At 34.8% G+C, this 60,948-nt stretch overlaps 9 protein-coding genes and 1 long non-coding RNA gene across 11 annotated transcripts; 3 read left to right on the top strand and 7 right to left on the bottom strand.

Moving 5' to 3' along the window:
- Nucleotides 1-5,541: 5,541 nt before the first annotated feature.
- On the bottom strand, nt 5,542-10,038 carry LOC140816521 (phosphatidylinositol 4-phosphate 5-kinase 1-like). The gene is made up of 8 exons (XM_073175852.1): nt 8,470-10,038; nt 8,197-8,361; nt 7,820-7,985; nt 7,572-7,682; nt 7,289-7,482; nt 7,071-7,201; nt 6,881-6,974; nt 5,542-6,371 (listed from the first exon to the last, which is right to left on the bottom strand). The coding sequence occupies exons 1-8, from the start codon at nt 9,726-9,728 to the stop codon at nt 6,062-6,064; spliced, it is 2,430 nt and encodes an 809-aa protein (XP_073031953.1). The 5' UTR covers nt 9,729-10,038; the 3' UTR covers nt 5,542-6,061.
- A 2,992-nt stretch (nt 10,039-13,030) lies between these two features.
- On the bottom strand, nt 13,031-14,695 carry LOC140816846 (ubiquitin-related modifier 1 homolog 1-like). Its single transcript, XM_073176328.1, has 3 exons — nt 14,029-14,695; nt 13,839-13,924; nt 13,031-13,343 (listed from the first exon to the last, which is right to left on the bottom strand). Exons 1-3 carry the CDS (start codon nt 14,119-14,121, stop codon nt 13,223-13,225), a joined length of 300 nt encoding a protein of 99 aa, XP_073032429.1. The 5' UTR covers nt 14,122-14,695; the 3' UTR covers nt 13,031-13,222.
- Nucleotides 14,696-15,063: 368 nt separating this feature from the next.
- Nucleotides 15,064-21,122, top strand: LOC140817115 (synaptonemal complex protein ZEP1-like). 2 transcript variants are annotated; one of them, XM_073176717.1, is made up of 15 exons: nt 15,064-15,159; nt 15,281-15,562; nt 15,640-15,689; nt 16,165-16,372; nt 16,451-16,576; nt 16,728-16,826; nt 17,653-18,329; nt 18,422-18,670; nt 18,751-18,879; nt 18,971-19,039; nt 19,115-19,225; nt 19,829-19,936; nt 20,016-20,126; nt 20,197-20,962; nt 21,040-21,122. In XM_073176717.1, exons 2-14 carry the CDS (start codon nt 15,409-15,411, stop codon nt 20,215-20,217), a joined length of 2,112 nt encoding a protein of 703 aa, XP_073032818.1. In that variant the 5' UTR covers nt 15,064-15,159; nt 15,281-15,408; the 3' UTR covers nt 20,218-20,962; nt 21,040-21,122. The 2 variants fall into 2 exon arrangements, with proteins under 2 accessions (XP_073032818.1, XP_073032820.1); XM_073176719.1 differs by lacking the exon at nt 21,040-21,122 and having other exon boundaries at nt 20,197-20,283; nt 20,897-20,964.
- Nucleotides 21,123-22,471: 1,349 nt separating this feature from the next.
- LOC140817117 (uncharacterized) lies at nt 22,472-24,575 on the bottom strand. Its single transcript, XR_012114717.1, has 4 exons — nt 24,444-24,575; nt 24,289-24,368; nt 24,073-24,167; nt 22,472-22,910 (listed from the first exon to the last, which is right to left on the bottom strand). It is a non-coding gene; the product is annotated as an uncharacterized lncRNA (long non-coding RNA).
- A 1,215-nt stretch (nt 24,576-25,790) lies between these two features.
- Nucleotides 25,791-26,735, bottom strand: LOC140816464 (cold shock domain-containing protein 3-like). The gene has a single exon (XM_073175752.1). The coding sequence runs from the start codon at nt 26,471-26,473 to the stop codon at nt 25,949-25,951; it is 525 nt and encodes a 174-aa protein (XP_073031853.1). The 5' UTR covers nt 26,474-26,735; the 3' UTR covers nt 25,791-25,948.
- Nucleotides 26,736-29,044: 2,309 nt separating this feature from the next.
- On the bottom strand, nt 29,045-30,585 carry LOC140816618 (uncharacterized). Its single transcript, XM_073175997.1, has 5 exons — nt 30,295-30,585; nt 30,056-30,130; nt 29,841-29,923; nt 29,518-29,717; nt 29,045-29,268 (listed from the first exon to the last, which is right to left on the bottom strand). Exons 1-5 carry the CDS (start codon nt 30,471-30,473, stop codon nt 29,176-29,178), a joined length of 630 nt encoding a protein of 209 aa, XP_073032098.1. The 5' UTR covers nt 30,474-30,585; the 3' UTR covers nt 29,045-29,175.
- A 1,234-nt stretch (nt 30,586-31,819) lies between these two features.
- LOC140817475 (alanine--tRNA ligase-like) lies at nt 31,820-41,551 on the bottom strand. The gene is made up of 23 exons (XM_073177182.1): nt 41,337-41,551; nt 40,988-41,226; nt 40,740-40,880; nt 40,174-40,320; nt 39,916-40,068; nt 39,358-39,487; nt 38,824-38,920; nt 37,559-37,679; nt 36,952-37,011; nt 36,221-36,271; nt 36,050-36,145; nt 35,747-35,848; nt 35,054-35,176; nt 34,531-34,674; nt 34,371-34,442; nt 34,198-34,273; nt 33,987-34,129; nt 33,771-33,879; nt 33,506-33,693; nt 33,242-33,331; nt 32,453-32,635; nt 32,174-32,353; nt 31,820-32,088 (listed from the first exon to the last, which is right to left on the bottom strand). Exons 1-23 carry the CDS (start codon nt 41,482-41,484, stop codon nt 32,017-32,019), a joined length of 2,865 nt encoding a protein of 954 aa, XP_073033283.1. The 5' UTR covers nt 41,485-41,551; the 3' UTR covers nt 31,820-32,016.
- A 2,460-nt stretch (nt 41,552-44,011) lies between these two features.
- LOC140817265 (peamaclein-like) lies at nt 44,012-44,284 on the top strand. The gene has a single exon (XM_073176904.1). The coding sequence runs from the start codon at nt 44,012-44,014 to the stop codon at nt 44,282-44,284; it is 273 nt and encodes a 90-aa protein (XP_073033005.1).
- Nucleotides 44,285-47,294: 3,010 nt separating this feature from the next.
- LOC140817264 (uncharacterized) lies at nt 47,295-48,524 on the bottom strand. The gene has a single exon (XM_073176903.1). It carries the CDS (start codon nt 48,522-48,524, stop codon nt 47,295-47,297), a length of 1,230 nt encoding a protein of 409 aa, XP_073033004.1.
- A 7,272-nt stretch (nt 48,525-55,796) lies between these two features.
- Nucleotides 55,797-60,799, top strand: LOC140815906 (DIS3-like exonuclease 2; the record flags this gene model as incomplete). Its single annotated transcript, XM_073174933.1, is given in 10 exon segments — nt 55,797-55,977; nt 56,349-56,701; nt 56,790-56,843; nt 56,945-57,013; nt 57,138-57,320; nt 57,322-57,813; nt 57,815-58,547; nt 58,550-59,355; nt 59,795-59,866; nt 59,962-60,799. Coding segments are annotated over 10 exon segments (3,333 nt in total), but the record flags the coding sequence as incomplete, so codon positions are not given.
- Between the last annotated feature and the right edge of the window lie 149 nt (nt 60,800-60,948).

The following is a 60,948-nucleotide window of genomic DNA, read 5'->3' as shown; positions in this document are numbered from 1 at the left end:
GGTCGAATCAAGGTGCAGGAGAAAGAAAAATGGCGCAGCCTGAAAAGAAACCGACCTTTAATATTTATATATACTAATTAATACTCTCACACTTGCATTGTTTGTACAATATATATATTTTTAAACCCTAAAACAATTCAAAATTACAAAATTAATATTAAAAAAAAAAACCCACTCCGACCAAATATATGGTCCGTAATATAGATAGGTAAAACTATAGAATTTTTGTTAATAGTAAAAATTTTATTTATATAGTTCGATAAATAAAAGTATTTGAGTTCTACTACTACTATAACTATGTTAGATTCTATATTATTTAAGGTAAAAATTTATGTGAGACGATCTAACAGATTGTATTTTGTGAGACGGATCTTTTATTTGGGTTATCAATGAAAAAATATTATTTTTATGCTAAGGATATTATTTTTTACTGTAAATATCGGTAGGATTGACCCATCTCACAGATAAAGCTTCGTGAGACCGTCTCAAAAAAAACCTACTTTTTTTTAATAGATATTTTTTCTCGAAAACATAGCATTATATATTATGTTGTAATGCTTATTATTATTCACACATGATCTTGAATGATTTTAACACACACAATAAAAACTTCAAAAAGTAACATAAACAAATATTTTTCATGTCACATATTAATCACATAAAATATAATCATCATGTGTCGAGCGTTATTTCAAATTTCGAATTTGATTAAATATATTATCGTATAAATATTAACAAAAAAAAATATGCATATATTGTGGAAGAATGGATGATATATGTTATTAAAAAGAATAATATAGTAAATATATATTCGGTGAAAGAGACAAGGCACAGTATTGGAGTAAAACGGATGTTGTACAATTAGGAAGATCGGTTTAGGTAGTATCTAATTATAGCACTTCATTAAATGCAACCAGACAATACAAGAAATCTTGGCGGCGGATAACCAGCCTTTTCGGAAACGCCCACACAACATATATAAATTCATATACAAACAAGCTTCTCATGAAAAACCATCGCCATTTTTAAAAAAATAAGAGGATTTTTTAAGGTTAATTTCACGAAAATGCAAATTAACCGACGTTCTCAACTTTCACTCTAAGGTTAATCAGTTTCCCGTAGCTTTTTTTATAATACATATGTGTATGTGTGTGTGTGTGTGTGTGAATTTATGATAACAAAAAGTTACTGCATGCATTCCCTGCAGGTTTTTGACTGTTTCCTATTTCAGTTTAAGCATTTGGAAGTTGAATAAAGGCGATGAGTGCAGTTTGATGATATATACGCATCCTCTCGTACTTCATTCGGAACTGTAAATGCCTTTTTCTCCCTTTTCTTGTATAATTTTCGAAGTGCCCATTTAAGGTTATTTGACCGAAATTTAAAGAAAATTTGGTGTTTGAATTGCATAGAGACAGGACTTTAGAGGATATATGCAATGCATTGTTAAGGCAATAAAGAGCCTGTCCTATCACTACACATACTTCGGACTCTCTTGTCTTGATTATAGACATTCGGAATGAGAGAGACGAGTTTTAAGATGTGGTAAAAACAGATAGCTAGCTGGTTACTTCAATGTCTTTGATGCAGTTGTATGTATATATTGGTCAAGTATGTTTTTTCGATCGAATAAGTCGCTGTGCATTGGACAACGTGAGAAATAAAATATAATTCATGCTAATTATATCATTCGAATAAATATTTGGTCTGTGTTCTGGATTTGAGTTTAAACAAATCTAGCCAGGTGAAAATAATTTTTGAAAACCATGATCATTTATTTTAACTCAAAAAAATATTTGTTGAGATCATGATTTTTTAACGGACGATAATCATTCCGAATTTTTCTATATTTTGATTTTTTTTACTTATTGTTTGAATTGAAAAAATATCGGATTGTATTATATATATATATCCGTCAAGTTTAATTAACCTCTTCCCCGTCTCTAGAAATCCCTTCTGAACATCCTAAGATGATCAGTTTCATTGCTATTGAGAACATACTTAATTGGATCGAGTCTCGTTACAGAAATCTATTAAGTGAAAACTTTCAAATTATGAGAAACTCTGGAATTAATAAAAATGAGTAATTTTCATCAGTCAAACCATGTTTTCTCAAAACAAGAGTCCAGAGAGCGAAAAAGAGGACATATACATATAGACTCAATGGAAGTTGTTCTGAAAAATGGAGCCGACCGCGTTGGTAGAAAAATCGAGTATTTCGGTAAACAGTTAAATAAAAAAAATAATTAATTACAGTTTAGATAATAGAGAATGTATTTTTCGTAGAAAAAACATAATTTTCAGCTCGTTGCTTCTCATTTTAACTGGGCTTCGGTCCATTTGAAGAAGCTATCAAGTTCTGAGCAAGTTTATGGGCTGATATCATCTACCTGTTGAAGAATGGGTCCGTACCTGATTTGACATAAATGGATATTAATATCTGTAGAATGGGTCCAATTAGAAAGCCCAATGGACCCAATTTAAATGGACCATTTGGTATAGCTATCTGGATTGTAATCTGCATGGGCTTTAAAAATATTGGCACAAATTCAAGATATAAAATTGCCCAAGTAGATTAGCAGATACATTTTTTTTCACATTTAATTGTGAATTATATAGTTCCTTTATAATCCAAAAATATCAAATTTCAGATATGCGAAGGGAGTGGACACACAATTTGCAAGATGTCGTAATTAGCATCTTGGTGAAAGAGTCGAAACAATGCACCTACACAAGAAACAGAAGCGAGATATGGTAACCCATAATTCCCAGTCTAGACCTCATTTCGAAATCACTCGAGTGTAGATATATCTCTTTCGGATTTGAAATTGACATTTATTTGAAGGATTTAGTGGTCCAAAATCAACCTATTCAAAACTCCATTGATAGTAACTAGAAAGAAATATACTAGTACCTGGAGCTGATCTTCTATAATTTTTATGTCAAAGGGTTAGGGGGTGATGAATCATATTCCGGAGCGAGATAAAAATAAATGCATTTTTTTTAATGAGGTTTATCCCTAAAACATAAGACCATATATTCTATGATCAAAATATCCTCCCCCAAGTTACATCTTTAAAATGTACTTTTTTAGTTCCCCAATTCATCATGTTATCTATTTCGTCATCTAACTTGTCGAAGTTGGATCTTAATCATGTTAACAAAATATCGAACCCAAGCATATTAAACGATTTTCATCATCAATATAAAGTGATGCATTAATTAGATATATGATTGAACTGTGAATTGTCTTGGTACAATGGAACTGGTCCTAGAAAATCCAAGCCCATCTCGATTTGGTCATTGTTAAACACTTTATAAAGTATATATACACTAACGGATGGACACACACTATCGGAGTATCGGTATATGTACGAATAAAATGTGACCATATATAATATAATATAATATAATGATATTTTTATATTAAATGCGTCTTCAATTTTTTTTCTTTAATTGCATAAATGTATGATGCTGTATCAAAGAATAGTTCAAAAACTTACTCTAAATTTCCTTCATTTTCCATGATTTTGTCTAGAATGAGTTTCTTTTTCATGATTTAGTCATGAAATGCTCAAAATCAATAACACCTAAATGTCAAAATGAATATCGGATACAAATCATAAACTCTAACGTAGGTAAGAGATCCTATTACATCACAAAATCAGATATTTAGACGGATAATAAGAAAACATGATACAAAACTATAATCTCCAATTGAGTGCAACAATGATCACCTAACTATTAAAAACTCGTGGGGGAAAAAAAATTAAAAGATACGAGAGATTTTTTTTTAAAAAAAAAGTTATAAAAACATTCAGACAAATTTAGGTGGTTGTAAAATTCATTCGGTTGAGAAAGTATAAGCATTATCCACATTGTATTCATTTGTATCCGAATGATATATAGTTTAAAACTATTTAGGTACAATAAAACACAATAACCCGATCGAGATTCAGATCACTCGTAATCCTTCTTCCCCGGTCATTGAAGAAGATGCAACTCATGTTGACAGATCTACGGAGCCTAATCCGGTACGAATTGCTCTTGCTTCGATTCTATGCAAACTACATTTGGTCAACATGACTCAGTTAAATTATGGACTTCCTGCAGAACTGGAGTGGTGTTGCCAAAAAGTGCAAGCCAAACAAAGAAAATGGAACTGATATGGATAAGGTAAATCAAACCGAGCTTATTTTTCAGTGTACGTTAGTAATTAAAAAATTTCATGAGATTATAATATCAAGAATAGGTGAATTGTGATTTTATGTATTTACCTTTAAAGCTGGAAGATAGAAATAATAATAATAATAAAAAAAGACTGAATTTCAAATCAATTGATTTATTTTAAAGTCATATACAAAAGTATCAAATTCATTCCTTAGAAAAAATCAAATTCAGACTTCATGTCACTTGAGGCCATAAGGTTGTAATCAATGCATGCATGCATGCTACAACTACCATTTTGAAAAATACGATTAATCATTAATGTAATGAAATATTAAATTCGAAATTTAACTCTAATATAACAAGTGAGAAATGATATAATTACTCTGGACACGCTTAATATTTAACCTCAAAATTTTTAAAAAATAAAAATAAATAAAACTGACTAGATTGTAGTCATTTAGAGTCTTCTTTATTTAAAATTAAGACAAAAACTTGTGTGAGACGGTTTCACGAGTCGTATTTTGTGAGACAAATGTCTTAGTTGAATCATATATGAAAAAATATTATTTTTGACACGTCTCACAGATAAAGATCGATAAAAATTTGTGAAACCGTCTCTTAATCTAAGATTGGATGTATCCAATGTGTTAGTTAGGGGTAATAATGATCCCAAATGCCAATCGTGAATATGTTGAAGATTAAAGCGCGCAACATAAATTGTGTGATTATTATCGACAAATTACTTTTTTATTACAGTGGCGGGGAGTTGTGCGAGGAAAAAAGCAGTGGGGAGCGAATGAGACAGTAGGATCTGAGGTAACAGACGAAAGAAGATCCCCTGAAAAAAGAGCACCAAAGGTCAAAAAGACAACTGGATGGGCCTCATCCACCCTGACCACTGAAAAACTTTGACCTCAAACACTACTCTATATATATCTATATATATTTTTTTTTATTTGGAAAAAACAGATAACTCTCAGGGATTTGTCTAGTTGGGTCGATGAATATTGGATACATAAATAATATTGTGATTTTTAAAACATTTGAATAAGTGGTAGAATTTGATTATTAATGTCAATCCAGGAAGTAGAAATATTGAAGTTGCTCCAAGTAGTGTGCTCCACAGGAGAAGTGTGTGAATCATTAGCGTGTATTTGAATTATTTACTTTAGTAAGAAATATTCAAGGGAGGGGCCTAATCAGATATTTTTTCAAAAGAAGCAAAACATTATCTTATTTTAAGTTTCAAATTGAAGCGTTTCTTTAACATTTGCTTTCTCTTCTTTTCATGCGTTTACAACTCTTCCATTGTCACATTCAAAAATAAAAGCAAATGCGGAGTAAAAGCTTAGTACACAAACTTCAATTTACCTAATTTATTGTCGGAACAAAATATTTTCACAAAATCAAGTATTGCCTATCTTTGTTGGTGAAATATTAACAATCTTAAAATTTTGCCAAGTTCAGTTATAAAAAAAATCGAAATGAAAAAAAAGGAAAACAAGACTGGAGAGGGTGTGGGGATCTCAGAACGAGAGCTCGGAAATCTCAACAAAAAAATCTCATAATTTCCACCACTTTTTTCCCGTATAACTGTACACTTATCCCCCACTCCCATTATTTGAATCTTTTTCTTTGGAGGCAAGTACTTGCTCTGTTCACTATACCTTATCTTTGATGAAAACAATAACACAAAAGTGTCCCAAAGACCAATTAATTTTGATGCACAAAACAGACCTACTTCCAATAACGGCTGATCCACAAAATTCAGCCAAATTCAGACCTCAATTCTTCTCCCTCCGATCCCTGAATTGTTGGCAAAAATCCTCGTTCCCAGAGATTCAACAGAGAATCTTTAGATACATCCCTCTTGGTATTGCCTCAAGTAGTGTCACCTATCTTTAATGAATATTCTCCCAATAAAATCTCGAAATCTTTTGGAATATAGTTTTGGGTCAACTGCTGAAATTGAAGTAGACTTGACCTGTAAGGATTTGTACATGTGCTCAAGTTTCTTGCTAATATCATAGTCTTGTAAAATGTCGATAATTCCAAAATAGAGGACAACTTCGTAGATTTCACCGCTCCGGGAAGGTCTCAAATTGTTGAATCCACCTGGTGTATACTGATCAAAATCGCTCCTCCGAACCACTCGTTCTGCCCGTGCTGGCATGTTAGCTCCAAGTCTGATCAATGGCTTCCTGATCAAGAGCAAAATCGACCACAACCTTACAACTCAGTCACGAAAAATATATATACAATAACAAAAAATATGCCAACAAATGTAAATTTGCCCCAAAAGATGCAGAATAGCCACCCTCAAACCAAAATCCTGGGGTCATTTCCATCAATATTTGTTATAAATGGGGTAAAAAATTAAACAGGACTGGACTGAGATCTTGCTCTTATCCCAAAAGGCAATAATAAGGTGCCCCACAAACAACTGTCTACTAATAAAATGCCTAAACAATATTGCCACCACGGCCAGATGACCTTGCAATTATTCCAACTACCATGCTAAAATAATTGAAGGAAAATTAAATGACAAGGAATATTGCTAATTAAAACATTCATATCTGCAGTTTTCTCTATTATATTAGAAGAAAATAATTTGGGGGGTCACGCTAGAGAGAAATATCTAAGTCCTCGTGACAAATTTAACACACAATTAAGAATCCAATACGTATTTACATATGTTGAACATGCACACCTGCCGGCTAACACCCGATCCATGTCTTGAAGTTCTGCTTCAAGAAATCGACAGCCGCGTATGAATTTCTCATTTTGATAAGAACCATTGTTACCTGAGGGTGATATGAGCAACCTTTAAATCCAAGAAATGATGAATAATAATTACCAATGCATTAACTAGGTATAGCAAAAAAATTATGAAAATTTACCTGTACGCAACAAAAAAGGTGACAAACCAATTTTTTCTGCAGAATTATTGTCACGGAAATGAAGACCAACTAAAAGACTGTAATCCATGATTCCCTCAGCCTCCAAGAATTCACAATCACGTTCGATTTGTCTAGAGAAATAAGTTTATCGAGTTAGAAAAAAGCCAATATTGTGAAATAGAATAATATTGCTGTAACAAGAGATGTAACATACTCACTTTATAACTTCTTGATACCAGTTCGTCTGAAGCCTAAATACAAAGTTTAGATCAAGATCTTTGAGAGTGGTGGTTTCATCTCTCTCACGCTCAGGCTTCTCGGTTGAGCGTCCATGGGATGATCCTTTCAAGTCGAACCTTCTATGTATTCGATACTCAGAGCAGAACAAGTTTCCCATTACGATGAATCGAGTCTAATTCACCAATATTTGAGATAAGTGAGCTAATTTGGCAAAACACTAGTAAAAAAAAACAGAGCTAGTTTGCTTCAAAATAAATGTACCTTGATCCCACCAACTGGTTTTACGCAATGAACGCCAAAGAACTTTGTGACCAAGGAATTTTCATAGCAACAGACATGCTGATGGTAACTAGGAAGCATCTTTACAAGCACCTAAATAAAAAAAATAACCCAACTTCAAATTTGCAGCAATGATTAACCAGGACATGGTGTAATAAAGAAAAAACAATTTTCATGCTTTAGAAGCATATTTTGGAACTTTTAACAAGTCAAAGGGATAGGAAACCAACCTTGACTTCTGGTTTTTTCACTGTTTTGATCATAAACCTATCATCTTGTGTCAGGTAAAAGAAACTTCCACTTTTCCCTAGAGACGAAAGCTCCCTTAGTGCATCATTCCCACAAATGGCTAACATGTAATCCGCGGGATCTACTTGGAATAATTCTCTTAAATGTCTGAAAATGCCAAATAGAATTCACCATTTTAGGATGCAGAAACGGTAAAATGTTCTGAAATCACCATAATCAGATAAAGTAACATATCTATCCAAATGAGAGCATACACAAAAATATGCAAACGCGGAAATATATCGAACTTCTGATGGTAATAGCAAGAACTGCAATTAAGACACGAATCCAAAAACTAAATTCGAAGAGGATTGCATACCTAAACACCACAGGACAATAATCTTTCCATCGGAACTCTACAGATTGATGGGGCGGAGTCAATTTGGATCCTTCGGGAGGGAACCTAGTCCAAAACTTCTCCTTAGGATCAAAATCACTCAGCTTAAGATCACGCACAGAGGAAGTATGCTTTCCCACAGCATATCTACCGAAATAATAATTTAAATAATTAATCAAAAAGGTAAGTAAACTCGAGCAATTGCCTCAATATTGATAGACCAGCAGCCAAACACAAAATTAGCTTTATTATTACCTTATACCCAACTGGAGATTGAGCATCAAATCATAATTCTTGTGCCCTTTGGATATTGTCTGTCCGGGCTTCTTCACTTCCCCGCCACCAAAACACGGATTCTTACGAAACTGTTTTATCAAATCTCGATCCAACGCAAACCCTTCTCTATACAACATTGATGCCTCCACATCATCCATGATATCACAGGTTATATCCCCAGATTCGCCATCCGATTCCCAGATACAAATCCTCGGAAAAGCTCTCTCCGCCATAACACAACCATCCACAGACGACCTCTTCTTCCCACCTCCGCCCCCAATCACCACATTTACACTCTCATCCCCCACCATAAGCAAAGGAGTGGATAGCTTACTGCCAAAATACCCCTGTAAACCTTCTTCAGTCCTATTCCTGTTCTTGGAATTGTGAGCTGGGTAAAAAGTACCGTTCAAAACCTGGGTCCTATTACTATTTTTACTATAATCAGCAGACCAGCATCCAATGTAACAACTTCCATCAGGCCAAGTGAAAACTCCATGCCCTTTTGGAATCCCATTTTCCCAATTTCCATCATACCTGTTCCCGTTGTTCCATACTAAAACGCCTCTCCCATTAATCATCCCATTCTTCCACTCCCCAATATACTCATTCCCGTTACTCCAAACATACCTCCCTTGGCCATCTTGCAGATTCTTCTTCCACTGCCCTTCGTAACAATCCCCATTACCATAATGCTTTACCCCGTAGCCATGCTTCCGATCCCCGGACCACGAGCCTTTATACATATCTCCGTCGGATCCGATATAAGTGCCAGTACCCTCCATCCGACCCGACTTGAATTCACCTTCAAAGGTCGCTCCGGAAGACCAGGAAAACTTCCCCTTCCCACTCGCTTTTCCCTTCTTCCACTCGCCTTCATACATACACCCGTCTTTCCACAAGTACTTACCGGATCCATGCGGCGTATTGTTCGAGAATGTTCCAATATACAGATCTCCATTTGGGAGATATTTCTCGACGATATAAGCTGCGTTGTTCTCTGAAATGGAGGTGGGTGTTACCCTACGGCAGGTGCCTTGTGATTTGCTTCTAGGAATAATGACAACTGATCTCGGCGTAATGGTGGTGCTAGTAATATCAAGGAATTTCTCCGAGTCGGTATCTAAAGTCTCTCCATCCGTTTTCTTCTTGTCATTTTCTACAAGCTTTATGCATAACAGTGGCTCTGGCATTCTTTTCTTCTCTTCTGGCAAGCAAAATAATAAGGTTTCCTGCATGATATTAACTTAAGCAACTCTCCGTTGGGTCGTTGCGCTCAGCTTCGTGGACGGGAAATTTGACAAAAAGCTAGGTGACCCAGCTCCGGCAGCATTTCCCGGCCTATTTCATACTTTTTCTCTCAACTCCGGAGAGAATTCAAGAGACGAACAAGAATAGTTTCAGTAACTTGTCATTGGGGGAATAAGGTGAGAATCCAGTAAACAGTAGTGTAGAGGGGAGGTTTGTAGATAGAGAGAGAAACAGAAGAAATGAATAAGAGGAATCTGAAAAGGCCGATGAAGGAGTGGAGAAAAGATTGGTGAGAAATAGAAATGTGGGAATAAATGAGTGCGTGAGAGAGACAAAAGCGTTGGAGGGGAAGTTTTTTTTTTTGTTGGTAAAAAAAAGTAATTTAGATGAAAATAATATTTTGTGAGAAATCATTCGGTGACGTTTACAGCTTAAAAATACATAACTGAATCCATTATGTTTACGAGGTTTTCCGGTTCTTACTATAAATATTTGATTTATAATCGATCTTATTGAATTTTGAATATTAATCAAACTCAAAATCAAATTATTTGGTTCGATAATTCGTAAGTTACTCACGAGTTTTTGTATTTCATTAATATAATATAATTATATATTAAATAACTAAATTTCAAACATTTCGAATATTTATTTTCGAACAATAATTCGAATGGTTTACGAACATATTTGAATGAGCCAAACTCGAGTTTTAATTCAAATCGAATTCGAGCAAAAATTTTGAACTTTAAATCAAACTTGGACTCAAATATAACTAATTCGAGTTAAATTTGATCTTTACCACTGTATCAAAGATAATATAATGAAACAAAAAAATTGTAGTTTGATTTAAAAAACATCATTTATTAATTTATTTAAACTAATCTTGTCTTTTCTTAAAACGACTTGTAATCTATTTTAACTCGCTGATTATTTAGCAAATTTTAATATACATAAATTTAAAAATATATCAGTGAAATGTACATACGATAATTGTTTGTTTGCATCCATAAAAATCACAAATGACGCATTAGTATGAAACCTAAAAATATCACAATTTTTTCTTCATGACGTGAGAAATTGCGGTCGTGATATTCTATGTGTATTCGGTAAATTTTTCTGACTAATGCAATAATATACAAAACATGTTTACCAATTAAATCACACTAGATAAGTTCTGTGCGATATGCTCGTCCGAAAATGTGTGGCAAAGATAATCAAATTCTTGATTACAAGTCAAACACTCACATATTTCATCAACTTATACATTCATTACAAAATAATATCACGAGCTTAACAAGGTTTGCATTTGGCAATTTTGCATTACATTGAGCATTTCTCACTAGTATATCTATTTGTGGAATATATATACTTATACAAGTTTTACTTGGTTGTTAATGCTAAAATTACAGAAATAATACTTGAGAAAATCAAATGTATTTTTTTTATTCAATCTTGCATCGAAATATGGTTTAATGCAGACTTCATTAATTGCAATTATTAAAAAGAAAACACACACATCTCACTTACTTGAGTACTTGAGTTGATTTAACCTGTGACCTAGAAAAGTTGTCCCCAGTCTTCTGCAAATTTAATGGTTGCAGGTGATTTATCGACTATCCCATATATTCGGTAAGTTCGATCTTGGGTGTAGGGGCAGTGTCCACACACAGGATCAATGGCTGATATTCAATCTCATGAGGAAAAATTTAAAAAAAAAAAAAAAAATTGAGCCAGAAAAAATTCTGACCCTTGGATGTACCACTGCAGGCACTGCCAGAGGTAGGAAGGAATAATCCAATATATTCGGGGTTTATCCAATAAAAAATTAACAGTAGTTATCCTCGGTATCAGATACAATATAATTTTCTATAGTTTTTTAAAATTAAATTATATAAGCATTAACAGAATTTGGCAAACGCCCTGACCCCTAGGATGAGCCATAAACAGTTAGCAACACTAGTTTTGGTAATTTTCCAGACAGTGAAAGGGGCAGGACTGGTCATTTTTGTTGTACAGAAACAACACCTGTGCTTTTGGGCTTAATGGCGAGATTGCCCTACGTTTTTATGGTATGGTCCTCTATAGATTTTAAGCCTATTAATTTGGTGCTAATCATAGGCTCAAGCTGTAATTAGTTTGGTAAACAGACTGATTTTACATAATGGGTTACGTTGTTAAAGGCCCATTACATTAAAACTCATAATTAGAATTAGGACAAGCTACTGTAATATTAGTATTCGTCATTTTCCATCTCTAATAACATTAATTAGATACTGTCAAAATTTTAATCAAAAATTTCCCTTATTGCTCGTAAAACATAATGTAATATTAAAAAAAAAAAATTGGGCCAAGGAGATGTCGGAATTGGTGAAAAATGTTTAGAGTTGTATATTTTCCTAGTAGAGATATACTGGTGGAGGATAATAAATACAAATTAATATTATTAATATCTCTCTCGTTACATTTCATTAATTGTAAATGACCCCTTACGATTTATTAATTGGGTCAGCATTTTTAATGACTGCAACGCAAGCCACGAGTAGTAATTATTGTATTTCCAACTACCCATCACCCTCTGGTTAATTTTTTTTCCTTTTAAAATTTTTTTTTTCGATCTGTTAAAGTCATCATGTTACACATATTTTGATCACGACTCTTTTTGATGGCACGATTAATGTCAATAGTCAAATAAATGCAGTAATTCGTGGTGCAATGAGAAATTTGAGGAGACGAATTAATGGGATGATGCCAATTAAAAAACGACCCACCATACATGTGAGAGCGCAGGCGTGGGGGGGTGGATTGTTGGAGGGACATCACAAGAAATATCGGTTAAATTAAATTTCATGGGAACAAAAAACGATTGGGATCTGAACTCTACATACATAGTTACTTGTATCCTATTTAATTTGGTTGAACTCGTCGGCAAGATCATCTCCTAAAAGGCATACTGTTACAATTTGATCCCTTTCGTTTTCGCTTATGCAAGAAAATTTGAATTAACCCCTATGTTATACAAAAGATAGATATATAAACTCACACGTGAATGCTACTGATTATACTTTCTTTAAAATGTCACTCTGATTCATGATTATTGTTTATTTAAGAAACATTGACACTGAACAAATTTCATCAAGCGTCCTTGTTTCAAAGCACTTTTTTTTAAAGCCCATTATTTGGACGCAGAAACTCTTTCTTCAAGAGCTAAATAAAAGAATAAAAAAATATTTTTACTACTATTATTAAATTAGTAAAGTCAATTACTGTAGAACTAAAGCAAAGAATTGAAAAAAATTAACATCAAACTCATGCATTCGGTGGGAAAATATTCATGTAGGATACTCATACACCATACATCAGTGCTCTTGTGCCAAAGAGTCGATAATAAAGATGAGCGACCAGACAATCCTTGATATAGCATATAACATATCACCTTCCCTGTAATAAATAAATCACTATACTTGTAGTTGCACAATTAAAATTATCCTCCATGCAATGTTGAGATGAAAACGATGACGTCCTTCTCCTCTAGCGCCGTGTCAAGCTGTCCGCTGACTAGTTCACAATCACATTCATTCACAAGGACTAAAACTCCAGGTCTTCTGCATGTGCATCAGATATGAAACTAACGCGTTACATTCTCGTTGTGCTTAAAGTCATTCCAGGGCCAGGTTACAATGACCATTTTTTTCTTTGGATGAAAATGTTGAAGACATAAAATCATTCTCGACCCACCTCCATGAACTCAAACTTTTGAGAAGAAATTAATATCTTACACGATCATCGAGACAAGAGGTCAAATGTTTAAGATATCAACTTGACAAAAGTTGATCTTGAGTAGTTATATCCGAGCCTATATTTCCCAACACCTGACCAATATATATGCAGAACCTACATATTAATCCTGGGAATATTTCCTACATCCCTAACTCACAAGTGATGGGCGTGCTCAAACATAAAATTATTGTTGGCCCACGTTGATGAGATCCAACTTTTGGAAAAAATAATTTCTAACCGAACACTGCTTGAAAATTGAATCATCAACTGTAAAGAAAGGACTCTTTTTTAGATACAGCTATAATGAATGAGTCACTTACACAGTATCCCCTTTCATAAACATTTCGGGCCTTTCCTTAATCAAATTGGTGCGGACCCAAGAGAGCAAGTGTTTCATAGTTAATTGCTGAAAATGAAACAAAATAAACCATAACTTCATATGGTCAACTAGCGGGAAAAAAATCACAGATTACCGTTGAGAAAAATAACTGTAATTCAGAAGACATTCACCTGGTTTTCTTCAGCCTGTAGGTCGACATTTACTTGATGGATCTTCAAAAAATTGCATAAAAGTTCCAGTCCTCCACTGTTTTTCAGAAGCATGGACTTCAAAATTGCAGCAAACAAGGAAAAAAAGAAAACTACGGCGGCAGATTATGAAGTTTATATACACTGACAAGCAGTCTAAAGAACAAGCCCATCATATATTTCATATATAGTGAATCATTATCAGCTGAATAGGCCTGAACTCTGAAGTGAAAAAGAATAGTTAGCCGAACTTCACAAGCTTCGAGCAGCTCTATAGCATCAGATAATACACGCTTTTGCAACAACGCCATGACCAAATTCTGACAATAACCAAAAGGTACTCTTACATTAAGGGCCTGCTTATGGCTGAGAGCTGTATGCAGAAACTCAAAACCATGGAACCATCTTTTTTCAATTCAAGACCAAGATGAAGCTGCTCTTTTGATTGTTTATCTATTTGGAAGATGGATCAGATGACTTACGCAATAACTTCTAATCGAGATATGGTCATATATAACTAAGAGCACCATAAGCTACGGAACAATGGTGTCGTTAAAAGAATTTCTATGAAAAGATAGACATAAATTAAAAAAAAAAGTGCGGTTTTACTATATTCCTTAACGTATATCTATATTTTCCAACTTGCCTTTTCAAGAATGTCCCAAGGGTCGCATGAGCGAAACAAACTAAAGCAAGGATATAATATGCGTTTTGAAAACTCCTTTTTTTATAATATTTTTTTTTTATATTATGCGTTTTGAAAACTCCTTTTTTTAAAAATTTTCCCAAGAACATGCGTTTTGAAAACTCCTTTTTTTTTGTGGCTTCGGCCTTCCCAAAAAAAAATCCTTTTTAATATTTTGAAATCGTTCGAAGCAAATAACTGCTGAACTCTGAGGTTTAATTTAGTAAAATAAGCAAAATGTGCGAGGTGCAATTTGTGTGCGAGTCTTCAACATTCGCTGTACCCTCCCGCAGGGTATCATTGCCTGCTTCAGGAAACGATCCACCGTCAACTAACCCAAATCTATAAATACCCATCATTGGTTCTAACTATACGCTTACTTCTCACAAGCCTCGACACTCTCAGAAGAGAAAATTCGATTCGTACAGGTTTTCAGTTTCAGTTTTCTACTCATTCAAAGAAATTCTGATTTATTTTCAAAATGAAGAGATGATCAACCAATTTATTCGCATTTAACTGTTTATAATTTTCACACATTTCAATCCGCAGGTTCTCGATTAAGTAATGAAGTGCATTTCGCTTGACTCGATAAATTGAAGCTCGATAAAAACTTTGAATTGTGACTCTTCAGATTGAAATCTAGGGATTCAATTCCAGATTTTATCGTGATTTACAAAATGAGTCGGATTTTAGGACTGTCAGGCTTGAAAAGCCTCGAACAGTTCAAGTATCAACCAGGTTCTAAGTCTGGAGCTGCGAAAACGAAGACACTTCCGATTTCCTTGGACTCGGTTTCCTCTGGAAGCTTCTCGAATCTGAAGAGTACTGCAGGTTGTACATTTTTTAGTTATGCTTTGACAAAACACTTGTGCGTATCTAACTAGTTACGTTGATTTTTCTTTGTATAGAAAAATTGATCAAAGAACAAGCTTCTACAAAAAATGACCTCGAACTTACAGTAAGACAATAAATAACTCTCACATTGTTTACTCATAATTTTCTGCATATTATAAAGTCGAACTTGTATATATGCATCTGTCCGTATGCTTATATTGCAGTTTTTCGTCCATTCATGATTGTATAGCTGTTTGAGATTGTGGTTTATTCGACTGAAAGCAAGTAATATGTGTTGTGTATATGTTTCCATTATTCTTATATTAATAGGCGTACAAATTTGGAATCATAAAACTATTATTGGTCCCCCTTCGGTAAGCCTGAGCTTTTTGGGAAAGAGGCTAACTACCGGTAGATGTAAAATTGTTCATATATTTGGTACATCTAAGCAGGGACATGTATCATAGTTTTGCATTTATTTTTTAAATGCAAAACCTGAAACTGAAGTCAGACTACCACATCTTTTTGTGTGTTTTGGAAATTTCATTTGATTTCTTCATTTAATGAACAAAACGGGTGTGGACTTTGTCGACATGCAGAATTCTAAGCTCAAGAAACTGACGGAGCAAATTCAAATACTGGAAGAGAAATTGCAAACTGCACTCAATGAAAATGCAAAGCAAAAAGTGAAGCAGAAAGAGGATGAGAAGCTCTGGAAAGGACTGGACTCTAAGTTCTATTTGACAAAAACGTTGTGCGAACAACTCGATGGAACATTGCAGCAATTAACTATTCAGGTTCAGGATGGTATGTGTTCTGTACAGCAGGAGATTGCTCATTTCGGTTTTACAGATATTCTGTCGCACTGAATCTATGCTCTTGCAGCTGAGAAAGATAAGGCATATTTTGAAGATAAACTGTCTGAAACATCAGTTGCCCTTGATAAATTACATGAGCAGATGAAGTCTATGTCCTCGAGGTTGGAGTCTTCAGAAGAAACGGTTAAAATTAGTGAGCGACTAACTCCATTAGTTCATCGGTCAGATTTATTTTTTGAATGGATCATCGAAGAAGTGATATCAAATTATTGGACTTGATTCTTTATGTTGTCTTTTTGTGATACTTTTATAATAACGACATGCCTTTTTTACGATAAATCTAGGGGGGCAAGAAATTATGGAACTTGGTCTTGCTAAGGAACAAATGGAGAAATTTTTCCTGGATGAAAAGAACAAGACAACCATCCAGCTTGCAGAGAAAGGTAATGCCGATCAAGTAAAATTTGAAAAATTAAATTAATTCAGAGCTAAAGCTTCTGGGATGCTGTATATTTTTATTAGCCCAAATCTAATAAGTTCAATGAAAGAAATATTCATGACTCTAAGAACATCCAAAAGTATTTGTTTTACCTTTTTTATTCATCAAGTGTACCGTTAACACCATTAATCTAATCATTTGGTGTTGTAATATAACTCCACAAAGTCGTTCACACACATTTTGCTATTGAAAATTACTACAGTTATTGGCTTCAAAAAACAAAATGAATACAGTTATCATTATAAGGACGATAATCATCAGTCTATTTTCTGGTAGCTCTAATTTCTTTCAGTTTTAGAGCCAGCATACTTTTATCAGCTAATAGCTATTAAATATAAGTGGTAATCCCATCACATTGTTTGGTTTAGTGAGAGGATTTTTGGGTTGGTTAAATAAGTGGAGCTAAATAATCCTCAGGATTTCAACTTATGCTGATTGAAAAGAAACCAATTAATTTGCACATTGAGTTTTGTTTACATGATTTGATAGTTTTACCACCCAACCTCAATTTGCATTTAGTGATAATGTTAGGAGAAGATACATGTTGTATTTTTTTCAATTTACTTGAAGATAAATCAAAACAACCAAAATATATAGGTAACTGGTCGTCAATAGATATCAACGGTTCTTGACGTGAAATTAACTCCTTTGCTCACGCCGCTACCTTGTGAAATTGAGAACTAAGATGCAATCCCAGGATTTTGGTATTTACACTTCTGTAAGACACTTTGGCTCCGAATGATGTTCCATCATTTTCTATTTTGAACCAGATAACAAGATTAAAAATTTGGAAGAAGCTGATGACAGTAATCAGCTGGCTTTGAAAAGTTTGACTTCTAAGTTGGAAGAGTTGCAAGTTGAATTGAGAGTAAAAGAAGAAGACCTGCTACAATTGAGGAACTCCGAAGAAAAATTGGTGAAAGATAACATGGATCTACTATCTAGCAAAAACGATTTTGCTAACAGGTTAGAAACGGCACTCATCGAGTTCAAGAATCTGGAAGATTTTGTCAACTTGGTTGTTGAGAGGGTTACAGAATTGGAGAATCAAAGCCTAGCCTTTTCTGAAAATTTAATTCAGCTTAATGCTTTATATGATTCGTGTCTTGAGCTAGCTAAGAAAGAGAAAGAACTTGCTGCTGAGAATGCTCAACAAAAGTTTGATAAGATCCTCTACCAGTCTATATGCGTCACATCAGAGAAAAATACTTTACAATTGGTTAATCAGGAATTGAATGGTAAAGTCCTTGAGCTTCAGAAAGATCAGGAATTCGCAATGGTGCAGCATGCAGAAGATTGCCGGTTGGCAGAAGAGAAAATTCGGAAATTGGAATCCGAAGCAGAAATACTTTTATCTAAGCAGACTGAAATGCAAGCCTTCATAGCCAAATTAGAGGATACTGTGAAGATTTCATTAGAAAACTCAAGATTGTCTGAAAAAGAAATGGTGAAAGCTAATTTTCATTAACCATTGGCCTTTTCAACTTGATATGTGATGATGGTCAAGCTTTTTATTTGTTTTTATGTTGTGCCATGCAGAAAGATTTGTCTCTGAAACTTTCCAAGGTAAATAATGATAGTAATAATCTTATCAAAGGGTTAAAAGCAGATATCCTCGAAAAGCAAGAAGTAATCGATCGTTCGAAGAACGATATTGAAAAAAATGAAGAAAATTTAGTATCACTTGAAAAAAGAGTCAGTGAGCTTGAAATTGCGTTGGAGGAGAAGGACCAGCTAATATTGGAACTCAAGACGAGAGAAAAACAGTTGGAAGATCAGAAAGAAGAGGTTATTTCACAAGTCTTTTACTTTAAATGTGTAGTATAGCCTCTTGAATGTGTAAGATATGATTTGGCTGTCTGTTTTAGATCAAGACATCACTGAATGATGCTGTAAATAACCTAGAAGAAGCGAAGAATCAATACGAACAGTTGTTAGAAAGTAAACAATTAGAGTTGTCAAAGCATCTGAAAGAAATATCTCAGAGAAATGACCAGGTACTCTCTTTCACCATCAACATTACAGCAGCTTCTAACAGCACATCTCTTCTTTTTTTATGTGTGCAATTGACTGGTTGGAGTTGATCAGGCAATTAATGATATACGGAGGAAGTACGAGATGGAGAAGCAGGAGAGTGTTAATCATGAAAAAGAAAAGGTTTTGTTACTCACTTTTCCTTTTTGAGTTTCTGTTTCAATTCGATTAATTTTGATTACCTGTGTCAATTTCTAGGCCGAGAAAGCTATCAGGGATGTGGAAAAGCAACTGGAGGAAAAGGTGGCAGAAAATAAAAAAGAATCTCAAGAATACTTGATTCGTGTACAAGAAGAACATGCTGCATTGGTATGATACCGTATAGAGGCCGTCTTAAGCTAATAATATTTTACTCTTATTTTACAGTTAAATTAATTCCATTGAGGTTTGTTATTCTGGTTGTATTTGATTCGAGTATAAAAGAACCGTTGTGAAACTGCCATAGGAAGAACATTGGAATGGTCTTGTAATTCCACTTGCTCGGTTCAAGTGAAATTTGTTATTGTTCTATGGCATAAAACAAACAAGAACCGAGAATTTCACCTGGTTTTTGTCCCCATTCCACGTGAGGGTGAATTTTTTCTTTTATTTGGGGCCACAAAGATTTTCTCCCACATTAGTACTCTCTATTTCTCTACTGAAGATAACTCAGGAATTAAAGAGAGAACTTTCCAGTTGGCAGTTGCCACTGATAAGCTGCCATATGTGGTCATATGATTTGATACATTTGGAAATCTGGGAATTATGGGCTAATGTGAATGTGCTGTTGGTCTGGATTGTTTGTAAATGAACATAATGGTATTCTCAGGGTACCTTTTTTATTCTATAATTTGCTGGCTTTATTTTTGAGAGAATCTAGGAAAAAATTCTGAACAGCAATAAAATGGTGAGATTAATGTGTTGTCGATGTAGATTGGCCGCATTCAGCAGGGATACAGTAGCAAAGAAATGACCCTCATATCTAAGCACAGTGAAGAACTGAGATGCTCCCAGCTTCAAGCTGAAACTGAGCTCAGAGAGGTCTGTCACTGTAACTCTTAATTTGCAAACAATTGTAACAAGTGATCATACATTTTAATGTTACATATATTTTCTGTAGAAAACAGCATCACTTAGGTCTGAGCACGAGGCTCAGCTACGAGCTTTGAGGTGTGAGCACCAAGATGAGTGCAGAAGACTGGAGGAGGAGTTGGATATTTTAAAAACCAAGGTAATTCATGTGATTGCACCATAGTCGTGTTACCACTACCTTATTGTGGTCATGGGTTTTTATATCTTAGGAAGAGCAGCAGAGGGCATAACTGCAACTGCAATGGAAAGTAATGGGTGACAACCCACAAGACGACCAAGAAGTCAACTCTAAAAAGGTCTGCCTGTAAGCTGTAACACCTTGATACTCCCTTCCATTATCCCCACACTGACGAAAATCAAGAAGTATCTGTGTTATAATTGCCATCATGAATTGATGCTAAATTAATGGTCCATAGGTTAAATCTTTTTATTTATCGTTTGGAAGCTGCATAGGAATATAAACAGTTATGTCAGATGGGTGCAAATATTTATATCCTGGCCTGATTCTTCAATTGAGGAGAGAAACTGCGTGGTCTTTATTTGCCGAGGAGCTCACGTTGATAAACTCTAGACACTGGCAAGAATTGGTGATAATATCACCATACATGATAATAACAAACATTCACGAGGTTTCCGAAAACTGGTCTAATATAGCTCATGACTCAATTATTATTTTTCTTTCTGCATGCATTACAATTACACAAAGATTCTCCTTAATTCACAAGCTGGTAGGGGAAGAAATAGTCTGACTTTGAAATGTTGTCATAAAAAAATACAAATTACCAGATCTTGTCAGTTGGAAGCATATTATTGATTAATTTGTAACTGAGTTCTTCACCTGTTCTGTTCTTCGCCACTTTTCATAGTTGAGGTCCTATTTATATAAATATTCAATTTTTGTCAACCAAGACGAGAAGATCTGGCAGTGGCAAGAGAATTAAGCATGATCTGGACAGAACAAAAGGAGATGAAAAGGTGACACTTAAAGGAAAATTGTTAAGATTCACAAACTGGTGTTATGATTGGCCTGAATTTCAATTGATTTTTTGCAGGATTCACCATACCAGAAAGATTCTCAAACACCAGTGTCAAATTTGTTGAAAAGGGTGGAAAAGGTTAACCCTGGAAGTGTAATGAGTCTTCCTAAGCATAGTAGGAAGGTAAGATCATTTCACTTGTTGTGCATGAATTCTCGTGTATACGGACCTCTATTTGTGTTTCCTGTGGTGCGTGCTTATTTTAGTCTCGTTCATGTTAAACCAAGATCCTGATATTAGCATCACCTGTCTTAATATTTCGATGATTACATATGTTCAATGGCAGGTGACTCACCATGAATATGAAATTGAAACATCAAATGGAAGAACGATCACAAAGCGAAGAAAAACTAAGAGCACAGTAATGTTTGGGGTTTGTATTTACATAACAGTTTTTATTATAGCTTTTGCTTAATGTTTTAGAAGTTTATGATTGAACTCTTGATTAACATTCTTTAACTTTCAGGACCCAAGAAAGCATGGGAATAGAGATAAGCCAAAACCTAAGACTCCCAATCAAGCAACCAAGGTAAGCAGACACTAACAAATCCTTAAATGTCTTTCTTTCCGGTAATTGCACCTGCCATTTATGATCCCTTCATATTGTCTTAGTTTAAGTAGTAGTCCGACAGACTAATATTTTGTAGCTTAACCAATTTCTTGCAAGCAGTAGTCTGCCAATAACTACTTCATCCGTGCTTGATTAAACTAGATCTAAGTTTATCAACTATAAACTAGTAGTTTTAGAAAACAGGGTAAGAAGTGTGTGCTGATTGCTCTTGGTTCATATTCCTGTCAAATGGCTCATGTGATGCAAAAGAAAGCTTCTTCTTGTAAACTAGTGGCTCTGTCTGCTTATTATTCCCACAACGCACACATATAAAAGATTCAGAGATGGCAAGAACTGCAATATCTGTAGTTCATCGTGACATTTATTCATTTATTGCAGGGAACTAAAGGTGGAGGCCATCAAAATCCTTCCAAATTAGGCGATTTGTTCTCAGAAGGATCTCTTAATCCTTATGCTGATGATCCCTATGCATTTGATTAGAGGTATTCCCATTTCATTGTACAACTTTTTCTAAAAAATTCTGAAAGAACTTTTAGGCAACCATTGATTCAGTTATGACAGTCAACCTTCTTAGAAAGGTTGATAATCAGGTCGTGTTAAACAAATGAAATATCGTCAATCTAATGTTAAAAGAATCCATTTTTATGTTACTCATATGTATATTTTCTTTTATTTTTAGTCATGGCTTAAAATCCACATTGACCACTAGCATACAATTGTTATTGCGCAATAGATAAGCAAGTCTTAATCTCATCTTAGGTGCCTCAGTTTGGTCTAACTTTACTCGTTCCTATCATAAACAAGTCTTGGGAACAGCCAAATAAGTTACAAGGATAGCAAGTTGAATTCTTTAACTCATTCTGTTTTCATTGCAGGCTTCCAAAGCGCCATTTCTGCTGCAAAATTATAAGAAAAACGAATTACGGCTGTGACTTCATACAGATTTTTGTTGCCTGGGTGCTTCAGCCATCAGTGACTTCTGAAAAATAATCTCGAGTGCACAGTTTTACTTCTAGCAAGTGGAAAGAAAGGTTCACTTTATAATATGCCTCTCGAATTGCCATGAATGCTTGAGTGTTATTTTGTGAAAGCACCTGCAGTTGCATTGCAATGTAAGACTCTGATATGTTTGGAGCTCCATTCTAATTATGGAAGACTCCCTGATTTTAGTCTCTTAGAATCATATCCATGATACACTTTAATATGGCATACACATTATACTGATACATATGTTCTCATTTTATGGAAAGGTATAATGGAATTGAAACATTCTTTGGTGTCCTTTGCTACATCCTTTGCAGCGGCTGTCATGATTCTACATTTTTCCAAAAATATAAAATTTGAATTGTCAATGTTCCTAATTTAGATTGAACAAATGATAATAAAAGAAATTGCCTAGAAATTGAGTGGAATGATATGAATTTTTAAGTCAATGAAAGTGTCAAACTCTATGACCCATCACGTGTCTCAAATGTTTACGAGGCAAATGGAATCAAACTAGCTGATTGAAGCAGCATTATGATGTAAATTACTGTTATCCTTGTTCTTACCAATGCTATTATTTCTATGTACCATAATCTGCGTGCCCACTAAATTAGTATTGAAGTTAATATTAAGTACTTGAATTACATATTAAATATCAGAATCTTTTTGCACCATTAATTATAATAATATTCACATGTTGATTGTCAGTGAGTAAATGATGTCTCCCTTCTCCATCCTTGTTTTGAAGGGTTTTTTTTTTGTTATTTTACATTGGTCGAGCATTAATTAATTGTCTATTTTATTATGCATTAATTAATTGTCTATTTCATAATAATAATAATATAATAAATATGACGATCCCACCCTTTTCTATCAACGTTGTTATCCTGTCCCCCGTTTGAGTATAAAATACGTAATGGAAATTATGTCATTATACGATATACATAAGAAAATTCATATTCAAAATCAAAGGACTACTGATAATCTTTTTAATCTAAAAACCATATTTCAATAAAACCAGTTTGGACAAAAGCTAATCTTCTCTTCCTAAAACACACTTAATCGTTGGATTCAATTAACTTTTTTTTTAAGTTTATTACTACTTACATATAATGCAAATTTTATTTTTATACAAATATTATATTCTATAGGATGATTGTGAATGTGTACATGTCTATGTAATTATATGTTCATAACTAAATATTTTAAAAATATTTATAATTGGGCATCTTAGTAAATCCAATGACCAACATAAAATCAACTCCATAAAACTTTACTAATAAGAAAATCATTTCAAACAGTTATGATTTGATTAAATTTTAATATAACTATATCAACTGTTTCATTAAAAAAATTAAATAAATTTTATGATATTTTTAAAATGCTTTTACAATTTTATGTTTAGATGATTCGTTTTTTTTGTTTTTATATATTTCTAATAATGATATACTTTTTTGATTTCTCAAAGCCAACTTCATATGTATTATACTTACATATATGGTATATGTCTTTCCCATGGCCATTATCCTCTCTGTAAAAGTCTATCTTTGTCTCACTTTCTTCACTGCCATTATTAATTTATTATCTGCTCCTTGTATACACAAAAAGAGGAAAAAATTCCACCAAATTATCTTCAACCTCATTCTCTGATGGCGGCTAAAAGAAGGAATCCCATAAATAAACCTAAAGAGATACAGCCAAAAAAATACCACCGCCGCCATTCTCAGATCAAACACCAGGATCATGCTAAGAAACCACATTCCTGGGCAGCCGTAAGGAGCATCTTCACCTGCAGGTACCTTAAAGCACAACAACAAGAACAGAAACAAACAAAGCAGAAGCCAAACCATGAGCTTAAACTTACCCGTGGAGAAGATAAAGTGATTCAGAGCAAGCAAAATTACATATCAAAGCAGGCGAAGAAAGAGAAATCCATCGAAGAAACTATTATGAAAACGAGATGCTCAGGTTCTCTATGCAGCAACACAAAAGTGACGCAAAGGCCTGAGAACTCAGAAGAACAGAAGAAGAGGAGTACTGCTCTGTTAATGGACTCATCCTGTACTGAAAACTACTTTAATTCTTCAAACAGATCCATGAAAATCAGTGGTTCTTTATACGGGTCAGCTGTGAATTCAATTAATTCTGCTTCGACTTCTTCTTCAGCTTCTTCTTCACTCACTCATGTTCCTACCGCGGCTTCTCCTAATTCCATTCCCGGGTCCTTCAGAAACATGGGTTTCAGGAGATTATCTGGATGCTATGAGTGCAGAATGGTTGTGGATTCTGTTCTTACAACCCCTCTTCGAGACACAAATTAATAATACAATAGGCAAGGCCCACCTTCAATTTAATTAACTATGGACTCCAACTATTTTAAATTTATTCATTTATATTAAATGAATGTCATTTCATGTCTGTCACATTTCAAAATTATTTCGAGTCTCTCATTATTGGTTTTTTTTTTTAAAGTAATTTAATTTTTAAAACTAATTTAAAAAAAAGTTTGCAAAACTAATGCAATCCGTGCTGCTTAAGCGCGAACGCTGTTCACGTGATGTAAATTTTGGTGTTTGATATTAATTTGCATATATATTGATTTTGATATTAATTTTAGTCTGTCAAATAATTTTTTATAAATATGATAATCTTGGTGTAAATTTTTCTTTATCTATATTTCATCTATATTTCAATAGGCAAAAACTTGTGTGAGACGGTCTCACGGATCATATTTGTGAGACGGATCTCTTATTTGGGTCACCCATGAAAAAATATTACTTTTTATGCTAAGAGTATTACTTTTTATTGTGAATATGGGTAGGGTTGACCCGTCTCACATATTATGATCCGTGAGACGGTCTCACATGAGACTCACTCATTTCAATATGAGTTTAGCAGAGATTAGTATAAATAGGGTTAGAATAGTAATTTCCTTTTTGGTCTCAAGTCTAAAAAAATATAACGTGATTCGAGACTATACATTTTATGTTAGAGTGAATCTCACGTGAGACCGTCTCACGAATCTTAATCTGTGAGACTAGTCAACCCATCAATATTCTCAATAAATATTAATACTCTTAGCATAAAAAGTAATACTTTTTCATGGATAACCCAAATAAGAGATCCGTCTCACGAATACGACCCGTGAAACCGTCTCACATAAGTTTTTGCTTTTATATTATGTGAATATTTAAAATATTATAAAAATATATTTTTAAAAAGAATAGTTACAATGAGTTACACTCGTTAAAAAACTTACAATTCAAAATAATAAAACCAAATCCACATAGACTCACATAGGCCAAAAGAAGAACATATAATATATAATATTTAAATAATAATAATAATAATAATAAATAGTTAAATTCATCAACTTTGCTGAACTGGACAATCCCTCGCAAAATGCCCCTCTTCACCACAATTGTAACACTCCCTGCCGCGGCCACCGCCTCGGCGACCTCTACCGCGGCCGCCGCCGCCACGGCTATAACCTCTGTATCCACCAGCAGCTCCTCCGCCGTCACGATAACAATCCCTAGCCAGATGACCCGTTCTTCCACAGTTATAACACTCCATCCCATCACCTACACTTTCGCCTCGGTACCCACCGCCGGACCTCCCCCCTCTATAACCACCACGAACACCGCGTCTTCCTCCATGGGTGTAATTCCTTGCCAGAATCATGACATCCACAGCTCTGCTTGACCCGTCTTCCTCACTTCCCACCTTGAACTCAACCCGCTGGCCCTCCCGAAGAGTCCTGAAACCATCCGACTGGATCTCCGAGAAGTGCACGAATATATCTTCGCCGCCATCATCGGTGGTGATGAAGCCGAATCCCTTTTGACCACTGAACCATTTCACCGTCCCCGTCAATCTCCCTGTTTCCGCCATCGACTGAGGATACGCAGTACCTGGAACCTCAATTTACACACATTATCAAGAATTTGTTGTTAAACTTGGTCGCCGATGCAATGTGTTAATAGAGAATGGTTGCCCGGATCTATGGCCCAGAATCATCGGATACTTTATCCATCTTTTGGGATTGATTTTGTCTGTGTGGATAAACAATAATGAAAGAGTGGGGACGGGGCCGGGACTCAACGTCACCACACCCTCCAAATTCTCTTTGAAAATTCTAAAACATGAACATACCTAAACTGAGAAAACAAAACAAAACAAACAGGATTACTGGTTATTATGATGTGATCGGATAAACTATTATATCAAATAATTGATTATTTATTTTTGTCAAGGATAAATTTGAGTTATCAACTTATAAATAATCAAACTAATTATTATATCTTTCCTTATTTTGATATATTTCAAAGGATTTATTTTCGATCAATCTCACAAATACGACTCGTGGGATCGTCTCACACAAGTTTTTATCGATAAGTAGAAATAACAACCGTGGTAGATGTGTGTTGATTGTGGGTAGTCACGGGAACTTCTAATTTTTCCACTTTGTTTCAAATCAAGAAAGGATAGATCACATGCAATATAAAATGTTTCCTCTCTGTCAACCAGATTCTCTAAAAAATTTGCTCAAATATGCGCATTTACCCACGAATAATCTCATATTCGTGAGCAAAAGACCATTCTTTAAAATAATATGATATTTTTATCATTTGTTGTTGATATTTTATAATCATGTTGCCAATTAAATAATCTAACACACATGCAAAACGTCTGCTATGTAAATTTATATAATAAATGAATACACGTAAATTTTATAGAACACGCCATATAAATAATAATTACAAAAAAACATTGTATGTGAGATATATAGCATACAATCATTTTCAAAAATCGTAGTATATATTGTTGTCTTGCGTCCATATATAATTTAATCTCTATAATATGTATAAATTAGCAAATAAATATTGATAAAGAAATCATGATATGACTTAAGAAAAGCTAAATAATATATAATTGTTTCTTGTCGTCAAGTGATCAATCAACTTTATTCAAGGATAATATATAGATTTACAAAAAATTACCATTATTTCTCCATAAATCGGAGTTCCAAACATATTCTCCTTTTATTACTTTTTTTTTTATTTTTATCAATGAATAAGATGGAAGATATTTATGTCTATCTATATTTAAGATCAAATACGATTATTATAAGATGTTAAATCATTATAAGATAGTAAGATATACAAGATTTATTAAAAAATAATGAATATCACATATATTGATAAATGAAAATTTTAGATACAATTTAACTAATGTCATATTATTAGCATCTCATTGCCATATATGATGCATCTAAAAATAGGATCGACAAAGTAAATAATGTGATTTAAAGAACACTATTTGAAGAAGAGGTATGAGACTAAAGTCAATTTTTTTTATAAAAAAAAAAAAAACCGTCCGCCAAGATAATTTCATATTATACGATTTTATTTAAAAACGAATTGTCACTCATACATATTAATATTATTATATGTAAGCAAGATGAGATACAAAAAATAAATAAATATCGAAAGAAATTTTTATGACAACTTGGGAAAAAAAAGAGAGAAAAATGACAACCTGGTTAGGGCCACCCATCACAAACGACAAAACTGTTCACATTTAGTTAGCATTGTTTTTTTATTTGATATATCCTCATATCCCCACTCCAGCACATGCTGTTGAGTCCAATTGTATCAAAGACGAACTTATTCATGAATTAAATAAAGGTGCAAATAATATTCATTAGAAACTTTGTATTAATTTAATATCTTTATATCTGTAAAATGCAGGTTCCACTTGTAATTAATATAATTAGATTTAAATTTGTTCAAATCTGGCTTCTCACTCAGGCATGCACGTATAGCTTCCAATTTACTATAGCTGTACGTATCACATGCATGCGTTATTTTTAGGCTGGTTTCTTTTCATTTACAAAAATAGGTTTGATAAATATTAATTCTTACATTTCTTCTTACGACATGATTGATACGAGTGAATGAAATAATACAAGAATAAAATCAATCTTGAAATAGAATGAAAATGAGATTGAATGATAGTTATATTTTATTCCAATGATTGATATCAAAATAAATAAAAATAGGTCAATGTATAAGGCTATTTCGCAGCTCCCACCTAATAGAATTTTTTTTAGGGCGCGGTAGGTGGGTGGATGATCTATATCTATGTACCTAAATTCAATAATTTTATGTGTAATTTGTATGTTCAATGTATATAACACATGATTTGTAAGATAATGATACTGATAGGTCAAAAATCTTTTGTGATTTTGAAATACATATCAGCTGGTGTCTGTACTTCAAAATTTTTAGGGTTTGATATAAATTTTTAGTCTATTAATCCTGTCTCGAGCTTTCAATACATTAAAGTTTTATAGATTAGTTCAATAATCTTTGAGCTAACAAATTATATATTCTAATAAAAAATTTCAAAAAATAAAATAAAATAGTCAGAAGAACTCTAGCTTCTACGGAAATGATGGAAAAAAAAAGATATATTTATTATTAATATGGATAGCAATTGGCATGCACTTATATACAAAATTGCAAGTGTGATTCCTGATTAGTCAACAATGAATAAATTAAAGAAATCTGAGCCTAAACAAATAATACTAGTCAATTGCCTTGGGTTGCTTCTGTAGGAGAACTGTTTCCTTCCTTGTCTATTGATTCGACTATGCATTCCACCTTCTCTTCCATTTCTTGAACCTGCATTTTCACATTGTATTCAAAATAATTAGTCTAAAATAAACTGAGAACGTATTTTTTATTCTAAAATTTCTTCAAAAAATATTTCATGTATATTTCATTCTATTAATTAATTTATCATATGCAATAGATATTTTGTTTTATAGATCAAATAATATTCGATCACCGCCTTTAAGAAAACAAAGTTATTAAATTCTAGCTAGTTCTTGAATTTTTTTCATTGTTTTCAGACACTATTTTTTTGTTTACCTTGTCAATAAGTTGATCGAGAGAATCAGCAGTTTTAGCAGTTTTATCAGCCATATTTTCAACAAAGTCCACCATGTCCTTTAGTTTTCCTTGGGGAAGATCATCCGATATGTCTTCGGCAATCTTCTCTACCTCCTCCGCCACTTTTTCAACCACTTCCACTATATCTTCCATTGTTTGCACTGTACTCACAATCCTCTCTGCAATCCACAGATTAAATTCGTCCAATGAGTTGAGCGTCGAAATTTCCGAGGAGAGTTGAAAATATGATGTTATTTGTAGAAAAACAAGAAAAAAATTAAGTTCGGGGAGAAATTCCTTACTTTCAAGAACCCATAATGGCCCCCATTTGTGAGAGAAGAAAGGCAGTATCAGGGATACCACCATTCCAAGAATCCAACTTCTGCTGCAATTTTGGTAGATAAAATCTAGTATATCAGTCAGGATTGATAAATGAAATGAAATATATTATATTTCAAGAATATGTGTGTGTGTGTGTGTGTGTGTGTGGAGTTACAAATGAGCAAATTGAATTTACATTGATCCGGAAGGTGGAGGGGTAGAAGGCAATGGAGCTACCGGCACACTATTAGCATAAACAGTAAAAGAACTCCTGCAATGCAAACAAACAAACATATTTCAAATCCATCATTCCAATCTAGCAAAATAAAATTCTTTTACAAGAGAGAAACTCAACTATATATAGCATATATGTAATTTTTTGCAGAACTATGTAGGTAAAATTGTATCAAGAACTAAACTCATACATATACATACCTTTTGAGTTTCCTACCAAATTGCACCCTTGATTTGTTGCCCTCAAATCTGATGTTGAAATTTGAGATACCCAAGTTGGAGACAGGATTCAATGACATAACTTGAGGTCTCTGATATGGCTTCAATTGGAACCGGGTCGACTCGTGGAAGACAACGTTAGAGCTTGTAGTCATAGCCATATTTGATCTTAGCACAATGGAAAAAAGATACTGTGTATTTGGGATTCAAAGTTATAGAAAGCCTTAGAAAAATGCTTAAGCAAAGATGGTATAATTTGAGACTTTAATGTGAAAGAGGGCTGTATTTGTAGGAACAAGAATTAAGATTTTGAATGGATAGAGTCAACAAGGGTTTTTTCGGGAACTAAGAAAACTTCAGCAGACACGTTGTAAATAGCACGTGAAACAGTCAATTCTGACAACCAAGTCACATGGCCACCAATCACATTATTCAATTTATTTCTACGTAATTTAGTATTTTGTGATAATTAATAAAACTTAATCAGAACTATGCATCAGTTCTTCGCGGTTCAAACCTCGTGGAAATGTCTAGGAAATTGATTTGCAAAAGAATCTTGCCTGAAAAACGTGTTGAATTCTTTTTCTAATGTTTTATGTTGACATATTGATTTATATGCCGCCTTTAACTGATGTGTTTAAAATAAGTGTTCGATTCATTTATTTCAATTTTGAATTCAAATTATCAATAGAATTTATTTTATTAAAAAGAAAGAGTGTTATTTAATCTCAAAAGACATTAAAATTGATATATTTTTCTGTCTCATGGATTTAATTAGGACTAAAGCAATCATCATAAATAAAAAAAATTATATATTTTTTTATTCTATTTGATCTATTCTGCACTATGAATTTGTTCACCTATCCTAAACAAAAGTCAGCAACATTTAAATTTTTATTTATTTAATGTCATTTTCTCTATTTAACCACAAAGAAAAGCATCAAGAAAGTTTGTGCTTCACGAGTATGCTTTAATTTTCTTCACTCATTTATTATATTACTAAATGCTTACATTCTCAAAAAAATTTAAAATAAAGTGCTCGAGAATTATGAATCGAAGAGTGTGAACTCAAACATTTTAGGAAGATTTTGTTACAAAACTAATTTAATTAATTTCATGCGGTGTTTATAAGAATATAATCAATTATATGCATAAAGTTTGTTGATTAATGTCGATTTTCTTTAAATGTATTACAGACTAATCTAGGTGTCTTTAGTAGTTAATGTGAAGTTTGAGATGATATACAAATAGTATTTCTTCTGATATAACATTAATTATATGTGCATGTGCAATTTATTCATGGTCCACTGAAATCCCCGCCTGACTGGGAGGAAAGTAAAACTCCACACAATCCAAGTATATATTTCATATTTGCCCTCGTGAAGAAAATAATTGATTCAGTACTTGCGAAGACAAACCGGGATGCGAATAATACATACTCTCAAACATCAAACCAGCATGTGATTCCACATCGTGGCATTAAAAAATGAAAGCACAACTCCGGGCATGAAACCGAACGAGGAAATGAAAAAAGAGAGAAAATTCCAGTAAACATTTTAGTTTCCCAGTAAAAGGTTGATTCTGATGGGGGAATTCACTTCAACTTCTAATCCAGGTAAACTTCGAGTATTATAAATACTGATAAACAATAGATTGTTTAGTGAATAATTGAAACACTCTCTTACGAGTCAAATGCCCTTTGCATCAGTTCAACTTCATGGCAGCAAAGGATTCAGCCACATCCATTGCAGTTGCCATATGGGATACATCACTTGCCTGAATGAAAGAAGGGAGGAATATAAATAAAACGACGACGAGTAGCTAGCATGCAGTAAGCGTACGATGAATCAAAGTAGCATACCTGGCCTTGTGCAAGACCCCCTTTTCCGCCACCACCCTTTCCGCCAATGGGATCCAAAACTTTCTTCAACCATTCTGTGACATTTAATTGCTTGTACTTGCCTTCTTTCTCCGGCACACCAGCACACACAAAGGCCTTGTTCACTGTTTCATCCTTACTGAAAACCATAGCCGCCATACCCTATTCATCCACCAATGAAATTAAGAAGGCTGGTGTAATTTCATGTAACTTATGAAACAGAACAGTGGGTAGCAAGATAACGAGTAGGAAACTTAAAACCTTCTTCTCCATGACTTTGACAACTGCTTCTCTGATGGCAGTAGTATCTGAACCAACATTGACATGCGAGATGCAGTATGCTTTTCCATTTGAAGAAGCAGCTTCTGCCATTTGCACAGTACTATCAATGGCTTTCTGCATATTCTCTTCACCGATTTTCTTCTTGGCTTTAATCACTTGACTCTGCCAGCAATCTTGGAGTTAGTTTTGAATACCTTTCTCAAATATTTGTCTTGAATTGTCTCGGACATGTCAAAAGAAGAGGAAAATTGGGGAACGTGTCAACTTTTACAAATACCCCTACAACCTGGGCTTAATCCACATTAACACTAGTCTGATCTAGTTCCTCTACCATGAACGGCGGTTAGATTCAGACCTCCTGTCACCTTTAGTCATGGGAGAAACCAAGTTTGGCATTTAACATCTAATTTGAAACAATAACTAATAATTGAAGATACAATGTTTCCTTGACGTTCAATTCAATTCTGTGGAGAATGTTTAGAACATTTTAATCATAATTTTTATAGAAGAAAAATTATTCCTAACCTCGATTCTACTCATGTGGAACATTTTTGGAAATTCAGTTACCTATGCACTTACGAAGAAATTTACACAAGCACCTGTATTCCAAGTGAAAAGCCCATTTTTCATCACTCAAACAATAAAAAAAACAAGAGAAAAAAAAAGAGGAAAAGTAGCATCGCATCTCCATATATGATTTTTGAAGTCGAGAACAGATGAATGAGCTTCTGTTGACAACTAACACCACAAAGAATTTACAGAAAGTACCTGGAGCTCCGAGATTTTGGCCTTGAGATCAGCTTTCTTTGCTGAAGGGATAGATGCTCCTTCCACACGGCCATTTAAAGAGGTTACTTTCTGATATCGAGGGAAATAAAAAATAATTTATTAACTCATAAAATCAGAAAGTGTCGGAAAAATCCCTTCTTGAATGAGGACTAGCATGAGTCAGTGCTCGAGGATATATCTTTATACCATAAACATATATAGCAATCCATGACTCATGCAATCCAGAATGATTAGTGTAAGAACCTGTTCCAAAATGGTTCCTTCAGTCCTGAATGCTTCGTTTATTTCCTGTTCAAGGGAGGATGCCAGTTCCATGGCTCTGAACGCATAATCTAACGTCACTGCCGTAACTCTACGGACTCCCTTAGCAATCCCTTCCTCGGACAAGAGAGCGAATGCCTTGGCTTCCCTCGTGTTTGACATATGTGTACCTGTAGACATGAACAAACAACTTTAGAATCCTAAAAGTTCCACCTCTAGATAACAATTAAATTTCCATGATATTTACCTCCGCAGAGCTCAGCAGAGATTGACAACCAGTCTTCATTATCAGGATTAGCAAGTAGATCCTCAACTTTCTTACCAATTGAAACTACCCTGACAGGGTCAGGATACACCTGTATCAACAGAAGTGACCGCTTGCGTCAATATTGAAAAGTAGAAAATACAAAACATTTAATCCTTGATCTAATAAACTAAAGAGAAATTGTTTGGAGAAGCTTACCTCCCCGAAAACAGCTCTTAGACCTTTTATACTCTTTGCATCAGTCAGCCTGGTCTCCTTTGAAAATACATCCAGCCCTTCTTGTATTTGTTCATTTACAATTGACTCGATTTTTCGCAGCTCCTCAGGCTTTACAGGTTTTCCTATTTCAGGTGTGAAAACAATTGGAATACTCGTAATGAATATGATCAAAAAACAACAATAATCTTACCATGAGAAAAATCAAATCTCAATTTTTCAGGAAGAACAATGGAACCTTTCTGGTCAACATGATTCCCAAGTACTTGCTGCACATATGCAATTTAGTCAAAGACTACACTTGTGACATACTTAGAAAAACCACTAGTATTAGAAGCTTCCATGAACTTTATTCATGAGCCATACCCTTAGAGCAAAATTCAACATGTGTGTGCATGTATGATTCGGAGCAATCATTGTCCGTCTTTCATAGTTAACCTGCTCAACCCAAAATAAAGAAAACTGCAATTATTATGGCATGTTGAATGGCAGAGATCATCTATGAGAGCATGAAGGAACATTTTACCTTACAAATAGCTTTATCTCCAATATACAATCTGCCAGTTTTTCCACGAAATGAGCCAATATGAACAACAAATCCACCATAGATCTGAACGTTAGTCACTTCAAAAACTCCATCATGGCCTACTAGCATTCCGGTATCATATATCTACAAGGAAATGATTTGAGACAACTCCAGCACATATGAAAGTATGTCATGCATATGCAATCATACAAGAGAGACTTCAAAAATATATAAAAAGAGCTGCTTTACTGTTTAACATCAAAGCAAACAGAAACAATGTAGAATAAAAGAGCTTACAAAAATGCATAAACTAATCAAGCATAATTCATCGTGTAAGAGGTGAGTAATTCTTCTATGCCTGAAAAATCTAGCTCCTGATCCAAGTACTTTATTCATTGACTTCATTCAATGGTTAAAATACCTTTTAAACAGTAAAATTATATATGATTCTTATACTCAAATCCGTTACAGATTTAATAAATAAAAAAATCCATTACAGATCCTTATCAAAACAAATATTCACCTGACCACCTTGCTCAGCATAGAAGCTGGTAGTTTCCAGGATAATGCCAACCTCTTCATTGGGAGCAACACTTTCCAAATACTCACTTCCGGTGTAAATAGCCTTTATCACACTTTCATGATCCTAGAACCACGAGCCATGTAAATACATTGATCTTCAAGTAATAATTTATTTGCTACACGAAAGAAGAAGTTATAACAGATTTACATGACTAAGTTCACATTGAACCAACTTCTTAGGAAGAAAATAACCAAATAATTCAACTTCAGGTACCTAACAAACTGTAAGAACATTTATCAATTTTTTCAGCTTTAACGAAGTGGTTGACTAGGTACCTAGTCAATTTCAGGTCAATTGGTCTGGCCAATCAATTGAGATCAGCATAACTCTCATTTAAAAATCATAGCAATAATAATAATGAGTTAAAAGTATGTTATTACACTCAACTAAAGAGGCAAATAACAATCACTAGAACAATCAACCATATTTATAGCGAAAAGCAATTAGAAATCAATTTTCAACAAAAGGAACACTGATTCATCACACTATTGGGTTTTCAACAAAAAAAACTCGGTTCAGAAACAATTTTGTTATTTGTTAATGATATAACAAAGAGGTGCAAACAGTAATACATCGCAGGAATCATTCAAAATGTGTAACCACTAGAATGCTCAAGTCCATCAAGGCACAAACCTGAATCCTCGAAAACTTAAATGAGTCATCTGTAGCAGCAACTCCTCTTTTGTGCAATACAGATGTCGCATCAGCATCCATGGCTATAATGCCACCAGCTTGCTGTTGATTTGTACAAAAGAACCCTCCAAGAATTATTATAGATCATATTCACAAACAATACCCCGCCAATTTAGAATGAAACTTATTATTGACAATTTTTTCATCCATCTATATCAAAATTTCACTTTGAACTAGAAGCAGTAAATTAACGATATTTAACGACATCATCTATATGAACAAGTAGAACCACAAATTGTCCACCTTATTCAGAGCATTCCTTGACCTTTCTCTTGCCTTATCCATAGCCACATTGAAACCTTCAATGTCAACAGACAGGCCTCTTTCTTCTGCCATCAACTGCGAGACATAAGATGTAAATGTTATTCACGAAAAATTTATTTTTTCATGCCCAAAACATGGTTGGATAGTCACCTGTGTTAGATCCAGAGGAAATCCATATGTGTCCCATAAGTCAAAAGCATCCTGCATTCATTTGAGTAAGTGCGATGAGACAAAGCACCAGCAAATCAACGAGCATCGATGGCCAGCTGGAGTAGCAGAACTTATTTTAACAATTAATTGTGAATACTTAATCTTGAAAAGTAGGAAGCATGTATGATAAGTTCTGCTAAAGCTAAAACCACTTAGACTATAACCTTCATATTTATTAATAAATTCTGTTCCATATTCTGGAAAAAAAAAGCATTTTGCCTCGTAAAGTTCAATAATTATAAAATAAAGTCAGTTGATGGCTTATTACATGTTATGTGCAGGTTATCTATTGTTGCCTTGGAGGTTGTAATTAAGTTGTTAATGTTGCTCCTCGAATTTTACTTAAAAGTTAAATAGATGAGAAAAATATATTGAGAAGACAAAGCAACATTACTTCCATTATTCATCAAATGTGGAATTAGAAATGGTTGGTTCGATCCGACTCTTATTTAATTTGAAGTAGCAACAAACTTCAAATTATTGATTCAATCGCATAATTGACAAGTATCGGTCTATAAAAATGACAAGTGTATACAAGTAAGAGCAATAAATCATAGTGAACTTGTAACATAATAATTTAGAACTGATACTGACCATATTACACATATCAGAACAAATACAAGAACGAGATAAAGTTGAAACAAGAACAAAAGCCAACAAGAACCCCTTGCCTGCCCACTGAGGATTGCCCCTTGGACTTCTTGAGCAGCCTTCTTAAATTTCTCGATTCCCTGAAGAAGAGGTCAAACAATGAGATAAGTGGGTTACCAAATGAACACAAAACTATCAGAATTAATGGGCATCTATATATATATATATATTGATAAAACTAGTATGAGGGCAGAATAATCTTCGCAGTTTATAGCCATAGAGCACAGATAGGTTAAGCCAGCATTATCGATATTATATTAATAAAATCACATGTAGTTCAGGAGCATTCTGTATCCACTTAGCTACAGAGTGGTTTAACAAATATAAAACTCATTATTACTCCGCCTATTACTGAATATCTTAAAAATGATAGAAGTAAAATTATAAACCTTCGTCGTCCAAGAACTTTTAAATTCTGATAATGTGGATAAGGTTAAAAATCAGTGGCACTCCCTAGTTTAAGAAGTTCTTTGTGTACACTATCTTGCAATTGAATGTTTCAGGTGAACAAACACTCTAAAGGAATCTGTACTGGTCAAAACATGGAAGTTATATACTTGAACCATCCGTGCTGGACACAAAGTAAAGCCATACAAATGATAAGGAAGCCAAAAATAGCATACATACTTTAACCAAAGTCCTGCCAAAGCTGGCTTCTTCATCTGCAATGATCTCCCGAATTTTTATCTTGTGTTGCTTCAGCTCGGGGAAAACATCTCCCATAACATCCACCACAACATCTACCAGACTGTTTTGTAATGATATAATCATGGGAAGACAATGCAATTACACCACATTGAACAGATACATTGATTTTATGTCAGCAAACTACATAAAACACAATTTTAGCTATAAAAAATATGTTAATGACCGAACTGGACCAAAATAGAAACCATCAAAATAACTGGGCAGGAAACTGCTGGGAAATTCCCAGCCCACAAAAGTGTTGCATATATACAATACAGGCCCAACGTGAGGATGTGGCTACCACTTAAAGGGCTGGAGCTGTTTCATTTCATTTATTTTTAAAAACAACCTCAATATTATAGAAAATAATCAAATTTCATAAAGTATAAACACTTAAAGATGAACTCGTGCGGCACGGAAACTAAAAAATATTTAAATTTAAAATCATAGAGTTAAAAACCTAATCCAACTGGATCGTACAAAATGTTATGAAGTTGATGTCAGTTAACTTGAAGTATAGATGGCCATTACCAAATCTCATTGATTATAACACAAACTACAAGTACGCATCCATGTAAATGTGAATTTTGATCAGCAGAAAACCAACTTCAAGCGTACACAATCATCTAAAAATACATTAAATTTCTTAAAGAAAGCCCAACTCAAATTTAGACATTAATACAAGCAAATACCTCCTTGAAATTAAATTGTCTAATAATTCTTCAAATTGCAATTGCAACCAGTCAAATAGCCCAAATATGAATTGGGAAGTGCCCAGATAAATTGAATGCATTATCGAATGATATACATAAAACAGGACATAAAAAGTAGTAACGAAAAAAATAGAGTATAAAACTATAGTCAATAAAAGAGATGAATAAAAATTATGAACTGAAAAACGACAGATCGAGGTGTCACAGGATTTTCGGGTATCATAGGATTTTATTAAGTGATATAAATACAAATGAAAAAAATACACAGATACACTCGCACATAAATATATTACGTAGACATAAATGCATGCATGCATGCCTACACACATATACACTCGTAGTCTCATACGCACAAAAACACACAATAGACCAGCCTGCTCCACCTACATGTCATTCAGGTGGATATCGAGTTCAAACCACTACTTGTCTTCTCGACGTGTGTATGTAATATAATGATATTATTATTCAAAAAACAAGTATGTTGTTTTGTACCCATTGAAGAAGCCTTGCTGTGCTTTTAAGACTTCAGTACCATATCGCACAGCTCGACGAAGAATGCGCCTTAGTACATATTCACGCCCCTCATTGCCTGAAAATGATCAAATCAACATGGACTCCAAGTACACGTTTTAACTTTAACTTTAATAACAAATAACATATTACTTCAGGTACTATCAGAAAACATGGAATCTCAACATTATAATAATCGAACTTTGAAGGCCTCCTCACACACAGATAACCAAAATTCCTACAGCTTAATTTCTTAACATCACATCATATAAAAACAACATTGTTGGAGAATTATATTATTTTTTTCAAGAAATGTATAATTAACCGAACTAGATGTCACTGATGGGTAGGTTAGGGGTGGGGGGGGGGGTGGTGGAGTAGAGAGAGATAGAGATAGAGAGAGAGAGAGAGAGAGAGAGAGAGAGGAATGTCCGTTCACACGTACTAATGCATTAGTTGAAGATAACCATGAACTAGGAACTAAATTGATCGTCAAGACAAAGTGCAGCAGTTTACCAGGGCACGAGCCATCAGCAATGGCAAATGAAATCGTTCTAATATGATCAGCCACTACCCTGTATGCCATGTCAACTTTATCCACATCATCAGATCCAACTTTTCCAGTATATGGCCGGCATCCAGTAGCCTGTTGAAAGATCAGATTTCAGAAACTACTCAAAGAACTTGATACCAACATTACGTAGGACCACTGTAGAGAAGCTGGAAAGTAAAATTACATCGGTAACAAACACTGTAACACCACATAATCAAACTCTAAAACAATAAAGTAGAGATGAAAAGCTACTTTGCCAACACAAACACCATAACACAAATAATCAACTCCAAAATAATATAGTAGTGATGAAAAACTATGTCGCCAACACAAACACCATAACACAAAACAATCTAAATCCAAAGTACTTAATTATGATTCATGTCAGTCGATAAAATAATATATCTTCAAAATCACATTGCTATTTATTCTAGATTATTCGATCATTAAATTAGTAAAAAGAGTGTCATTTGTAATAAATCTCGAGGGCGGGACGTAATAAATTTTGAATCGCAGTTTACCTTCTGTATTGCATCAAAGATGGGTAAGAACACATCGGTATCATAATTGCTCATCTTAGTTTGGAGAATAGAAGTAAGTCTCTCGAAACCCATTCCGGTGTCCACATGTTTCGCAGGTAGAGATTTTAATGAGCCATCAGATTCCCTGTTAAACTGTGAATGTCAACAAAGAAAATATATCAATGATCTGAGAGAAACTATGATACATTCAGACTTGAAATAAGCAGTTTAAGAGCCCATAAACAATGATGAATTGACCTGAATAAACACAAGATTCCATATCTCAATTGCCGTAGGATCATCATTGTTCACAAGCGAAGAAGCATCACGATTTCCGATCCTATCGAAATGAATTTCAGTGCAGGGGCCACAAGGTCCGGTATCTCCCATCTCCCAGAAATTGTCCTGTTCAAAGCAGCAAATAATTTTTAAACAAAATTAAAAAAGGAAAGAAACTAGAATTTACTTTACATGCTCATGTAATACTCAAGTTAGCAGCACATTGGTCTATCATTCACCACGTTTTTTTATCAGACTTCTTTCTTCTGCTCAAGATTTTTCTTGCTTTACCGTGCGAACGAGAGGTCACAAAAATTCTATGGGCCACAGCCTCCAAAGTTTCATGGTAATAGAAAGCAGCAACAGTATTGCATTATTTGAGAAGGTGAAAACCAACCCTAATACCAACTTAAATCAAGGCTATAGAATTTTCATGCAGCTCTGAGCATAATTAAGAAGCTGAATCTTTTCGTAATATGGGACTAGTTTGTTGTAGTTTCTGTTCATGCATATGTACGGAAGTTGAACATGAAGAATGGACGTACTTTACATCCAAAAGGCAATACGCGCCCAGGAGGGAGATATTTGAGCCAATTTTTCATAGCTTCAGTATCAGGTGGAAGACCAAGTTTTTCGTCACCTCCAAAATAGGTGGCATATATTCGATCGCTAGGTAATTTATACACCTGAAAGAGATAAAATATTGAAACAGAAAAAAGACAAAAAGTGATGAAGTGTGTCATCTTTCTTTCCATCTTGGTCATAATGACTGGTGATATATGAGCAGGCTTACCTTGGTGAGAAGCTCCCAAGCCCATTCAATTGCTTCCTTCTTGAAGTAGTCCCCAAATGACCAATTTCCAAGCATCTCAAAGAAAGTGTGGTGGTAAGTGTCCTTGCCCACATCATCGAGATCGTTGTGTTTACCACCAGCACGGATACACTTTTGGGTGTTGCAAGCACGGGTCAGTTTGCTTAACTCAGTGTTGGGGTCGGCAGTGCCTAGAAATATGGGTTTGAACTGATTCATCCCTGTGCCCACGATATTACAAGGATGTCAGTATTCAGTACAACACAAGAAAGGTCACACGGCCACTAAAATCATAAAAGTGAGGGAGCGAAGGAAGGGGGAAATACAACACCGGCATTGGCAAAAAGAAGAGTTGGATCATTGAGAGGAACGACGGGACTTGATTTCCAATGAACATGCGCTTTGTCTTCAAAGAATTTGACAAAGGTATCCCTTACCCTGTTGGCAGGCCATTCCAATTCACTTGCCTGAGATCCCATCAACCGCTGAGATGCTACTTGTATAGGTAGTAACAGCAGTGGTGGAGGTGATTTACTTGATGAAAACAGACGTCTGTGGAATAGGAACCCAACAAACACTTGTCAAGGAAAAATCTAACTTCAGCAGGTTGAGCTTATTTGCAAACAGAAACTTAGTTAAGTTGTAAAAGATAATTAAGACGATGAAGCAATCGCTGAAGTCAATCCACAAGCCTGCAATAAAGATTTTGAGAAAAAAACTCCATTTTTCTCTCTGCACTTATCAAGATTGGAACTTTAAGCAATTTTATGAACCGCGATGGCTTCCTAGTTCAATTATGTAACCATCAGCCATCTGTCACAAGCACGTAAAATTATCATGTTCCTCCAATTAATTTTATCTAATTTCAATAGATTACGAGTTGAAGCAGAAGAAATCAATTCAGGACCGTAAGAAAAATTGAACCAAATAGAAAATTTACTCGCCGGAAACAAGCCGCCGAGGCCGCTACGAGGGCCGCCACCAGTGCCGTTTCCTTGGAGGAGCTAGTAGCGTCGACTTGTAAACGTGCAGTCTGTGTTAGTCACGTGAGGGTTTAAGCAAATTAGGACATGGTTATGTACGGGCTTGGGTCAGAGAAAGGGTTAATTAGGCTTATTGCATGGGGCCCAAAGTGGAATTTAAATAAGAGCTGATTATTTTAGATATCATCTTGAACTGTTTGAGAAATAAAAATAAAAATTTTGGAAATAAAAGTCTAAAATTAATATCAGTTAAAGTTTAGGTGTGTGAAAAAAAAACTAATTCAATTTTATTTTTAGTAAAATGATAATACTATTTTAAATTTAATATTTTTATATGTCGGGTCGGATCGAGTCGGAGATCTGTCTCATATTATATTTGGTGTTTAACCTAATATTCTTTTAACAAGCTTTTTTCTATTATAATTTAAATTATTTATCCGTAGATTTGAACATTCAGTTTCAAAAATTGAGAACTAAACTCACAAAAAGGTACAATGTTTATGGACAAAAACTTGTGTGAGACGGTCTCACGGGTCTTATTTGTGAGACGGATCTTTTATTTGGGTTATCCATGAAAAAGTATTATTTTTTATGCTAAGAGTATTACTTTTTATTGTGAATATGGGTAGGGTTGACCCGTCTCACAGATTAAGATCCGTGAGACGATCTCACATGAGACTCACTCATGTTTATGTGAATCGGTAAAATTAAGTGAAGCCAAAAGTTATTCTTTTCGAACAAAGGTGATTCCCACTGGGTTTGTTCGATATTTATTTTAAATATATATGAATTCCATTAATAATATGCCAATAATGCATCAGACTGAAATTAAGAATAACATCAACAACAAAAATAAATGATACATGGAAATTCAGTGGCGGAGCCAGAAATATGGCTCAGCCCGAATTAAAATTTTAAACTCTAAAATTTTTTAATATATTAAATTGATCTACTCGAACTAATATTATATTATTCCAAAATTATATAAAATTTACATATAATTTTTTTTAAAAAAAAATGGACCACCTGACCGTGGAAGCCCGGGTACAGGAGCCTTTGGCTCCGCCCCTGCATGGAATCTCATTGCAATGCTCCTCGTAGTCAACAAAACAATAAAATATAGCATTTATAAGGTTCGGCAAAAACAAAAGGTGTAGATAACTTAGATTGAAGACTTTATCTCAATGGATTTCTTTATTTTCTTTCTTGAAACAATATTATTAATCCTCTTATTTTGTTTTCTGCTTGTATGTGCAAGCTCTTATCCAATATAAACCACATTTCTTTTCCTGATTTCGAAAAGCTGATTAGTGCTAATGCTACTTTAATGTTGTTGGTGACAATTTTTCTTCCTACTTTTTCTGTCTCTAGCTAGAATTTCAAGTCTTTCTCTATAATTATTGGTACCAAGTTAAATACCACATCTTCGATTGCTTTAGTATCAGTTCAATTTTTGTTTTAATGATAATATAATTATGTAATATTGTTGCATGTATATATTTCATAATAAAAATTGCAACTCGAATGAAAAATTTCAGATGTTTCTCTCCAATTGGTACCAAATTAAATAACAAATCTTCAATTGATTTAGAGCTAGCGCGATTTTTTTTAATGATACTATATTAATGTAACATGCGAGTATATGCTTCATAATAAAAAAAGAAAGCTGAATATTTTTTTTTGAGTTTTCAAAATCAAACTGAATATCTCGCATGCATGTGTATTAAAGATAAAATATCAGGGGATATTGGGAAAATTAATTCCATTAAATATATTGATAATATTTGTCACATATTCACATCGCCGATCGACTTTAAAAAAATATCTCTTAATAAAAAAAATTTAGGAAAATAATCTTACAAATTAATTTTGCAATGAATGCATGAAATTAACTTCGCATGTTTGAGCATGTCCATTTGCCAATAAATAGCCGACCTCGTCTTGTTTTTGACAACATCATTTGACAAAGCACAGCACTAAAAACACTATATTAGTTTATTATCAAGGGAAGAGAGCATAACAAATGGAGAAAATGAAGTTTGCAACTCTCCTACTCGCCCTTGTTCTTGTCTCTTCTTTGCTTGAAACCACATTTGTGCAGGGTGGATCGCCTTTTTGCGACTCAAAATGCGCGTTTAGGTGCTCCAAGGCACATTTACAGAAGCGGTGTCTCAAGTATTGTGGGATTTGTTGCGAGAAATGTAATTGTGTGCCGTCGGGGACTTATGGGCACAAGGATGAGTGCCCTTGTTACAGGGACTTGAAGAACTCCAAGGGTGAACCTAAGTGCCCTTGAGTTAAAAGGAAGGAGGGTATGAGGCAATTGTGTGCGAAACATGAAAATCTTATGTTATATGTTCAATATATCAATAATAATTGAGATTGTTCAATAAAATTCATGTGTGATGTTTATTTTTAAACATATTATGAAATCAATTTATTTCCTGAGTATCAAAAAATCGTAGATCAAATTAGCTCATTCTACAAAACAAGCGAGTATATCTCATGAAACATTATATCTATTGTTGACTATATTTAAATAAGAGAAAGTTTAATGAGAATTTACAATAATGGAGAAGACCAAAAAAACCCAACACAATGTATTCATATATAAAACAGTGTTTGAATCTGATAGTTAAAATAAGAATTGTATCGAGAAATTTATTCATCGAGCTAATTGTAATCACACAGATGAACATTGTACCGAGATCGTCTCTTCTTATGAATACACGAACTTATTACAAAAATATGGCATGCCTCGACTTTTATTTTAGCCTGTTAATAACTATAACCACAAAATAAGTTACACCTAAAATCGCAAGTTGTTGTCCCAAGAACAAAACACTAACTTAATAACCAAGCTATTTGTGAAAATATCAGAGATATTTAGGAAAATAGACATGATCAACTATTTAAAAATAACGACATCTTTAGTGTATTTGAAATATACTACATAAATTACCATCAAAAAAAATATACTACATAAATTCATTTTTTAAAAATAATGTTAACTAAGGTTAGATAACAAAATATCTTGAAATATGACTGGGGTGATAAGAGCATTAATTTAATTGATTATATTGAAGATTTGTTAGAGATTCTCTTTCGCACATTCAAACTGCCAACTTTTAAGAAAATATCTGCTTAGAATATCTCTAAATAAACGATCATTAGGGAAAAAATATTCCAATTTTTTTTTGATGGTTAACGCTTGTAATTATTTCATAGCCAAGATGTCCTTAGTTACAAGTTGAATCAACCATAATGGAAAAGCTCCGGCCTCCCATACAAATTGAGAGTTGGAAGAAATAACAAAAGCTGCTATCGAATGGGCTACCATATTTGCAAATCGACGAACATGAAGAAGTGAAGGGTTGTTTCGAGAATTCAATAGGAATTTGATATCTGAAGCGATGGAGCCTGAATAGCTAAGGTTCTCTTCCGGCCTTGTGACTGCTTGCACGGCAAGGAGAGAATCTGAAGCAATTTGATTAATCTGTAAGTTATGTAGTTGAGCCAATTTTAAGCCCTCGCGAATAGCAATAAGCTCAGCGCATAAAACCGATTGGGGCATGTCAATCTTCCTTCCAAAGACTACTACTGGTTGTCCCTCATGATTTCTCACCACTCCTCCAATAGCACAGCTGTTAGATTCCAATTAATGTAGTATTAACAGCATAAAATTAACTTTGCATGTGTTAGCATGCCTTTTTGCCAATAAATAGCCGACCTTATCTTGCTTTTTGACAACATCCTTAAACAAATAAAAACATAGCACTGAAAACACTTTATTAGTTTATTGTTTATTTTCAAGTGACCATATACAGCATAACAAATGGAGAAAATGAAGGTGGCAACTCTCGTCCTCGCCCTTTTTCTCGTCTCTTCCTTGCTCGAAACAACATTTGTGCAGGGTGGATCGTCTTTTTGTGATTCGAAATGCGCGGTTAGGTGCTCCAAGGCACATTTATATCACCGGTGTCTCAAATATTGTGGAATTTGTTGCAATAACTGTCATTGTGTGCCGTCGGGGACTTCCGGGCACTTCGATGAATGTCCTTGTTACGGGTGTCACGCCCCGAGACTGGGGTTAGTCGACATCGGCGTTGTTTAACAATCACACAATTGAAAACAACCAGCCTCGTAGCATAGTATAAACCAAAAAACCAGTTTATTTCATAATTTCTCAAAAAAAAAACAACTGTCTTTACAACTGAATTAAAATAAATCTGCGGAAGCGTCTTACATAAAATTTAAAGTACTAAAATTCAATAAATAATAACATAACTAAACTAAATCACAAACTTCACCATCCCCAAAATTGTTCAGATTCTTCTTCTTCAACCTGTTCTTCGGATTTATCTGGGAAGGATGTAAGGGGGTGAATATTTGGGAATATTCAGCAAGTGGGGGATATTGAAAACAACATAAACATTTTTACAACATTTTCGAAACATACATATAAATACAACATGCTTTTCATAATCGTAACATCATATCTGTAACATAATAACACTGCGACACTGCGATTTTTCACCTTTCATGGTTTACTGATATCAGTCCCTAAGTTTTGATCCTCTAAGGGGGCAAGGCCGTAAAACAGTTCTATCCCACTGTTAGGGGCCATATGTTGGAATTCCACCCATTTTCAGGGAATTCTCACATTGTCAATAAAAAACGTACCAACTTTCGTAAAAACGTATAGACAAAACGACGGTACTCGACCGCATTTTTAAACCAAAAACCGAAAATTTAATATGCATAAAACCGAAATTTAAAACAGCCCACTTACCTTGAATTCTTGATGAGAAGAAAACGTGAATAACTAGGATTGCTTGCACAGGAATTTCGAAAATTCCTCTTCGGCGGCTAGACGGCGGCAGCGCTTCGCTGTGCTCGAAAATTCCTAGGGAGGCTAGGGGAGAGTCTCGAAAATTTGGAGTTGAAAATGGTGTGATTTTCGAGTTATAAGGCCCTCCTATTTATAGGGGTTGGCTGTTATCCTGATCGAGTGATATCACGTTTGAATTTGAATCAAATCTTTATCGAGAATCGTGATAAAATCGTGATAACGGGTTATATTCTAAATCTTTCATCTCAATCAAATCTCGAAAATATACACGATATTAATTTAAATTTATCCCAGATTACACCATCCTAGTATAATCAAATTATTAATCTGATATTAAACTGATATGATCACGATACTACAAAATCCCGGGTTTTACATCCCTCCCTCCTTATGGGAAGTTTCGTCCTCGAAACTTTGGTTGGCTATTCGAAAAGGTTCAGCTAGTGACTCGGGCTTAAGTCCTAATTTCTTTAGCAAATCTCTTGGACACAAAAGAGTGTGTAGCACCACAATCAAACAATGCATAAGCAGGTACTTTTTGAATTAAGATGGTACCTGATACGACTTCATTGGCGTCGTCCGCCTCTTCTTGATTCATGGCGAACACCCTGGCGTTAGGCTTGCCTTCCTTTGGCTTGTTGGGGTTAGCCCCTGTATTTGGCCTAGTTCCCCTGTTGGGCCCGGCTGCTTGGTTGGCGGCAGTAGGACATTCGGCAATTCGGTGTCCGGCTTTCCCACATCCGAAGCATACTCCACTATTTATTCGGCATTCTCCCAGGTGTCGTAAGTGACAGGTTGGGCAAGGCTTAATATCTTGGTAACTTGAGTTAGGCGAAGGCTCTCTAGACGGTCCACCGGACTGGTTAGGCTTCTTGAAAGTCTGACCGTCGAGCGAAGATTGACTACTCATAGGCCTTTTGTTTTTAAATTCCTTCTCCCTGCGCTGGATGTCCGTTTCAGCTCGGATCGCTGCGCCCATCAGGTCTGAAAAATTCGCAGGCTGGTAGACTGCTAGAGCTGATTGGATCCTGCTGTTCAACCCTTTCTTAAAGCGGTGCAATTTCAGAACTTCATCTGCCATGATTGTTGGAGCATAAGATCCAAGGGCATTGAACTGGGAGGTGTATTCCACAACCGACATATCCGAAGTTTGAGTGAGGTTTTCAAACTCACTCAGTTTCTGCAGTCTGACCTCGGCTGGATAATACTGTTTCAGAAAGGCTTCTCGGAATCGCTGCCAAGTCATTGGTCCTGCAGCTGTCATGGCTGGCGAGATTGCTTCCCACCATTTTCCTGCTTTATCTTCCAGGAACGGCACAGTCACGTCCACTTTCAGTGCCTCAGGAACTTCCAATAGGCGATGTTGAGTCTCTACACTTTTTAGCCAACTCTGGCTAACTTCAGGGTCAGCGGCTCCACTGAAGGTTGGACACCTATTCTTGCGGAGTGATTCATAGTGGAACTTGATTCTATTTGGTGGTGGAGGTGGTGGTGGCTGATTGACGTTCTGATTTCCCAACCCTTGCAGTGTTGTTGCCACAATGGTGGCTATGGCCATAAGATCGGCTTGGCTTAAGTTGACTGTCGGCGGGGGTCCATTCCCTTGCTCGTTCTCCTGTCTGCCTTCACGGTTGGTATTAGCATAACGCGGGTTGCGGTTCTGTCTTGGGGGTCTGCCCGCCATTTCCTACAGATTGCAAGTTCTAAGAATTTGTTGTACGAGTAAAGTTCATACAATAGATTGCGTAGAAGTAAATTGAAATCAATGGAACAAATAAAATATTTTATTGATTTCTCAAACAGGAAAATAAATTAGCATGACCAATCTAATGAAATGAATGTACTGTATAGAAAAACGTAGCGACAATGGAAATTAACTGCTAAGAATGGCTCAGTAAAACACTCTAATCCGATATCTCTCCATTTCCTGGAAACAAAAAAAGAAATGCTCAGAATATCACAAATAGGACAAAATAAAATATCAAGAACTAATAGAGCAGGATATCGAAATATATGTATATTTCCGAAAATTTCCGAAAATAGAAGGAAAATGTTGGCGGGTTGACTCGTTGACTCGGCCGAGTTGACTCGCCGGGTTGACCCGCCGGAGTATAGTCGGAGCAGAAGCGTATGACGATGACGGCGACGGCGTAAGGGTCACGGAACCGGTGACATCACAGAAAGAACCGGTCGGAACACTACCTAATTTGGCCGGAAACTCGCGCAACTCGGTTAATTCAATGAAATTAGGCGTTTCCGATTGGTTGATCCAATTACAAAATTGATTCTTGGGAAAAGTTACCCATGGAAATTAGATGGTTTACCTAATAATAATTGAAAATCGGAGTAGGATTGATAGGGTAATTGGACCAAAATGTTTCGGCGATTTAGGGTTTATACGAGAATTGGTAGATCTAAAATTCTCGTCGCATACGAACGCGAAATCCAAAATTGGTTGAGGGCTTTTGTTCGTCTCGTCGGGACGATTTCGGAACTGGTCTCCGATCGAAGAACGGGTACCGGAAACGGCTGGAATCGGCGAAGAAGCTCGGCGGCTCGTAAGGTGCTGTTTGGCCGAAATACGAAAATTTCCGAAATTTTTTTTTTTGAAACTCGATTCTTCCACTCGGATTTTGAACCTGGCGGCTCTGATACCACTAAAATGTCACGCCCCGAGACCGGGGTTAGTCGACATCGGCGTTGTTTAACAATCACACAATTGAAAACAACCAGCCTCGTAGCATAGTATAAACCAAAAAACCAGTTTATTTCATAATTTCTCAAAAAAAACAACTGTCTTTACAACTGAATTAAAATAAATCTGCGGAAGCGTCTTACATAAAATTTAAAGTACTAAAATTCAATAAATAATAACATAACTAAACTAAATCACAAACTTCACCATCCCCAAAATTGTTCAAATTCTTCTTCTTCAACCTGTTCTTCGGATTTATCTGGGGAAGGGTGTAAGGGGGTGAGTATTTGGGAATACTCAGCAAGTGGGGATATTGAAAACAACATAAACATTTTTACAAAATTTTCGAAACATACATATAAATACAACATGCTTTTCATAATCGTAACATCATATCCGTAACATAATAACACTGCGACACTGCGATTTTTCACCTTTCATGGTTTACTGATATCAATCCCTAAGTTTTGTTCCTCTAAGGGGGCGAGGCCGTAAAACAGTTCTATCCCACTGTTAGGGGCCATATGTAGGAATTCCACCCATTTTCAGGGAATTCTCACAGTGTCAATAAAAAACGTACCAACTTTCGTAAAAACGTATAGACAAAACGACGGTACTCGACCGCATTTTTAAACCAAAACCCGAAAATTTAATATGCATAAAACCGAAATTTAAAACAGCCCACTTACCTTGAATTCTTGATGAGAAGAAAACGTAAATAACTAGGATTGCTTGCACAGGAATTTCGAAAATTCCTCTTCGGCGGCTAGACGGCGGCAGCGCTTCGCTGTGCTCGAAAATTCCTAGGGAGGCTAGGGGAGAGTCTCGAAAATGTGGAGTTGAAAATGGTGTGATTTTCGAGTTATAGGGCCCTCCTATTTATAGGGGTTGGCTGTTATCCTGATCGAGTGATATCGCGTTTGAATTTGAATCAAATCTTTATCGAGAATCGTGATAAAATCGTGATAACGGGTGATATTCTAAATCTTTCATCTCAATCAAATCTCGAAAATATACACGATATTAATTTAAATTTATCCCAGATTACACCATCCTAGTATAATCAAATTATTAATCTGATATTAAACTGATATGATCACGATACTACAAAATCTCGGGTTTTACAACGGGGACATGAAAACCTTTAGAGGTGGATCTAAGTGTCCTTAAGTTAAAGGGGAGCACGAGGACATTTGTGTGAAAAACTTGAAAATCTCATGTATGTTTAATATATGAATATTAATTGAGGGTGTGCAAGAATATTCATATGTGATGTTTACCTTTTAAAAATATTATAAAATCAGTTTATTTTCTCAGTATCAGAATTTAACTTTTTCAGTTATATATCGACAATATCATGATACATCGTAATATCTCATTGTATAATACATGTGAGTGTAAATCTCATGAAAAATTCTATCTTATGTTGAGTATATCTAAATAAGAGATTTGTTAAGAATTTACAAGAATGAAGAAGACTGAAAAAATACCAAAAAAATGTGTATTATTATTATTAGTATTTGTCTGAATCTGATAGTCAAAACAAGATTTGCATGAGAAATTTATTAATGGAGCTGATTGCAACCACAAAGATGATTTATATCAAGATCGATCTCCACACAAACTTATTTAAAAAATATGGCATGCCACGACTTTTATTTTAGTCTTATAATAATTTTGTCGCGAAAAATTACATACCAATAGATTTCCAAATCCCCCTAAAACTATCTTGTTTCTCCAATTAATTTTTAAAATTTCAATGGATTAGGAGTTTTTGAAACAGAAGAAAGCAATCCGCTAAGGTCGCTACGAGCGTGAATTTTTTGCTGAAAAACCCTATGATAACAACTCTCAACATAGCAAAAAAAAAGAGAGAATCTATTGCAATGCTCCTTGTTGTAAAGTCTATGACACATGTTCAACAAAATTAAACAGATTTTACTTTACACTGTCATGTCTGATTTAGAAAGAATAAAAAATGGGGATCTAATTAAGGGTGCAAGTGAGTCAAATTACTAATGTGTGAGCAACTCAATCAAAACTTGATTCGAACTCGGTTGAGTCCAATGAAACGACAATCCTCTTTTTTATCTTGTTTTCTCCTTGTATGTATATTCAAGTTTTTTTGCAATATAAGTCACAATTCTTTTTCCTGATTTATAAAATCTGATTAATGGTCATATATATGTTCCAGTTCAATGTATTTTTTTTTTTTTGAGCAAGTTACTTCAATGTTGGTGATAAGTTTAATCGGAATATTTGTCAAATTATTATAATACTATAATTATTATTACTAGTAAAAAGGCAAAAATTAATATTTTTTCCGAAACATATGTCGTCTTTGTAATCTAATTTTTTTTTTACAAACAAATATATCACTTGTGTAATCTGTTCAAAGTTTTTTTTCCAAAATAAAAAATAACAATAATAATTCAAATATATTATATACAGAGCTTGAAAAAAATATGCGCTATTGGTTTAACATATCAAACAATGAATCCCTTTCCTCGTTTTCTGGGGTTCTTCATATTTCTGCCTCTAAAATTTCTGATCTCTCTCTGCAATTGGTACCAAATTAAATAACAAATCTTCGATTGATTAAACTTCAGATGTTTCTCTCCAATTGGTACCAAATTAAATAACAAACTTCGATTGATTTAGAGCTAGCGCAATTTTTTTAATAATAATATATTAATGTAACATGCGAGTATATGCTTCATAATAAAAAAGCAAGCTGAATATTTTTTTTGAGTTCAAAATCAAACTGAATATCGTGCATGCATGTGTATTAAAGATAAAATATCAGGGGATATTGGGAAAATTAATTCCATTAAATATATTGATAATATTTGTCACATATTCACATCGCCGATCGACTTTAAGAAAATATCTCTTTTGATAAACGAAAATTTAGGAAAATAATCTTACAAATTAATTTTTGCAATGAATGCATGAAATTAACTTTGCATGTTTGAGCATGTCCATTTGCCAATAAATAGCCGACCTCGTCTTGTTTTTTACAACATCATTTGACAAAGCATAGCACTAAAACACTATATTAGTTTATTCTCAAGCGAAGAGAGCATAACAAATGGAGAAAATGAAGGTTGCAACTCTCCTACTCGCCCTTGTTCTTGTCTCTTCTCTGTTTGAAACCACATTTGTGCAGGGTGGATCGCCTTTTTGCGACTCAAAATGTGCGTTTAGGTGCTCCAAGGCACATTTACAGAAGCGATGTCTCAAATATTGTGGGATTTGTTGCGAGAAATGTAATTGTGTGCCGTCGGGGACTTATGGGCACAAGGATGAGTGCCCTTGTTACAGGGACTTGAAGAACTCCAAGGGTGAACCTAAGTGCCCTTGAGTTAAAGGAAGGAGGGTACGAGCTAGGCAATTGTGTGAGGAACATGAAAGTCTTATGTTATATGTTCAATATATCAATAATAATTGAGATTGTTCAATAAAATTCATGTGTGCTGTTTACTTTTAAACATATTATGAAATCAATTTATTTCCTGAGCATCAAAAAATCGTAGATCAAATTAGCTCATTCTACAATACATATGTGAGTATATCTCATGAAACATTATATCTATTGCTGACTATATTTAAATAAGAGAAAGTTTAATGAGAATTTACAATAATGAACAAGACAGAAAAAACCAACAAAATGTAATGTTCATATATAAATTAAACATTGTTTGAATCTGATAGTTAAAATAAGAATTGGATCGAAAAATTTATTCATCGAGCTAATTGTAATCACACAGATGAACATTGTACCGAGATCGTCTCTTCTTATGAATACACGAACTTATTAAAAGAATATGGCATGCCTCGACTTTAATTTTAGCCACTTAATAATTTTGTAACGAAAAACTTATTCACAATCACACATATTGATTATGGGAAGATCATGATCGTGGTTCTTCTCAATTTTGTTCAGATATTATATATAATACTTACAGGAGGTCATATTGTGATCGAACACAGTTCTGCGAGTGATATTGGAGTTTTAATCAATTGATTTTACAAGGGATGGAACCTTAGGTAATTTTTATATTGTTTTCTGTCATAATTTTAAGTCGCAAAATCTAATATGGCAACCGTCGTGTTTAACATGTAAAACTATTTTACATACATCTCCCTCTAATAATCCGAATATTAATAACCACGAAAGTTCTTCCTATTTTCTATGATCTAAATAATCGGTACCGATAGAGTTAAATATCACATATTCGATTGATTTAGTGCTTATAAAAATTTTGTTTTAATGATAATATATTTCATAGTAAAGCGCAAATCGAATATTGTGCATGAATATTGAACATAAAATAAATATCAGGGTGATATCAGGAGCATTAATTTCCTTGATTATATTGCTGATTTGTTACAGATTCTTTTTGCATATTCACATCTCCACTTTAAGTATGTATATTATCAGAAATCTCTAAATAAAGAAAATTAGGAAAATAACATTAATTTTGGATTGAACGCATGAAATTAACTTCGATTGTTTGAGCATGCCAATTTTCCAACATACATCAATGGACAAAGCATATCAGTAAAACACTCATTGGTATATTTTCTAGTGAACAGAGCGTAACAAATGGAGAAAATGAATGTTTCTCATCTCTTCCTTGCTCGAAACAAAATTTGCGTATGGTGCGTCGCCTTTTTACGACTAAAATATGCGTGGTTAAATCACCGGCCGGTGTCTCAAGTATTGTGAGATTTATTGCGAAAAAGTGTCACTGTGTGCGGTCGGGGACTTATGAGCACTTGGATGAGTGTCCTTGTTTTCTGGATGGATCTAAGTGTGGTTAAGTTGAATGAGGGGAGGGTACGAGGACATGATTTGTGTGAGAAACTTGAAAATCTTATGTATATTTAATATGTTTCCCTCCATATAAAAAACGACATCAATTAAAAATGTCAAGATAACTAATCTAATATGTTTTTTTATTCCCACATTTGTTATTGTCACTATAAATAACATACACGACACTTTTAGTTGTCATTATAAATGATTTTAACTGACATATGAATTTGTCATTATTACTATAATAACAAGGCATGTATAAATGTATTTAAAACACGAGTTTTCCTGAAATTTAAAATTGTCATTATATGAATAATCAGTAACACGTATGAAGTTTGTCATTAACATCTTATAATGACATTAAAAAATATCAAGAAGTTTAAGACGACATTGGAATAGATGACATTTGTTAGAGGTGTCACTAAAACTTAAATGTCACTAAATATTGAATATGATGACATTTATGAAATCGCCATAAGCATACTATAAAAAAATAAATAGGATTATATTTGACATAAAATTTAATATAAATACACATTATGCATAAAATTGGATAATACAAAGAAAGCCACATTGGTGGTTGTCTTTCGAATATAAATTTGTGTACCTTCTCATAATAAGTTAATTTTAATAAATTTAGTTTGGTGTCAATTAATATATTTTTATGATTTGCTATAATTTATCTAACTATTACTTTGATAAGGTACAATGTGTGTTCCTTTGAATTCAACTCAGAGCGTCCCACCAACATAAAATGAGAAATCAAAGGGGAAAAACAATGCCAGCCATATGTGAGGTTTTAGGATGGTTTGGCATTTGATCTAATCGAAGACCATTTAAAGTATACTCCACTGATAATATATAGGCAAAATCATAAGTCATATTTTGTGAGACATATATATTATTTGAGTCATCCATGAAAAAGTATTAATTTTTATGCTAAGAGTATTACTTTTTATTGTGAATATCGGTAAGATTGACCCGTCTCACAGATAAATATTCGATAGACCGTCTAACAAGAGACATACTCTAATATATATTGAATTATGAATTTCGTCACCAATTAAGCGTTTTTTTTAGCGAAATGTCAGATAATTTTCACACTCGTTGTCTTTGTGAAATGATTTTTTAAAAAAAGAGGGAAAAGATGAAGGAAACGGAAAGGGGAGAGCATTAATTGAATTTATGATAATATTATTTAGTGTTAACAATGTCCGCGCAATTATCACGATCGCCTCGACACTTTTATAATACCTGCTCGCTCATAAATGCAATTATCTCTTTCGTGTTCCGACTCTGCAGTTCTCTCCTCTCTTTTTTTTTTCTTTAATTAATTAATTTTTCGAATACATATATTGGGTTATTCTTCCGTGGATTTTTTGGGAAAACGGAAGACCCAACTGCATAGGATTGTTAATTTTTTTTTTTGTTTTCTTTGATCTGATTACATCTCGGTGTCCGCGTTTAGATTTATCCGAAAACTATGGGTGAGTGTTATTGTGGAATCAAGCAGGGTTGCTACTCGTACCGAAGATTTTGTGGATGAGGGGGGATTTAAAGATGGTAATAAGAAAAAGAAGCGTCGATCGAGAAGATCCAAGACAAACTACTCGCTTTCTGGTAATTTGGTTTTCTTTTTTGATTGGGTTTTTGGACAAGTATGAAAATTTATCTTGCTTCGGTTTTAATGGTGCTTTCAAGTCTTAGTTAACTGGGTTTTGAAACTAGTGTTTTCCGATATGAGATTTCTTGGATTGTGGAGAGAAGTCAAACGATTCGAGTCAATTTAATTGGGGATGCGGCTACTGTTTCTTGCCCTTGATCACTTACTACTGTGCGTACATTGATTTACGAAGTTAATAGAGTGCGTCTGGTTCCGTATTTACACAGGACATTTAGTTGTCCTTGTATCTGGACACGTGGTACATTTTCTTGCCCTCGGTCACTTAGTAGGCTCTGATGGTTTATATTACTTGTGGATTTTGATGCAGCTTCTAGTTCTGTAAGTGAGATATTAGTTGATGAGTCAACTTTACCGAGAGGTATCTCATCAAGTCAGCAGGCTTCATCCGGGAACCAAATTCTACTGGCTGATGATAATTTTGTTTGCAGCTCAATTCCCACATTGCATTTGAACGAAGAAACTGTAAATGGGAATATACAGAATCAGCCCTTGATTTCACATAATTTAGACGAATCCATAATTTCCAAATCCGTCCCTGAGGCTTTGGTTAATGAGGAGACCAATGGGCTTGTTTTGATACCCCGTCGTGTCAATTCTCATACTCAGCCAAAGTATTTTCCTCCATATTTGTCTGCAGATGTCGTTAGTAAAGCGTTGGAGGCAAGTTAAATCAAGCACATGTAGAATTATGTCAGATTTGGTTGCAATATTCTCATTTTCTGCAATATCATTGTTTTTAAATATGCAGAAAGGTGAATTATTGAGAGCTTTATTTCGTGTCAATGCTCATAACAGAGTTGAGGTGGGCTCTCATAGCTTTTTTCGTTTCTTTTCTTTTTTCCCTTTTTTGTGACCCTGTGTATTTGATTGTTAATTGTAAGTACTAAACTTATTTTCTTTTAGGCCTACTGCAAGGTTGATGGGGTACCAACTGATGTTCTCATCAGTGGAGTGGTGGCTCAGAATAGAGCTGTAGGTGTTCTCTTGTTTGTTTACTGATTTTTCTGGATGTTTACTACATGCTTGTATTTATTTTCTTCCATTAGTTTTGCACGATTAATCATCCTTTTGATTTGGTGAATTCTGATTGTTGTAGTTTGAAGGAGACATTGTAGCTATTGTCATTGACCCCCCTTCCTTGTGGCCAAAGATGAAAGGTTCGAATGAAACTCTCGATGAGAGTGCTTGTCAAGCAAGTTGTTCAGAGCAAAGTGAAGCCCTTATGCTTTGTCGAGGTAGTTCAAAAGGAAAAAGCAAATTAGAACTGGATTTTGAACACTGTGTGTTCTGTTGATTACTTGGGTTTTTCCGAAGATGGTACTCATTATGAGACTGGTTCTTCATCTGGAGCAATGGCTGATAATAGGTATGTGAATGGAGTGTCGGATCAGCCGTCCATACACGATTCTACCAAACCATGCTATTGTGATGACTACAAACTTGTGAATATTTGTGAGAAGTTGTGCTACTTGGTGAGTTTATTTCCATCAAGGCGGCCCACTGGTACAGTTGTTGCCATTGTTGCAGGGTCTTCTCGGCGGGACAGTATTGTTGGTTTTTTGAGTGTAAAGCAGTGGTTTTACAGCAGAGATATGAAAAGAAAGGACTCTAAGAAGCCCAGACATCAGTCTAATCTGAATCAAGGATACATTCTGCTGACACCAACCGATCCCAAATTTACCAAAATGACCGTCCCTGTTGTAAATTTACCTATAAGCATTAAGAAAAGATTGGAAGTGGGTGATTTAACAGTGGAGAATGACATAGTTGCAGGCCAAAGTTGTTGATTGGGCTGAAGACTGTTATATTCCAGAAGCCTGTGTGATACAAATTTTTGGTAGGGGTAGTGATGTAGAAGCACTGATTGCCGCAATTTTATTTGATAATGCAATCGTAGCTTCTGAATTTTCCTCCGAAACGCTTGGCTGTCTTCCACGTCTTCCTTTGGAGCTGCCCCACAAAGAATTACAAAGTAGAAGAGACTTGAGAAATTTGTGTATTTTCACCATAGATCCAGATACGGCGAGTGATCTTGATGATGCACTATCCGTCGAAAGTTTGTCAAACGGTGATTTTAGGGTGGGGGTCCACATAGCTGATGTTTCATATTTTGTTCTACCCAACACATCTTTAGACGTTGATGCTCAAATTCGATCAACAAGTGTTTACTTGTTGCGAGATAAAATACCAATGCTTCCCCCAGTGCTTTCAGATAACTTAGCATCCCTGAAACCTGGAGTGGATAGGTTTGCGTTCTCTATTTTTTGGCGCATTAATTCTATGGGTGAAGTTCTAGACCACTGGATTTACCGTACAATCATACGGTCTTGTTGCAAGCTCTCTTACGAGCATGCTCAGGAAATCATTGAGGGTGCCTTTGATGTTCAGGATTTTAGTCACTGCGGGAGTCACTGGCCTGAATTGTATGGCCAATTTGAATGGCATGATGTAACTAAATCTGTAAAAATCCTTAATGACCTTGCAAATATGTTGAAATTAAATAGGTTTAAGGTGGGGCTCTGTCATTTGAAAGCCCAAAAATAGTTTTCTTGTTTGATGAAGAAGGCGTGCCATATGATACTGTGCTCTTAGGGAGAAAGGACTCAAATTTTCTGGTGGAAGAGTTTATGTTGTTGGCCAACTTGACAGCTGCGGAAGTGATAACCAGAGCTTATCCATCTCATGCTTTACTTAGAAGGCATCCAGAACCTAACTCACGGAAACTTCAAGATTTTGAATCCTTTTGTGATAAACATGGTTTAGCATTGAATATTTCATCCTCTGTGGACCTTCATAGGTCATTAGAGCATATCAGACTGGAACTTAAGAACGACCCAGGCTTGTTTAACATTTTGATGTCTTATGCCGCAAGGCCAATGCAGTTAGCTGAGTACTTTTGCACTGGAGATCTGAGGTACACTGATACTGATTGGGGTCACTATGCGCTGGCTGTTCCACGCTACACTCATTTCACTTCTCCATTGCGTCGATATCCTGATATTTTGGTACACCGTATGCTGGCTGCAATCATAGAGGCTGAAATCATCTATTTGGAGGGTATAAGAACGTTTGAAGACCCAGTTAGAAATGAAGTGTTAAGCCAATGCTTTACTGGTTTGTGCTTCGACGAACATGAAATTCGATCGGTTAAAGCTCAAGAAGCTCTATCCATTTCAGCCTCAAAGTTAAAACTTCCTTGTGCTGAAACTCTTGCTGATGTGGCCGCTCATTGCAATGAGAGGAAGCTAGCTGCTAGACACGTAAAAGATGCAATTAATAAGCTCTATATGTGGTTATTTCTGAAAAAGAAAGAGGTCCGTACTTTCACTTTTTGGTTTTGGTTTATTAATTTTGTACTTGGTTTGAGCCGAATAAGTTAGTACATTTGCGGTTTTCTTTCTTTCTTGAATAGATGTTCAGTACACTCTACAGTTTAGTGTCAAACTTTTCAAAATTGACCTTTAAAATTATGAGCACTTTTCTACAATCTCTTTTGATGATCTTATGATGTTACGTTCTACTAAATTTCTGCTCTGATCTTCTCATTAGCCAGTCATAAAATCTTCTTGTGGAGGCTGATTCAGTTAATTGGTTCGCAGTGTATGCCTTAGATGATCTATTTATACCTTTGTGCCAAAAATTATTATTGCTATATATTTACTGTTTTTCGTTCTGTGCAAATGTTATCCTATTTAACTCCTTGCTTTCTCCTGCTGCATTTTAAGCATAAATGGGAACTTTCCCTTCCTGCAGATATTATATTCGGAGGCTAGAGTTTTAGGTCTTGGACCAAGGTTCATGTCTATATATATTTCCAAACTAGCGGTGAGTGTTCATTCTTGACTTGTTCCCCTTCTGAAATTGTCAATTTTTTTAAAACAGGAACATGCCTTTTTTGCTCACTGGCTGTTTTAATGTAGATTGAACTCCGGATATATTATGATGAAACCGAAGGTCTGACAGTGGAGTGGCTGGAATCAACCTCAACCTTGATACTGAGTCATTCCGTGCGTAAACGCACAAACCGAAAAACTAGCCCAAGTAAGTGCAAGGTGCTTGAAGAAGTTGCTTTGCTGATAAATCCAACTGATTTGAAGTTAGACTTGGATTCTCTGGCCAATTTGGGGGAAGAGCATGAAGACTCACAGAAAAATGAGTTAATTGGTCATGATATCCAACACAAGCCTGCTGTTTTTCCACTCACAGTGAATCTCCTATCAAAAATCCCCATTGCTCTGCATGCTGTGGGTGGGGACGATGGGCCCATCAATATCGTTGCTAGGCTGTATATAAGCTCATACTTCCAGTAATATTTGCATGACTTTAAATATGTCGTGGACAGTAGAAAATGGTACTACTACTGAATCCATGGTTACAAGGAGCTCAAGTAGAAGTTTTAGGACATTAAGAAATGAAATGTTACCGATATCGGATGCAAGCGATGGTGTAAATGTGTGTGTGTGTGTGAGGGCGGGGGGAGAGTGTTCCCTGCTTTGATGCATGGTGGTTGTGTTTGTTATAGTCGCGTTGTTCGCGGGAATGAAGGGCTTGTTTTTGTTTGCCGCTTCATCCTGTTTAACTTCAGTCTGCATCTCGTTTCTGATCACAGCTTCCAGGCTCTAGCCATTATTTTAACTAATCTGGATTGATTACTGCGGCCGTAAGATCTTACATTTAACTTTTTCTCTCAAGTGTCCATCTGTCTGAATGAGTGGCATACTAAGACTTCTCTTAGCAATGAACCAATTACTTTCTTGATGAACTTGTCTTTTTACTGACCTGGTTGGAGCGAGCATATAAACGCGATCTTTGAGTATGGTTAACCACTAGTTATTAGAACAAATTCAAGGTTAGGTTTGCTTTGATCGATGAAATTTAAATTCTTTGACGTATTTGAATTTTCAAAG

Source organism: Primulina eburnea, chromosome 16 (genome assembly GCF_022965805.1).
Source record: "Primulina eburnea isolate SZY01 chromosome 16, ASM2296580v1, whole genome shotgun sequence".
NCBI classification, from domain to species: Eukaryota; Viridiplantae; Streptophyta; class Magnoliopsida; order Lamiales; family Gesneriaceae; genus Primulina; species Primulina eburnea.
The sequence above is the reverse complement of the archived record's forward strand: the minus strand, read 5'-3'. Positions and strand labels throughout refer to the sequence as shown.

Excerpts from the sequence above, each read along its gene's own strand:
- LOC140816521 (XM_073175852.1), bottom strand. The coding sequence starts at position 9,728 with ATGCAGGAAACCTTATTATTTTGCTTGCCAGAAGAGAAGAAAAGAATG. Across the intron at positions 8,362-8,469 it reads AATCTCCAGTTGGGTATAAG|ATATGCTGTGGGAAAGCATA; the intron begins GTAATAATAAAG and ends TTATTTCGGTAG. Across the intron at positions 7,986-8,196 it reads TATTGTCCTGTGGTGTTTAG|ACATTTAAGAGAATTATTCC; the intron begins GTATGCAATCCT and ends TGGCATTTTCAG.
- LOC140816846 (XM_073176328.1), bottom strand. The coding sequence starts at position 14,121 with ATGCTTCTGAAAAACAGTGGAGGACTGGAACTTTTATGCAATTTTTTG. Across the intron at positions 13,925-14,028 it reads TACAGGCTGAAGAAAACCAG|CAATTAACTATGAAACACTT; the intron begins GTGAATGTCTTC and ends TTTCATTTTCAG. Across the intron at positions 13,344-13,838 it reads TTTATGAAAGGGGATACTGT|AAGACCTGGAGTTTTAGTCC; the intron begins GTAAGTGACTCA and ends ATGCACATGCAG.
- LOC140817115 (XM_073176717.1), top strand. The coding sequence starts at position 15,409 with ATGAGTCGGATTTTAGGACTGTCAGGCTTGAAAAGCCTCGAACAGTTC. Across the intron at positions 16,373-16,450 it reads AACTATTCAGGTTCAGGATG|CTGAGAAAGATAAGGCATAT; the intron begins GTATGTGTTCTG and ends ATGCTCTTGCAG. Across the intron at positions 20,127-20,196 it reads TGGATATTTTAAAAACCAAG|GAAGAGCAGCAGAGGGCATA; the intron begins GTAATTCATGTG and ends TTTATATCTTAG.
- LOC140816464 (XM_073175752.1), bottom strand. The coding sequence starts at position 26,473 with ATGGCGGAAACAGGGAGATTGACGGGGACGGTGAAATGGTTCAGTGGT.
- LOC140816618 (XM_073175997.1), bottom strand. The coding sequence starts at position 30,473 with ATGGCTATGACTACAAGCTCTAACGTTGTCTTCCACGAGTCGACCCGG. Across the intron at positions 30,131-30,294 it reads TTTGGTAGGAAACTCAAAAG|GAGTTCTTTTACTGTTTATG; the intron begins GTATGTATATGT and ends TTTGCATTGCAG. Across the intron at positions 29,718-29,840 it reads GCCATTATGGGTTCTTGAAA|AGAGGATTGTGAGTACAGTG; the intron begins GTAAGGAATTTC and ends TGTGGATTGCAG.
- LOC140817475 (XM_073177182.1), bottom strand. The coding sequence starts at position 41,484 with ATGGGATCTCAGGCAAGTGAATTGGAATGGCCTGCCAACAGGGTAAGG. Across the intron at positions 34,130-34,197 it reads GAGATTTGATTTTTCTCATG|GAAAACCTGTAAAGCCTGAG; the intron begins GTAAGATTATTG and ends CACCTGAAATAG. Across the intron at positions 32,354-32,452 it reads TCAAAGTCATGGAGAAGAAG|GGTATGGCGGCTATGGTTTT; the intron begins GTTTTAAGTTTC and ends GTGGATGAATAG.
- LOC140817265 (XM_073176904.1), top strand. The coding sequence starts at position 44,012 with ATGGAGAAAATGAAGTTTGCAACTCTCCTACTCGCCCTTGTTCTTGTC.
- LOC140817264 (XM_073176903.1), bottom strand. The coding sequence starts at position 48,524 with ATGGCGGGCAGACCCCCAAGACAGAACCGCAACCCGCGTTATGCTAAT.